Below are 72,089 nucleotides of genomic sequence, written 5' to 3' on the forward strand. Positions count from 1 at the left end.
GCAATCAATCACAAAAAGATTCAATAAAGATTCCATTCAATAATGGAATTATTGTCCATTATTCAGAACTATTTAAAGGTGTTAAGAGGGAAGTAAAATGTCTTCAGTTTCCTCTGTTCCTCTTGACAGAAGGAAATCAGCATCAGTTAAAGAGTAGCCCTGGGGAAGGGAAGAGTAGTGTTAGGATGGGGGAAAATTTGAGTGCCTAGACCTTCATTGATCCTTAATTAATAGCTATTGACCACATTTTTTATTTGAAGAGTTACGCACAATTTTATTACAGCATTTCTGAGATGGGCATCTCTGCTATTCACAACTTCCTCCAATACAAAGTACTTGAAATCCAAAAACCCACAAATACTAAAAGTTTGCCTTAGAAAATTCAAGCTTGAAATATTAATTTTTAATAATGTGAGTAAACAACCTCTGCAGTTAATTTTGGGATGTTGTGGATTTACTTTAAATAAACAACTTGCATCTTTCTAAAACTCTTTTGTTCTGTGAAAAGTGAATTTTGACTGCAGTAGTATCTTTTGTATGGCATGTGTAGGAGCTCCGCCTAGGAAATATTGATAAACAATTTCGTCCTGAAGACACAGGATTAGATTCTACGTTTTGTACGCTTTCATTAGAAGTGTGTTTCAAAGAATTTTGCTTAATAGAGAAAGGAACTTGGAGGGCTTTTTCATGATGATGACGGTGTGTGGGGTTTGTTTATGGGGTGTGGTTTTGTGGGATTTTTTTTTTTAGTTTTTTGTTTACTTGTTTGGTTTGGTTTTTATTGCTATTGTTGGTTGGTTGATTGGTTTTATGTTGGTTTTTTGGTTAGTTTGTTTTGGTCAGGGTTGTTTTGTTGGTTTTTTTTTTTTTTTTTTTGGTGTTTTTTTCTTCCATGAAATTTTAACTTGCCTACAACCTGTATTTATTTTCTATTTACAAGGCTTTTGAATTTCTCTTCATATCAATCCCAGGATCTGCCATTAATTGCCTACAAGACCTGAATTTTATAGTTTGACAGTGGAAGACTATATTGGAATGCATATGTGCAACAGCCAGTAACTCAGATGCTATAGAAAGATACAGTATATATCAAATTTGTAGCCTACTTGAAAGGCTGCTGGTTTTAATATCTGAACTACCCACTTCCTGAGAATTGTCAATATTTTAGAATGATACGTATTTTCCAGGAAAGTAATACAACAAATATTTTAGGTTTGCTGGGTATTTGTTAAAAGTATGTTGTAGTGTCAGGAAGTGCGTATGCCAATGAGCTTTGCCTATCTGTGGTATCTCATTAACAGGGACCACATCTGGACTCATCTTTTTAAAATCACAGCCTTTGGTACGTAATGCAATGTGTATTGCACAATATTTTTCTGTACTATTTCAGTGAATTGGGCTTTTCGTGTATTGAATTATCTTGCTTTTTCTTAATCTGTTTTTGTTTAGGACAACCTCAAACTGCATCGGTTGTACTGTCTGCTGAAGATCCCGTAAATTCAATTAGTTGCTTTAAACTTTACTGAACCTTGTCAGGGTGAGCTCACCCCATCATCTTTTTAAAGAAGATAAACTGAACATCATGGGAGTTCACCATGTGGGTTTCATAGATAAGGTTTAAAAACCAACCAAAACACCAATCCTGGGTGGTATCAGCTCTTCATAGGCATTTATTATCCAATGAAATATTTTGGAAGCAGGGTGTGGTTGGCTAAATTATTGCTCCTCCCACAGCTCCCTGCTATGTTTCCAGTTTCAGAGGGAAAAACACAAGCTTGTATGTTGAGAGTGAGTCATAACCTTTCTTCTGCTACTGACTCACTTGGGAGTTTGAGGTAAGTTGTTCTACCTTATGTTTTGATCACTCTGCCCCTGGGACAGCAAGGAGGAGACTATGGAAAGTTATGCAATGTTTACATAGACAAAAAGTGTAGATATTGAGACCAATATTATTATTACACAGTAAAATAATAACATCGTTTGCCCAAATGTTTTTGTTTTTTTTTACATAGCTCTTTTCCTACATAAAACATATTTTTCCCCCCATTTTCCATATAAATGTTTAAAGAAAGACTATGCTGCGCCCAAAGAACACCTTAGGTTACTGAAATACTTTAAAATTATGGTATTTTTCAGAGGGAAGCATATGCACTTTTCAACACACTTCTCTTTTGCACCAGCAATGACAAAAATAAAGCTGTACAGCAAAATTACTGATGACTTCTGAAATAAGAGTTAGCCCTGAAGGGTGTGGAGTTCACATAGAATTGGCTCTTAGTGAGGCATTTACACGTTACCCTGCTTGTTTTGCAAGCATGTCAGGGAAAAGAAAAAGTCAGCTTTTAATAACTGAGCATATTGCTTAGCATGTGTGATATCAAAATTAATATCTATCAGCTATAGTCTCTCATGTTAGGATGCTGATAGCCTACAACTTGTGTATTTTATATTCTTACCTTTGTTTCCCAAAAGATGTATCTCAATATCTCACTGCAATGAGACATACCAGTAAAGCTGGCATATTTACTAAACCATAATAATGATAATAAAAAAAAATCTGCTTGTAAATTTTAAGGAAAATACATTTTAAACCTGAACACACTTCAATTGAGAAAGGTGGCATACTGTATTCCCATAAACAAGGCAAAACATGCAGTTTATGGACACCAGCACATGTGTGAGCAATAATTGCAGTTCCCCGTGCTGCGGGCGAGAAAGAGCATAACACTGATGATCGCATCAAACTGTGCCATGGGAAAGAAATGTTATTTCCTATATGGAGAAAGTCCAGGTAACACGACTTGGCAGATGGTAGCAGAGGAAGTAGTTTGCACGTTAGAGTTCTACTTTAGAAAACTGCTTTGAAAACTCGCGTTTTTTCTGTGTGCCCGCTGTGAAGTCCTTTTAATGGCTATATCTGCATGTTAGCAGTCAGGGCCGGGGCAGGAAGGTCGGCAGGGCCCGGCGGAGGCTGGCAGGCCCGGAGGGCAGGGGCTGCGGCGCTCCACGTGCCGCTCCGCGCTCCGAGGCGCAACTGGTGGCGGCCGATCCGCAGCACCGCGGCCAAGCTGGGAGCCAGCGGCTGCGCCACTCAGCGCGCCCCGCACCGCTGCCGGCGCTGCAGCTGCAAACCCTGGCCGGGCTGGAAAGCCTCCCTTTCACAGTCTCCCGGGGCTTTTTTCCCCCTTCTTGCCTACTTCTGTCTGACGGGTTGCGGTCTCCTGGGGGAATTTCCATGGCCGGAGGCCCGGCCGGGGCAGCGCGGCGCCCGGCGGTCGGCCCCGCGCAGCCCAGCCCGCGGGCCCGTCGCTGGCGGGCGGCAGGACCTGCACAACCGCCGCCCCGAGCCTCAGCCGCCGCCACCCGGAGCGGGATGTTTCATTGTCCGGAAATGATGGAGAAGGAGTGACTGTGGCGGCGGTGGGACAGCGGCTGTGAGTGCCAGGCTGTGCGCGCCACTGCCGGGGGAAGGCCCGCGGTGCGGGGCGGGCGGCACGACGTGAGGGGAGGCGGCCGCCGGGACGGGCGGCCGGGGCGCGGCGGAGCGGGAGCGGCGCGAAGGCGGCCGGGGCGCGGCGCAGGGCCGGGCGGAGCGGAGCGGAGCGGGAGGAAATGCGGAGGTAGGAGCGCCGCGCTGCCGGCCGGCTCCGCCGCGGCGGACGGGGCCCCCCCCGGGCACCCCGCGCCGCCCGGCTCCGGGCCCGCTCCCGCCCCTCGGCCCCGCGGGTGCTCGCTGCAGGGGGCGGGGGGCGCGCCCGCCGCCGCGCCGGAAAGTTGCCGCCGCTTCCCTTCTGTCCCTCTTCAGTCCCTCGCCCCGAGCCGTGAGTTTTCTGCGTAAAATACATTAACGAGTCCTTTCATTTGCTTGTTCCTTCAGGGTCGCGTGTTAGTTTTGTTGGAGAGGGGTGCAGGCTCTCTCTGTTACTCGGCGAGAGAGCTGGCAGATGTCCCAAGTGAGAGAACCTCTTCCTCCGGGGCCTGGAGGGCCAGAGCAAGCTCCGACTGAAAACAGCTCTTTGATCTCCCTCCCTCTAGGTAAGTTGCTTTAAAGTTTCTCTGTAATTGTTGCGCGTTATATTTGAATGATACATTTACTGATTTGACTCGTGGGTTTTAACCCCTCTTTTTTTGCCCCTCCCCTCCGTGGTGTATCTCTGTAGCACTTTCACTTCTCCACTTGATTGTTTTAACCCAAAATTCCCATGAAAAACTAAAAAGGAAGGAAAAGTGCTTCTGTCAGCTTTGATTTTCAGTACTTGAAAAACTGCAGTCATTCAGAAGCAGATGTTGCTCCTTAAAAATCACTTTTGATTTTCTCAGCTTTGTGTTTGTGTTTAGAAATTCTTTCCTGTAAAGCTGTCCTTCCAGGTCTTGAAGTAAATTATGGAAGGTTGATCCAATAGCAAGAGCATTGTTCAGGTTGGAGATCATTTTGCTGGCTTTTTTCTTAGATTACTCTGTGATGCTGCAGCTAAAATCAGTTTCTGAGAATACAACTTGTTTCATATCAGCTGTTCAAAAGGTTGTTTAAAAGTACATTAATCTTAAAGATAAATTATTCAAGTTATGTCTTATTTGCTTTTGAAGAAAATACACTGATACTCTGGTCACCTTTATGTATGGAAGTTTGACAAAGTATATTTTAGGTTATCCTCAAGACTGGCAAGTATGTTTGCCTGTCAAGCCCAGGTCTGTGAAGATGAGACTTTTCTTTGTTTATTCATTTACAGCTATGATTTTCCAGAATTCTGACAGGAATTTAAAAAGTCTCTGAAAAACAGACAAATAATCTTATTCAAGAACTGTAACTTTATTCATAACTGGTTAACTGGAGCAGAGCCTGGTAACACAGTTGTGCAACTGTGGATTAAAAATGCAGTCTTGTTTTTATAACTAGGAAAATCAATAGCTATGTGTAATCAAAGCTGAAGACTTGTTTCAGAAACCAGAAAGTATCCGTAGCTAAATAAAAAATGTTTTGGCAGGGAGGCATAGCAAGTTGGCTTATACTTATCTTATTGTTGGATGGGATTTTTTGGGGTTTTTTTTGTTGTTGTTCTAGAGAATGACTCATAACTTCTAAACAGTAAAAAACAATAATAAAAAAGATTAAATGCAGAAGATAAAGCATGCAGAACTGAACTGCTAGAGTCACATTTTTGCCAGAACCATCAGTACCTGTGGTATGTGTTTATTTTCAGTGTGTTGTTATTAATCTGTCACATGGTCAACTGGCCATGCTGGTTAAATTCTGCATGTAGGCCATACATCAAAGTTACTGAAGTTGTATGTCAGTGAACTAAATGGCATGGAAAGTGGTCTCATTCTCACAGTACCACTTCAAACTGAGTTTTCACTATGAAGTCAATGTCCTATTGTAAATACATGCTTTTTTAAAAAAAATTAAAAGTAAGGAAACTAATACTGATCTGTCCTGACAAGTAATGTGCAGAAAATCCAAATGACACAATTAAACCTCAGAGCTTTCTTAGGGATCAGTAAGGTACAAACAAGCATTATGATTATGGTTTGTGCACTGGCCACACCTATCAAGACACATGCTCAGTTTTAAAGCTTATGTACAGTTCACATAAAGACAAAGCAGAATTCATTATTGAAATACATAATTTTTATTTTAATGAACTTAGATTTAAGGATAATATATATTTTTTAATATGGATAGCTGTTGCTTTTTTCTAGTCTAAATTTGTTGGGGAAGTGGGGGTGGAAAGAGGAAAAGGTGAGTTCATAACATTTCCAGTCTATATTCCAGCATTTCTGTTGTCAGCTTTGCGGTGTGTGGTTACAGGGTAAGGTAATTCAGATATTCCAGGGCTGAAAAAAACTAAGATTGTATGTCTGGGACTTTCAACAATCCCTATCCTTCTACCCCCAGGACATCCAAAATTACACTGACTTCTCTAGAATTTGGTGATAATTTTCAAAGCTTTGATTGAAATTCATAGTATTGACCTATAAATGACTTTATATATGTACAGTGAGATACTTGAAATCTGGGTTGACCTAGAATTAAACATCCCTTAATCAGGAAAAGATGGCTTATCTTGTGTGTATAATAAAGTATTAAGTGCATTCTAATGAGAAGGAATTTCTCATTTGTAACAGCATACTTTAATGTGCTTTGTATATGTTTAACTGATATAGATACCTTATATCCTGGGAACAAACTTTTCTTCTTCTATAGTTCTGTGAGGTATCATCAAGAAATCCAGATATATAAAGCATTCCTTTTGCTTGCTATCATATACATTCAGATGCTGAAGAATAATTGTATTTTTCCATGAAAGGAAAAGAAAAAGAAACTTCAGTTGAATTTTGAATATTCAAAAATAGCTATTCCACAATGTAATTAAAGATCAGAAAAACTTAATAAAACTTAGGCGGTGTACAGGGATATTCATCAGTTGTGGACATGGTGAAAACTGGCTTGAGGCAGAGTTTTGCCTACAGATGTGGTATTCTCTGGCTTTCACAATTTAAAATAATTTTTCTGTTACTTTAACCAATACGTTCTCTCAACATATCCCCTGTCACCGTTCTTCCTTGTTAGTTCATTTTTGAATAAATGCATAAATATTAGTGAGAATCTAGATGCTGCCCATCCACAATTAGTGTGCTGTGAGAGAGAGCAATTGAAGTCATGGCATCTTCTTTTGTGGCAATGTCAAAATTCAACTTCAGTCTTTAAACCATTATCTGTTTCAATGTGGTCTGCTGCCTTAAGACACATACTGCAGGTTGGAAGATTTAATCTAATTTCTGAAAATATGTTAATTTCTTCCACATCCTTCCAAAAGTGTAGCTCTGCTTATGCACCCTTGTTCAAGATCCTAGTGATGCCTTCTTTCTTCTTTGTAGCCCATGGGCCTTGGAACCAAAGTATGATTATATCTACTTGTGTCATGTAGTCAGTGAATACTGCTCAGACCACTTCAATTTGGTTGTTAGCAGGTATTTCTCAACTGGTAGGTACCAGAATAATGTCCTTGAGGAAGGAATGTGGCAATTTGTGACCACTGGACTCTCTGCTTTAAGAAAAATGTTTCATATATTAGAGGTTATGGTGTGATTATTGCCTGGATTATGGGTAGGCTTGTTTTTCTAAAATCCTCTGCATTTGAATAAACCAATCCAAGAGAGAAATTCAGTGGAACATGGAACTACATTTAGAGAATTGGGCCACATTTTAAAAAATGTAGGACTGTCATCTATAAATTATTTGGAATGCTTTTATCTTTGCTTTTTTGGTAACTAACTGTAACCTAAAATAATGAAGGAATAATATTTAGCTTTCTCAATTAAGAAAGAAAATAAAAACAATAAGTATAATAATTAACAACTTATTACAAAATTTAGACTGATAATTTCACTATAATAAATCCTTAGATGATGTAAATTCACTAGAATTTTTTATTTTAATGGAGTGGGGAGGATGGAGAAATCTAGTAGAAATATCAAGGATCAGATTCTATAAGTGACTGTTCTCTGTGGTGCAAGTCATCTCACTGTTGCTGGATGGAGATGCAGTTGTGATTTGGTATCTCAAGAAAGCATATGTGGCAACTAATACTTCCATTCGGAAAATGTGCAAAGTACTCCTCCGAAAGAATGTGATTGTAATCTTCATGTTTTCTGTGCTTAACTATTTTCATGATGAGGAACAGGAAAGGAATCTGATGGCTAGATGAGATTGGGTGACAAAAGACTTGATGCAGGGAATGTTTGGACATTCTTGAGGCAACAGTGATTGCTATCACAATAATTATTCAATTTTACCAGCAATGCCTCAGTGTTATGAGTAATATATTTTCATTTTAACTGTTAACCAGTGTAGTCAGATTGCTCAAACTTACCAAATATTTCCTCTGTAATTTTATTCCCTCTTGCTATCTGACAAGAGTTGAGAGAATCTGTATTAATTTGTTTCGTTGCTGTGTGCCAGTACTGAGACAGTTATTTAATTTTAATGACTAAAATATCTAAAATTTTGGTAAATAGATGTCTGACTCCAGTTTGTCATGAAATTGTACGTCTGCTTTCAGTTTCACGTGCATACCGTTCCAGTCAAGTGATTCATGCCCACATGGGTGTGATAAACTTGTATTTCATAGAGTTGAGTGTAAAAGATCTTGTATCAAGTTTGAAATATTTTTGTTTCCTCTTATATCACACTAATTCTTCTTAAATTCAGCTCTGGGCTCTCAGAAGTTAGATTTCTCTTTGCTTTAAACACTAATTTTCTTTTTTTTTCCTTAGTAAGTAACATAAAGCAATGAGCGTGTTATCCTACTGTTTTTATTTGGATCAGCCATGCAGTTTTGAAGTAAATCTGTTCGCCTCTACTTTGATTTGCACTGTGGAGTTATCCTAGGGAGTGACCTGGATGGGATTCCTTTTGCTCAAAATAATGTGAAAGCTGCAGGAATGTGCCTAATACACTCCAGCCACTAGTAAGCCTTGAATGTTTAAGATTAAATCTGAGAGCTGGTTCAAAGTGGAAAGCCCCTGGAACATGTAAAATATGGAATATTCTTAAACTCTTTCACTGTACAGGCCCAGTTTTATTGGCCATTGCTAATACAGCCATAGCTGCCAAGTATTGCTTAGCACTTCCATGAAACTGGTTTTGTATAGATGTAAAATTTCTTTGGATGAATGACATACATGAGTAGCTACATAATTAGTGCAGTTATTTGTGAAAAGTTTTCACTTATATATTTGACCTTTTTATCACTCTAAAATAATGCAGAATACCTATTTGCACATTGCTGTCCATTTTTAATTTATTGTGACTGAAATTTATACAGGGCTGTCGTGCTTCTATTGTCAAATTTTCATCGTAATTCCATAGCTTGCACCTGGAAAATTCTTTGTAAGAGTTTTCCAAAAAATTGCTCAGTTAAATTGCTCTAATTTTGCAAAACTAATTTTTTCTGTGGCACTTCTGAAGCTGTTGAAAGTTGCAATGAGACATTTAAGTGAAACCCACTGAAATTAAATGAATGCAAATAATTTAAGTTTTTTTTTTAGTTTAAGACAATCAAACATCTAATTGGAGGCTTCCAACTCCATAATTTGTGGATTATCATTGTTGATTAGATGTCCTTAATGAAATAAGATTGTTTCAGGTAAGTACTGGAATAGGCATTCTATTACACAAACTGTTGAATTTATTTGTTGTATGAAATGCCTAAAAGTTTTTGGCATTTCATGAAGTAGATGGTAGGTGTTACTGTTAATGATTACTTTGTGAAATGTGGTTTTATCAGGGTTTCTTTGTGTTATTGTTGTGAACAGTGGAATTTTCTGTAGGAAGTAGCATCCTTAGCAGTTCATTGCCAGCAAGGCTATTAATGAACAGAGGAAGTGTTAGAAATCCAGTGTTTGCCACATGTTCTTCAATTCCTCCCAGCAACTGTAGGCTTGAGACAGAGAAGTGATTGTTGTGTTTCCTTTTGGGAACATTCTTTGACTTTTTTATTCCTCATAGATCTACTTATGTGTTTGTGTTTATGTTTTGTGGCAATTGATTTTCTTTTGTAATTTCTCTTTCCTTTGAAAGACAAAATTTCACTTGGATGGTCTGAACTTTGCACATGTATTTTTAAACCTGCCTCTGCTTGTTATAGGATAAACTCAGGGGTTCTAATGATTCATTCCAACAACTAGGTCAGCTTTAGGTGCCTTAATAACTTTGCCCCATGCTTCCAAATCTTTCCTTTGCCCCAACGCCATAAAACTCTTGGTCTGTTAGTGACTGCATTTTTGGAGTTCACAGTGAACACTGTGCCAGTTCATTTTGCTTATTTCTCTCTCCTTGATGAGAATGATGCACTCAGGTTTCCAGAAACTTTTCCCACCAGTTGTTTTTTCTTTACGTGCTATTTGGAGCAATCCACCACATTGCTGGTGAACAGAAAATGAATGTGTCACAGCAGCAAAGCCTTTGGTTGTTGCAGCAGAATTCATTTTATATACAAACTCCTAAATTTTATAGACAAACTCTAAACCTGTTTCTCAAGTCCAGCTTGTCATTTTGCTTGTCATGCACTCTAATGATTCACATTCTTGGAAGCAGTGGCTGAGTCAGTTTATAAGGTTATGTGTCATCTAATGAACAGAAATCAGCTGCCAATCGAACTCTGAGGATGTGCAATCTGCTTAATGTGGGCTCTTGTTTCCATTTTTGTTTTGTGTATATTGCATACTTCGTGATACATAACAGCACATGTATCAGCACACAGAGACTCATTTCTGAGCAAGAAGATGTGGTGAGGCTCTGGGGGCAGCTGGTGTGTGAATGTGCAAATGGACAAGCACTTGGAGAGGAAAAGTCGATTATTTGTCAAAGACTTGAGCTCTTTGAGGTGTGTCTTGCAAATGCAGATCCATTACCCATCTTTTTGTATTTTCTATTAGTTTTGTGTATTAATTTCATCTCCACTTAATATGCTCTACATTATAGAGAAAGATACACAAATGTAGCTCTGAGAAGAGAGATTATTCAGTGGGGTAAGAATATTTCAGGAATTAGCAACTTCCCAAAGGCATAGGAGGCAGAATTGGAAGGAATCTGGGGAGATTTCCCTGTATACCTGTTTTGCCTAATATTCATAGGTCTTTCTTGACAGCTCTGACTATTTAAGTTTGCTTTTTGATAGGAGTGTTGTAATAGTTGCCTTGTTGCTAATCCAGACTGCTGACATTATTCAGTTGGTGGAGTCTTGTAGAATGTATTTGTCATGTTGCAAAGAAGCATGTGTAACTGGAGGCATATTCTCCAAACTAGAACAAAAGTTAACAATCAATATTACAGTAGTCTCAGAGGTGAAAACAGCTTTCTATTCTATGGAATATCTGTTTTGCTGTTTAATTTAAAAATAAATACAACAAAATTATGGTAATTTCCATAGAGAAAAAGCAGTAATTCACTTTATTCACTTATTTAATGAAGCAGTAATATTGAGATGTGATTAAAATTTTAATTTTTTTTCACTAAGTGGCTTGCCAGTTGTCTGTATCATAGAAATGATTTGGCTTTTAGCCATCTCCATTCTATACTTTGTGAGCATGTCATATCTCTTACTATTTAAATCTTAAACTTGCATTAGTCTCTGGACAAGTAGAGTTTCTGCCTATGCTTACCTTCAGGATAAATCACAGGGTGTTCTGTGTGGGCGTCACTCCCTGGGGCTTTTGACTAGAAGCTTTTCAGCCCTGGCACTGCTGTTAGTTTAGGGGAAGTACAGAGCCACATAAGTTGCTAGTTTGGGGCTCGACTGTGGTAGGTACGAAGTCTGTGTTGCTTTTGTGACATGACCTAGAGTAACTTGCTGTGGTTTTGAAGAGAGATTTGATTTATACTTTAGCACTGCCAGACTCAGAACATAATGAGTCTTTTCTTTCCATTATTGGAACTGTTAAGAAGAGCATCTCTTTTTTTTCTTGGCTGTCAGTACTGGGGGTTAGCCACATGAGAGTGGAAGGGTGTGCTAAAGGAAGCAGAAGCTAAAATACTAAGGAAGTCTTACAGAAAGAATTCTTAAGGATAAGCTTGATTGAAACAGAAAAGTGTTACAAATTTACTTGAAGATGCAGTGGAAAAAAAGTCACACTTTCTATGGCCAGATCCAATCATTAGTATTTCTGTCAGAGTAAGGTCTTTGTGTTGATTCTTCATAAACTACTGTTGTGACAATTCTCAGGTACCTAACATAAAAGTAATGGCATCAACAAAAGACAGGAATGTGCTCGAGGCAGTCTTCATATGTGACTGGTTGTAATTGGCATGTTGTAGTGGGACCTCTGATATTAAAAAAAAGAAAAGAAGATCCCATTATCAACTAATTGTTATAAGGGAATCAATAAATTCCTTTGTACAAAAACTGAGCCATATGGTACATATTCCAGAAAAAGCAACTGAATCAAGACACCGTGTGTCTGTTTTCAGTAGTCTGATGCTCCAGAAGTGATTTATGAAAAAATGCACAAGTAAAGAGATCATCTACAAAGGTCTACTATTTCTACAGCCCCATTGAACTAAGTCTGAGTGTGCTGGGGTTAATTTTCTTCACAGCAACCCCTGTGGTGCTGTGTTTGGGATCAGTGACTCCAACAAGGTTGATAGCACACAAGTGGGTTGGCTATTGCTGAGCAGCATTTGCACAGTCGAGATTTTCTCTTTTCCCCTTTTCTCTCCAGTGACTAGACTGCGGGTAGGCATGGGACTGGGAGGGGACACAGTCCAGGCAGCTGGCTCAGGCTGACAAGAGGTCTATTCCATGCCATAGAGTGTCATGCTCAGCAATAAAAACAGGGGAGGAGGTTTTAGGGGAGGTAGCCATTGCTTAGACTAGCTTGGGCATCAGTCTACTTGTGGGAGATAGAGTGTGATTGCCTTTGCATCTCCTGTTTTACTTCTCCTTCCTCTTTTCTTCACTTATTAAACTATATCTTGACCCATGAGTTTCTCACCTTGTCCTACTGGGGCTGGGGAAGGGAGGACAGGCTGCATGGTCCTGACCTGCCACCCAGGGTGCACTCACCACACCATGGAGCAGCATCTATCAGAATGGTTTGGTGTTCAATTGCAACATTGTTTCTTTTAAACTTTTTAATAGTGCTTCTTTTTTCTTGTTACCTGCTACTATTGTTTACATGGTCTTGACTGGCCAGTTACCATAGCTGGCTAGAATAATAAAAGTGGACATGAAATATTTTTTTTATATGAAATATACATACAGCCTAGATAGTGAGAAGAGAAAAGTGAAAAAAATACTGAACTGAACACAAGCAGAGGGGTCAAAAATAAATTCATATGAATAATGATGACTGATTGTATTCTGCACTCCTTCAGATTTCTTAGATAAAAATGTAATCTAGAGAACTGAGGGCCCCATAATATTAACGTTATTGTTTCCTCATAGCCTTTCATTGTTTACTACATGAAATAATAGGGTTCTGCAAAGTCATATCCTATACAAGAGAATTATATACAGCTACTCCATGGGTCTGTACTAGCACTGCTGGGTACATATTGTAATTTTGGTGCTATCACTATAGTAAAGTAATTTAAGAGAAAAATCTCCTAAAATAGCTCATTTAAGCTTAGTGTTTGTGGAAAGCAGGGTGTTTTTACAGTAGGTCCGTCAGGACACTGCTTATTTTTATTCAGTCAATTCCAGAGCACTTTTGAAACACTTTTGAAACACATTTGCACCTAACACTTAACTGCATGGGCTAAATCATCATACTTCAATACAGTCACTTTGTATTTGATAGATACCAGGCAGAAATAATTTTTATCTGATAACTGTCAAACGGGTTGAAAAACTCTGTGTTTTGGTCTGTTGTTTTTTGTTTGTTTTGATGTTTTTTGGTTGTTGGGGTTTTGTTTTCGGTGTTTCTTTATGTTTTTTGGGGGTTTGTGGGTTTGTTTTTTTTGGTTTTTTTTGTTAATGTTAATAGGATGAGTATCTAGGTAAGTCATCAGGGCAAGGAGCAAAACTCATTAAAGTTATTATCTTCCCAGTGAATACCAATCCCAGTGAAACAGTTTCTCTCAGGATGGGCTTGAGGAAATACTGACAAGTTGTTGGTGGGAGGGAGGACTGAGAGCAAAGTGGCATGGAGGTAGCTAGGTCAGACATTTCAGAAGTGGAAATTGATAGAAGGGGAGCAGCAGTGCTTGAAGGCATATGCTACTATACACACAAGATGGCATATATTATTTTGAGTGATGTTCAGTGCCTCAGTTTAATAGGGTGAATAACAAAGGCAGAAAGTTAGGATTTAAAATCAAAGTGCTGTGGGTTACATGAAGAAACTAACCTTAACTATGTCACAGTAGCAAAAAGTGATTTTTCTGTGTCTGGACTGGAATAATTGCTTTACTAGAGGATACAGTATATGAAACTGTAATATGGGATTTATAAATGTGCTCTTATTTGAAACAAATAAATAGAGCTAACAGACTTCAGCAGTTTCTCATCTAGACTTCCTGTAAATATTAAATGTTGTAGGTATACTCAAAAGAAAATACATGAGACTGAAAATATTTAGTGTTTTACAGATCCCTTGAGTAATTAATATAAACTGATAATCTGTTGCTGTGAATAATGAACAAAGTAAATCCAGATTTGAAAATATTTCCTTGAATGCCAGTAGGAAAAATCTCTGTAGCAATCAAGAACAGAAAGATTTGTGTATGTGGATTTGATTATTAAAACATTAATGACAGTGAAGATGAGAACTGTTACTTGCCTTGGTTTGAGGAAATTCTGGTCTGCTTGTGATAACTGGCAGCATCATCAAAACATCTGTTACATTGTGAAATAAGCTGAAGAATCCCTCAAATAACCTTACTATGGAATTTTCCCTGCATCTTATTAGAGAGAAGAAATACTTTTTCTTTTCATTATTGGCTGAATGTTGACTTTTAATCAGCAGTGGCATTTTAAAACTATTTTTCTTCAACAAAAATAGATACTTGTAATAATAATTTTTCTGAATTTTTGTACTAGTCACTTTTGAAGTTTCTACTGTATTTGTCTTTGATTATGTGTTTAATTATAAAAAATAGAGAACAAAATTTTGTGAAATTATTATAGCTTTTATATGCTAGAGCCCACATGTATATGGGTAAAAAAAATGGGTTTTTGTGTGACAAAGTTATTCAAATTTTTATATTAAAATTTTGTGGAAGGTAACTAAATTGGAAAGCAGCCACCCACTCCCCCCCCCCCAAATATAATTTGTTACAGAAGCTGCTGAGTACTATTTTGCACAATTGGATACAATATGACTAAAAGTCTTTCTTAATGAGGAATTATATTGATCTAGATTTATTGGAAGTTAATTCCAAAGAAACAAAAGGAGATGCTAAGACAAGTTATTTTTTTATGCCATTGTACTTTTTAACTTTTAAAAATTATTTTTGCTCACATAGAGAAAATATCTAATACCTTGGAATTTCTTTTGACTTAGGAAAAACTGACGAAGAGACTACTGTGGCAGGAGATAAAGACATAAACCAGCCTTCCAGTAATCAAAGTATACAAGCAGAGATACAAGAGCAGTCCATCTGGGGAAATCGCACTGATGGTGACCTCATCAGAAGTAAGTATTTCCAGAACAAATTGCTGCCGTGGAGGCTTGCTTTCACCGTGTAACAGGATACTGCCTGTTGACTCTGTTAAATATGTGTCAAATGCAATTGTATTGCAACTGTAATGCACTGAATCTACTGAATTTATTTCCCAGATTGACTCCTGTCAGCATGCATAAGCAACAAGTATAAAGGAAGGTATGATTTGAGTGGTGCAGTATGCTATAGACCTCTGTAGCATCTAAGCTTTTAAAGCCTTAGTGTTACATTCTTCTCTTATCATTAATAGTACAACAGTTAGTACTGCACATATGCAGCGTGCTAGGTGTCAATCACCCTCAATTTCCCAGGTTATACATATATATAAGCAGCAGAGATCTCCTGAGAGCAGTTGCTTCCAGAAGCACTGAGTATTGGTCAGGTATAAGTATTTTTAAGAGTTTTGAGTCCTAAAGTAGTTATTTTCAAAACTAGAAGAATGCTGTAAGGTAAGGTTTTAGACCTATGCTGCGGAACTGTGGAGTTTTTAAATTAGTTTTGACAGGTCCACATTCCTAGTGTACATTCTGCATGCTTTAAAACATAAAAAGGTATGCAAGATTATTCCTATTTTCCTGCCTTGGACTGAAGATCATAAGCTATCCATTGCACCCTCTTAAGGCAAAAATATTTCTGTCAACTGCCAGAGGTAATGCTCTGTAATGCTCTAAAATTCTGTGAATGCTTGAATGTTAGTTGCTCAAGGGAGGGGCAGCATGAGGAACTGTTCTGTAATTATTGGGTGTATTCAAAAAGAAAATGGACTAAATGCAGAGTGGTGCTCCAGCTCTCTTGAGATCATCTGATCACACATTTCAGGGTTAGTCTCTCTTTACAATGGACACTATACTGTTGACAGTGGGGTAAAATCATATTTCTGAGCCTGCTGTTTTCCAAATTGGTGATTTTTTGCTGCAGTTATATGGTATTTTTTAGGTTGTTTTTTTATTTGTTCTGTTATTTTGCTTAGTTGTTTTTTAGTCTTATCTATACATTCATCTTCTCCAGAACTTTGTGTTAGCATTTGAAATTCTTTTCTAATCTTAGTTAATAATTTATTTTTTTTTTCTGAATAATCAATCCCAGTAAATACTTACACCTCTAATGTGTAACCTAGATTCTTTACAAAAACTTGAATTTAACATGTCATATATTTATCTGATGATTTAAAATAATTCTTAAAGGGCTACAAACAGGGAGAATTGTCCTGCACAGCTTGAGAGTTTACTTAGTCCCAGAAGATTATTGTTTTAAACCCAACTGTCCCTGGACAAGTAATTGCTTTGTGCTTATGTTGAGGATATGGAAAGGTGTGTATAACATCTTCTGCTTTTGGAATGGCCTCCTTCTCATTCCCTCTTCCTAGAAGTTTCCTGGTTTCCAAACCCATAAGAAAGCAGATTTATTTCATAGCAGTTAGCAGCATGCCTAAACTATGGAGGAAAGGACCAAAACTGTAGGGTGATTCTGTGCATCTGTGCATCCTCTAATCTGTTTGCCACCAGGACACACTGCAGTGGCTGCACTGGGGAGCGTGAGAAAATAGTACATTTTTTTTTTTTCAACATAAAGTAAAAATTGCAGCAGATTGTGGAAACCCCTGGTAAAGTGACTTGATGATTATATGTAGTTGTATCTCTGTGATGGGAGGGTTATTTGTGGCTGAATTAAAAAAAAAAAAAAAAAAAAAAAAAAAAAAAGGGGGAAAGATAGGATAAAATGTAGAGGTGAAAGGTACTGTTCCAGTGTGCATGACTGTCCTCATCCTGGAGTCAAGAGTAGCTTTACCTCTGACTTTGTGACAAGCAAGTTTAGCTGAAAGCGGTAAGTTTCTAAAACACTTTCTCTTAATAAGTGTGTAGTAGAGGCTTTATTATGAGTCATATTTGATTAGATGCTATGATGCAAACCTCTCCTTGCTTCAGGTAACTTTTAGCTTCAAGTCTTAGATGGAAGAAATAAAAATGATGAAATCAAAACAGCTTCTTTTTGGTTTTCTTTTTTTTGGTGGGGGGTGAGGGGGAGCTTATGAGTGGGGAAGTTTGTTCTCCTTTTAAAATTTGAGGAACAGTGCTTGACTCAGTTATACATTTTGTAGTTTGCAGAAGTTTTACTACTCAATATTCCTAGTAGCCAAGTTTGAAAACTAGAACAAGTGCAGCAAACGTAAGCTTTCTTATAACAAACATTACTTAGATATTTCATGTTAAAAAAAGAAGTATTGTAGCTCAGAATGGTCTTAAATCAACCAGATCTATTTCCCCATCAAACTAAAGTTTACAGACTGCTGCATATTGGAAGAGGTTTCAGGTTAGAAATAAACAGTGTTTTAATTATTGCAGTATATTTTAAAACTCTTTCTAAAAATTGTTTCAGACAGCGCATACTTCACAACTGTTCAGCACTATCCTAATGATTCCGTTTCTTTTTTTCCTGTACAGATTGTTTTCCATCCCCACAGTTGATATATACTCCATTTGTCTTACCATTAGCTTTTACTTTATAAATGTTTCCAACATTTAATTTCCAAGGTTTTCCTTGTTTGCAGCTGTTTTATCCTGCTGTTATATGGAATTAGATTAATCAGTCAGTTTTACTGGCACACTAACAACGAAGCCCAGTGTTAGAGCCCCTGTAATGACTTCATTATGTATGATTTCTCATTTGCACTTGTGAACTCAGTTTACCAGGCAACATCAATAAACTAAAACACTGCCCCTGTTTTCCACAGTAAGATGTTATACATTCACCTTTGTTTGCCCTTTCAGTCTTTTTTTCATGCTCCCTTTTTTAACCTCCAGAGATTTCCTCCAGATTAGCCCTTTCCCCACCTCCACCTCCTTTGGAGCATCCCCACTAATGGAAATGTTCATCATATCCTGGGTAAATGGTAACCTTATGGGAAGTGCCAACCAAGGTATTTATTGTTTTTGAAGAGAGTTTGAGAACCAAGATTGTTGTATACTGACATATAAACAATGAAGGGCTGTATGAAAAGGAAGCAGTTGTATTACCTTTCTGTAGTAATTGTTAATACACTTGCATAACTGTTACTGGAAGACTGTTCAGTTGGAGAAGGGTCAGGAGAGAACCACAAATATCTCAGGAATGACTGGAGTAGTTGAAAACATGCCATATTGTGGAAAACCTTCTGGAATTCAATCTGTTTGCCGTTAACAAAGGGAATAAAGAAGGGCTTTGCCTAGTCCCTAAGAAGCATGCCACAACAAACAGAAGTATGGTAAGACAGTTCTCCAACTACAGCAAGACAAAGGCAGAACTAAATATAAGGTTGGGAAGTTCAGTTTGACTAGGAATAAGGTGTTCATTTTTTAACAGGGTATTTGAGAGCAGAAAAAACTGTCAAATCCTTGATGGCTTTATGTGTGTTAAATCGGCTTTAGTCATCACAAGGTGGCAACTGCTATCCATATCCTTCAGTTTTAGAACCTGAGTAAAAGAGAGTCTTTCCATAGTGGTTCCCCCAGTTGGAAGACATATATTTTTCAGTACAATTATTTCTGTACTGAAATAATTGAAGAATTATATTCTTCAAGATAATGTTGAGACCTGTTCCTTTCCCTTCAGAGACACATACATATTTTTTATTTCTGACAGTGGAGGTTCTGCTTTTCAAAAGAGCTTTAGAATAACTCCATCTACTATCTTTCTTGGCAGGCATTTTAAATATCTTCGAGCACCTTCTGCTTATTTTCATTGTATGGTCTGGTGGCCCATAATGGAGTGGTTCTGCTTCTGTTATCACTCACTGTTGGCACGTGAGGAGGAGTGCATGTTAAACATGCAGCAGGGTAATCTGTGGCTATAGGAATGAAGCCATAGCAGTTTTTGTTGCTCGGTGTTACCACAATGCTCTGCTTTGTTCTCTGGAAGAGGTATGGGATTTTTTTTTCCCTCTTAGAGTAAAAAAGGCTATAAAGATGGATATTAGAATATTTAGGCAGGAGTTTTGCAGAGGGCACTAGGTTATCTTCAGTGTGTGTTGCTATGCAGGGAAGGGAATGTTTAGGAGAGAATAAAATGCCAGTCTTGAACACTATTTGCTTGTGAGGATTTAATCTCTTTTCCAGTTCTCAAGCAGAACCTTAGCTATGTGATATTTAAGAAAACAAAAAACATCTACCATAGATTCAAATTGTCATGAATAATTGATTAATAATAATCCAATTCTGAAGATTAAATACCTAAAATATGCCCATGTTTTACAGATAGAAAGGTCATTGCTATCCATCATTTTCTAGCTTCAATTGTCTTTTCTCCTCCATGGAACACCCTCCTGATAAGAATGGTTCTTCAGAGAAAGTGATGTTTTTTCAGCTCTTTGGGGATCAATTATACATGGTCTTGTGGCCACTATTTTATTTACTATATTCTTCTGGAATAAAAACCTAGATATATTTTTGTTTTCTATATTTTATGTTGACATTTTCACTTTACATGATTATTTATTTAATTTTAAGATTTGGATATTCCTTTCTTTGTCTGGCTAAGTGGGTGATTTCTGTAGTTTATGTTATGCTGCTTGTGTTTGGGTTTGTTTGGGTTTTTTCCAACAAGAAGTAGATAATCTGCTGTTAGAAGTCTTTGTTTTGTTTGATATTAACCCAGATATCTTTTCTTGGCTGTTCTATGATGCACAGTTATCTTACAATTACTGTGATTTCAAATGATCCTGTTTATTCTGTCTATAAAATAGTGCAAAGTGCTTGAGTTAACTTAAATGGTTCTTTTCAAAGCTAGAAAGTATGACAAATACAGTCTTCTTGCAGCATTACTGTGTGTGACTACAGAGATTGTGCAGAGTAGATTAATGGAAATTTTTCAAAATATATTACTGAGTTTGAAAGGTGTATTCTATTAGTTAAAGAAGTGATTTATGTACAGTGTTCCAAATAGACCCAGGTGTAAAAATCTGTTAACCTATGGATGAACAAAACTTAATCAGTTCAATATTTATACAGCAGCACAGTATTTGATATTTAGAACCTTTTTTAAAAAAAGATTAAACTTTGACAAATCTGCTAGTAGATGTAATAGAGGAGTACAGGTCCTTCCTGAGAACTCCTCTCCTAGAGATTTTTCTAATCCTCTCCCCAGCAGAGAACTAGCCTGTGTTGCTTCTGTTTCTCCCCTGACCTGGCAGTTCTCTTACTACACCTGCTCCAAAACTCTTCAAAAAACTTCTCAGGCCTATTGAGGGGCCTGATGAGTTGCACAGTCAAAGCCTTTCCCTTTGATTTTCATTTTACCTTCTCCTGGGTAGAGAGAGGGATTTTCACAGATAGCTGTAGCATTGTACTTAGAGTCTTCAGAGTCTGACTGGGTCTTTGGTGTTAGCCTGGAAGAAAGGAGGCTCAGGGGAGACTTTTCCACTCTGTGCAGCTGCCTGAAAGGAGGTTTTGGCCAGGTGATTGGTCTCTTCTCCCAGGACAAGAGAACACAGTCTCAAGCTGTGCCAGAGGAGGTTTAGGTTGGTCATCAAGAAGAATTTCTTCACTGAAAGGATGATCAGATGTTGGAATGGGCTTCCCAGGGAGGTAGTGGAGTAATCATTTCTGGAGATATTTAAGGAAAGACAGGATGTGGCACTAAGCACCATGATCTAATTGACATAGTGTGTTCTGTCACAAGTTGGACTCAATGACCTCAGAAGGCTTTTCCAACCTAATTGATCCTGTGTGATTCTGTGTTTACAGAAGTCACTGTGAAATGACCTGAGTGTTGCTGAAGTTAGTAGTCCCTTGTTAACCGAGCTCCTGTGAGGTTCACATGTTTTCCTTATATCCTCTTCCCTTCAACTCTATGTTGAATGCTCTAAGGAAATGCAGCTAATGATGGACTGAGACAGATAAGGAATTTGTATACTCTGTTTTTGCTCCATGTCAAGAAACAAACCTCTTGCTGTTGTTGATCCATTTACACAACAGTAGTCAAACTTCATTGGGAACTTTAAACTGTTCCAGATGGCCATAAGATAGATATATGTATTCTGCATATCACTAATAGCCAGAATTACTTGGAGCCTTTTAGTTTCTGTTTTATTTTACTTCTGACTCTCAAAATGTTATCTGAATTCATGGTCTGAGGCTGAGGAAGTTTGGATGGTAGTAATCATCACTACCAGACAAAGGTGAAATTCGTTAAGTAACGTGAAGATTACTGTGCTTGCAGTGTTTGGGCCTGAAGTAAATTGTATCTTAATTTCAGAATATTTTTCTGTGCTGTATTGGTACTGTCTCTGAATTAATCATGGTGTTATGTGTGTATGGGAAAGAAGTTATATTCTTTTTCTGACAAGTTCCTCATATAGGGGAAAAAGTAGAATATGCTTCTAGTAGTTCCCTAAAGAAGAATAATAAAACTCTTGACTGCATTCTATTGGAAATATTATACTACCAAACCAATGAGTCAGTGTGGTTTTAGTCTTCTGTTTTCAATCCTAACAGTATTTAGTTAGCCATATTTAGCAATGAAAACACTAAATTACAAAGTGTAAGAAAGTGTTATTATCTAAGACATACTTTTAGAACCTGTCTGCTGACAAAAATGTCATGAACTTAAAACATAGCAAAAGTTCTCTTTTTCTTGTTTTAGATTTAATTTTGTGTTTGCTCTCATGGGTGTGAAAAACATGGAGTAGGTTTATACAGCTCAAAGGTAGTACTGTATATTGTGTTTACATCAAAATAATTAAATGAATACTTCAAAATTTAAGAGTCAAATAGTTTTTAAATATTTTTGAATTTTTTACTTACTGATAAAAGAGTGAAAGAGGAGGAGGGACTCATGGTCACAGGATAAGCCTTAGCTAAGTAGTCATAGTTAAATATTATTCTTCTTTATATAGCTACACAGAGAAAAGAGAGGTCTGAATATTGCTTACTTCTTATGCATTCTGATAATATGATATCTCTAGTGCAAAAGAACCCACAAGTACCTTTCCCTCAATGTATTTTTATAAAAGACAAAGTAAAACAGGAGCCTATGACCTATTGGTGTCTTGTTGTGGTGTGGTTTTCTGTTTTCTCTTAAAAAATTCTTCATGATCCAAAGCCAGAGGAGCCTTTTGAAAAAACATTAAAATGTCAAACAGCTGTGGTCACTCAGGCTATTTCTAATACCAATTTTTTTAAATCATTTTACTGACAAAGTAGGCCTCCAGATATATTGAGGCTTGGTTTAAGAGAATGATTAATTATTTGGTACCTGAGCCTTAACTCTTTTTGAATGACCTTAACTCTTTTTGAATCTTCTGGTGTGAGAAACATTTTTGTGTGGAGGCTGCTCTTGAAGTTTGTGATTATGAAATGCAAACTCATACATTCTAACACAAGAATTTTTTCAAATTCTGAGTTTTTCTGGACCCATGAATTTTAGAGGCTTAAATTTTACTTCTAAACTTTCTTCCATCAAATTCTATGCAGCATCTCAATTATCATGTTTTCTCTTTGAACTATAAATATTATGACACTTGTTTGGAGAAAATTTAGCAATGCTAATGTTAATTACAGTAGAATTTCAGCTAAGAGACTATTTCCTGTTGCAAAAGTTCCTCATGTTTGAGTTTTATTGATTTGTAACTCAGACTTAAGGTTGTATAATGTTTGCATAAAATGTTAAGAAGTTTGCTTTTGAGACGAGTCAAGTACAGCAAACTGTTAGGCAAACCTATAAAAAATGGCCTATGAGTCAGATTTGACCTTCAGGGCGTTTTTGCTACTGAAAGACAACATAAGCTATTCACCTGTTCTTCGGCAGATCAGGGGCAAGCCTGTCTTCAGGTATGGGCAACTTTGAAGTACATCTTCAAAAACTTCTACTCTTAGCCAGTTAGAAAGCATCTACCTTCCCCAATCTCCTTTCTTCAATAGGACAGGTGCATATTTTGACTGTATTCCGTAAGCTGCAAGTTGAAATAAAATTCACATTTTGCCAGAAAAGCAATGAAAGATTATTATACTGACCAGAATTGCCTATAAGAACAGTGTCAAACCAGAATGGAACAAGTTTTAGGTCTGTAGAATTCAGGAATATAGAAGATCAGTGAACAATACTTTTTTTTTGCCTGAATTTCAGAATGAAAGAAGCTAAGTTTTGGAGAGAAGATTTGGGATTAACCTGCCTGGAAAAAATTATCTGAGGGATCAACCTCAGTTTTTCACAGACGTGATGCAGAAAAATATTTGGATGGTGAGGTGGGATGCAGAGCTAACTTTGGATAGTGTACATATAGTTTTCTTATGGGTGATTTTATCAAATTACACCATTTCATTTATTATTTCACAGCTTACTTTGTAACTGTGACTTTGTGAAGTATTTCCCTACTTCAATATATATATATATATATTTACAGTGTGATGGTTTTTTTAGTGATGAGTCACTATCACATTTATGATGTAAAATCAGTATTGGCAAATATTTTTATACAATAACAGATCATTCAGTGGGATTGTACGCTAATCACACTATGAAGTAACTGACAGCACACATTAAGGTGGCTGATGTAGCTGTAAAGATCTCCATGCTTAGTGAGAGTCTTCTTTACAGCCCTTCTGTAAGCTGTTCTGTGCTGGATCAAATCCTGGAAATTTGCAACTAGTGTGAGTTTTGTATTTACAACAAACAAGACAGTGTTTAATTCTGGAAATATGGAAGGGGAAAAAAAGCCCTCACAACACTTTTTTAAGGAATTCTAGTAAAAGGTATCTGGTTTTTATCCATTCCTCTTCTTATTCCACTCATTTGACTGTTACTTGATATGTTTCTCTGTCCACTTGATTTTCTGATTCCCATTTGTAGCATAGTGTTATTCCTGAAGAATCTTTTTTTTACAATTTAGTCGACAGACTCAATTTTAAGTAAATCGCTATTTGGTTTTGACTGTTTGTGTTATTACAGAATATCTGCTACTCTAGCATTTTCAGAGGAACAGCGAGATCCCATTTGCTGTGCTATGCTCCCTCCTTGAACAAGAGAAAATAACCTGGCAAAAGCTTTTGTTCGTTATCAAGTCAGCATCCACACCAGGGATTCTGCTGTGATAGCTGGAATAGGGCAAAAAGTTCAGGTCTCATTATTAATATTTTGTTGAATTTTTTTGAAGCAGGTCCTTATGGAAAAGGAGAGAAGACTTGTTTGATAGCACAGGAAAGGTTTTGATAGAATAATACACTTTACTTTCAAAACTTAGAGATGGAAGTGCATTTCATGATTGCTATAATGGAATGGCACTTCAAAGTATTGAGTTTTAAAAAAAACTCTTTAGAATTTAGGGTAATTTTGGAAGAAAGTAAAGGGTGTGTATCAGTGATATGGTGAAATCAAAGTTTGAAGAATGTTGAAGGTTTGTTCCCATTTTTAATAAATTATTCTTTCATTTTAATAAATAATTATTGCCTTATAAAGTAAAAGGATAAAAAAAATACTGACCCATTCCTATAACAATTCTGATGCCAAGCCATTTTTCTCTTTTCTGTTTGCATAATTTTCTCTAGTGCCCCTTTTTCCTTTTTTTCTTGTTTGTTTGTCTGCTTGCTTGAACAGTCCTTTGCTTCCCCGCTTCTTTCTCAACTACCATGACAAACCTGTAAGTAATGACAGTAAGGTTGTGCTTAGAGGCTGACTGGAAGTATTTTAAAGTGCTGAAGAACAAAAGCCTGTTTCAGCATCAGTGTGTTAACATCAACATTTAAGCTGTTTTTTAAGTAGCAATGGGCCTTCTCATTAGCATGAGTAATCTGACTATTGGAGAACTAACAGTGAATTAAATATTTTGTAAAGATACTGTGCAATTCAGGCAAAACCCTCAGCTGTTAAATTTTACAACACACTATGAAACTCAACTTCTAGAGCCATGTGATTATGTGAGATTTGAATTTTCATAAAATGAAAAAAAATTAATCTGGTCTTAGTTTGTAGCTACTGACAAAAGCAGAAAGTTAAAGACTGAAAATTAGGAAAGTAAATAAAAAGGATGTATTTAAAAATAAAATATTGGTGATTTTTGAGTAGTTTGGCTTCTCTGTGTACTGCATTGTACAGAAACCGGGAATTTTGGCTAAATTATCGTAATGATAATTAAATAAAAGGTTATAGAGAAATATTCCATTGTGAGTTGTTCTAGCAGCCTCAGAAAATGTTATGGCACAGTAAAATGCAGCCAGTTATACTGAAGGAACATAAAAGAGTGCTGGAATTAATTCCAAGTGGCAGATGAAATGGCAGATTGCCAGGACTCTTCAGAAGAGTGGATACGGTAGTATTAAAAACAGTGTAGTTCTGTCCCCGTTGCAGTTGTTTGAGCAGTTTCCCAAGTGTTTTTGTTTGGGGCCAAGAAATGCAGAAGTGAGGCTGCAGTGTTTGCCAGGCAGGGAATAGCTGCAGAGCATGCGGGGATGGATGGAGGCAGTGGTTTTGGCTCACCCACCATCAACCTGGCCAGGCGCAGGTCACAGGTGATGCCGTGAATGCTTTTGTGTGGCTGAAGATGTGTGTAAGCAACAAGGGAAGGTTGGTTGTGTTTGGTGGAGTTGCTGTCTATGCTGTGCTGTATGTTGGGTAAGAGAAGATTGCTGTCTCAACTGTGACTCTTTAAAGCTCTTAAACTGTAAATGGACAAAAAAAAGTAGCTGAATTCTTGCTTTCACTTAAAATGCTGTTTCTTTTCTTGAATTCTTTCAGCTTATTGTAGAAACTTGTAGCAAAATGATTTTAAAATGTATAAATGGACTTTTTTCAGTATTGTGAATTACACTGATGCAGCACAGAGTTCATTGCTGTATCTGCATTCCATTTAAAAAAAAGTAATTGTGATTAGTGTGCAGAAGGATTTTTTTTTTCAGTGAATAAAGAGAAATATGTCTTTTAAATAAGACAAAACAAAAGGTTTAAAAAAAAACCCCAAAGAATTGTGTTGCGAGAAGCACTGATTCCAACCATGGAGCTAATTCAAATTTAAATGCTACTTTAAAATATTTTTAAATGACAGATGAACCAAATAAACTTCAGTGGGTCAAATTACATAATTTTGTAAATTGAAATAACTATTTTTAATAGAGAATGAAAATAATTCCATAGGTAATGTTGAATGCTTTTAAACATACTGGAAAGAGAATATTTGCATGTTAGAGATAAAAATTAGTATTTTACTGTTAATATCATTTGGGCGCAACAATTTCATAGGCATTATATCTTGTTTCATGAACAGAGTAGAGAATCAGAATTTTAGCTCAGTTGTGGAATGAAAGAAAAATGTTTTTCAGGTAATTTCATCCCATTGAAACAATTTATCTATTTCCTCAGCTAATCTGATGCTTTGCCATTGAGTTAATACTGAATTTCTGTGCTTGTTGCTGTTGGTTACTGATGTGACACTGTGTTTTTCTAACAGGACAGATTTGTAACTGTGTAGCTCAGATATCAGAGTTTCCTTGTGTATTGTTTGAGCAGCTTTTGCTTTGCTTCCTTTCAGGAAACCAAGTGCATCGTTTTTAGAGGAAGTTTGGTCTTCACCAGGCATGGTCAGCAGTCTGGCTTTTGCTCTACTCTAAGGGATGGACCTATGAGCAACTGGGAAAAGCTCATTTAGCTTTTCTTTTTTATTACTATATTGAATTCATGTAATTGAGGTCATTACGAAAACTTGGCCAGGATGTGTGAGTTTTTCCAGCCAAGTCAGAAAGAGGTCTTGCTAGATCATTTTGGTAGAATGTGATAAGTAAGCAGTTAAGTAAAAAATATTTGCCTTTTTTCCTTAGTATTGGTGACAATGATTGAATGTTGAGTGCAGTCAGTTTCGAATTTAACACACAAAGCTCTCAGCTGAAAAAGGTTTATATTCAGAAAGACTCCATTGCCCTTTCCCTTAGCATATGAAACAATCATTTTTGAGTCAAACTGCCTGTGGGGTGGGGTGGGGTGGGGAGGGGAAAAGACAGTGAGCTCTGATACAGAGGTTCATCCTTTTAGTCCATGGTTGCTCGTGGCTTTGAATCTAGGGAAGAAGAAAAGAGAATTTAGGTTTTTCAAGGACTCTGGTAAGAACACTTTTCAAAGTATATTCGCAAGAATCTGACTTGTACAGCTTGCACAAAAGTATTTTGGGTTAGATGGTGCCTTCTCACTTCAAGGTGCACCAAAGAGTTAGTTCAAAGGTGGAAAAAGCTCTCGTTTCTGGGTCATTGTGATGCCAAGCCGGTGCATTAGTGGCATACAGCAGCCCATGAGACAGCATTGGTGATCGTAGCTCTGCCTGGACTTTCTGTGTGTGTGATTCAAACTCCTTTGGTGACCTGGGGCCCCTGATGGGCTTTGGGGTGGGGGAGCCCCACTCATCCAGCCCATGGCCCTAGAAGCCTGGTGGATTGGTGAGGGATATCTGTCCTCTACCCATCTGCCAGACCCTGCTTGCCATAAGGGAAAGGGAATTCATGCAGGTGAAGAACTAAATGAGACTAAATCTTCTCAGGGTGTTGTCTATGCAGGTAGATGCTGCTTCTCTTTCTCCTCACACTTTGCTTTTTCAGGACCAGGAAATAGGTGGACATTTGCTGCTCTCTCAACCATGTTTCCACATCTTTTTTCTCTCCTACTGGCAATCACTCTGTTAACAACAAAGTCTGCAGTTATGAAAAGATGGGTCATGAAGAGCTATTGTTGTGGACCTCAAGTCCTCACACTGCTTTCTGACACAGAATTTCCATTTTCTATTATGCTGCTATTGCTGAATGTGGCTGATTTTTGGCCTGGGCTCCAGGATCCTCTCTGACCTTGAGCAGAAGGGGAGCTTTTGCTTCAGCACCTGATCACTGTTTAAGTATGAGGTGTTTATCTTTGTTATATTTCAATGCTTATCAAGTAATGATTTATCATTAATTCTCTTGTTACTTATAAAATCTGTAGCAAATACGTCAGATCTACTGGGATTTTACTTATGATTTCTTTTTTTTGTTTCTTCCATACTCTTTTCTGCCCTCACAGAAGTGAAGTGGCTCAGCTATGTATTTTTTCTCTTTGTCTCCTTCCCCTCCAGTGCTATCTTCTGGGTGGTTCCTATGTTCACTTTTTTCTTTTGATGTTTTTTTCCCTGCTATTGTTTTAATAATGTCAAATCTCAAGTTTTACCCTGTAATTTGTAGTTACTGTCCATTTGCTTTCCCTGTTACATTTTTCTTGCAGCTGTGCTTTTTTTTTTTTCTTTCTGTCTTTGGTTTTCTTGTACTTTGTATCATCCAATGCCAAATTTAGCATCAGCTGTAGGTTGCAAGAAAGAATTAGCAGAGAGAAAATAAGTGCAGCAATGGAATCAAAGACTCAGTTATCATTTTATATATTAGTGTGTTTGTATGCGTATTCTGTGTTTTCCTGCCACCTTTTTATATAATCTTCTCTTTATTGCTGTTGCTATGTTTTCATTCCTATTTTTAATTTCTGCAATTAGTTAACATTGTTAATAGTAGCATTGGCTATTAAAATTATAGAGATTAGAAAAGATAGTGCCCTGAGAGCAGGTGATCACACTTAAGGTGGAACACTTCCTAGAATATTCTGATATTCTGTCACTTACATGAGGTGGGGACTAGAAATCAAGGTAGCAGTGAACATTAAGGGAATTGCTCATTTCAAACACTTCCTTTCAAGTTCTTTTTAAAACCAATTACAGCCAATTTATATGGGGTTTTTTTTGCTGGTGTTTTTTTGGTTGTTTTGTTTTGTTTTGTTTTGTATGAGTTTAGCTGACCACTGTAATCTTGGCATCTGGACATTTGGTATATATGGTTAGTGGAAAATAAACCTCACCTCTGAATATCTTCTCACTCAGAGGTGAGTGCTGAATGGGCTTGGCTGAGATGCTGTTGCCTCCCCATCCCACATTCTTTCCTGTGGTGAAAAAGAGTTTAGACAGAGTTTAACTTGTCAGTGGTTGCTGGGGTTTTGAGGAAGAGAGCAGGAGGTGCTGGAGGCGAGAGGACCTGTTTGTGCACTTGCTTAGGTTACGGCTGTTAGTGACACTGAGGTTATCGTTCCTGTCTGGTGCATCCTGCCCTGCCACACATGAGGCAATACCCAGCAAGTGATATCCTGTTGTTTGTAGCTTCTCTTTGATGTTTTTAATTTATTTGGGAACAAGTAACACAATGGTGAGGGGCATCGAAACTGTTTCAAATATTTGACACTTAATGTGTCAAATTCCATGGGATACCAGCATGTCTTTAGTCAGTGTTATTACTACATGTTGTAGCAGGTACAGATTGCTTAACTGCTGTAATGCCCCGCCAACGGCTTGGATTACCTTTAGTGGTTGATAAACTTGCTTTTAAAATTGGAGCTCCAGAAGCAAAGCGTTCTGTTCCTCAGTGAGGTGGATTCTAGTGCCTTTTATCATTTCAAGGCCTGTCTTCATGTTTAGGAAATTGCTGATTATTTGTGTTGAAGAAATAGATCTGTTTCATTACATTAAGAATTAGCAAAAAGCTAATTCTCTGATTCTTAATGCATTGATTATTGACTTCTCAGATCCAATGTTTTACAAGCCACTGTGTGTTACAAAGGAAGATGTAACAACAATCAAGCAAACAAAAAAAACCCAAGTAGATGAAGATGTCTCAATAAATTGCCTCTGTAGAAAATACAGGACACAATAACTAAGCATTTCACCTTAAATAAGAAAAAAATCTTTAATAAAAAAAGCCCAAAAACCAACCCAGAAACTAGCTGCAACAACAAACAACCAAACAACAAATTAGCTGCAATAGTAACTAATGAATCTATTAAACTCCATAAATATGCCCTAGGAGTGTTGGAATGGTGACCAGGAGGAAACCTGCCATTCCACATGTCTTTGCAACTCTTACCACTGCAGTACATAGCTGTAATGCTATGAAACATAACAGCGAATACAGTACAATTCTTTCCAGTCCTAGCAGAATGCATGAGAAGAAAACTGGATACAGAAATGTTGCAAGTGGAAAGTTTGCAGTAATATTTCCCACTTTTGAATGCAGCACTAGGGATTTATTCCCCAGGTGTATGGTGTCTGTTACGTGTAATGGCCTGGTTTGTGTTTGGCTCTTGGTATTTTGTGGTGAGTTCCTGTTGTTTGTTCTCAAGAAGTGACAAACTATGCTGCAGTAAGAACTATATTCAACTTTATGTAGTGTAGCTTAACAATCACTGTATTGTGAGAATTATGTATATTTCGAATTATGTTGTAATCTACCAAGAATTCCCAGATCATCTGCAAAGTTTATCATAGATGACAATATTGGCAGTCTTAGAAAAAACATTGCTAATGATGGCAAGATGTGTGCTTGGTAAAGAAGAATAATTTATTGACAACCTAATGGTAGTTAGAAGCCAAAGCGTATTTTGATTTTGAGATAATTGTTGCAAGATAGGTAACTAAAAATGTTAGGAAATTTACTCAGTTTAGCAAACTTTTAAAATTTGCTGTTCCAGTCTTTAAAGAAAAATTGATGGGCGTTTGTTCATTTTACAAAATCACTTCAGGAAGGATGTAGGATTTGTAAATAGAGAAATTCACTCCGTATTTTCAGTTGGAATGCTTATCAACTTTATAAACCTTGTCTACCAGCCCTTTTTATGCTTCCCTGTGGTAACTGCGTCTCTCTGGGTATGTCAAAGACATCTCTATACAATTCCTGCAACCCTTCAAACAGTGTGTAAAGTCCTGCAGTGCTTCCGAAGGAAGGCACTGCAGGTGTCTTTGCACAGATATAAGAGTGCTTTGGGCACTGTCTTGTGCATTTGTGTTGCTTCTCAACCCATAAACACACGTGCACACGTTTGCCATTCTTGTCCACCATTCACCAAGTGAAAGCTGACAGGATAAAATGTCTTTTCCCTTTGTCCCCTGCCATCCTTGTTTCTGTTATACCATGTGTTCCCTGGATGTGCTCTCAGACGTATTCTAACAAAGTGTTCTCAGTGTGGGTCCTGTAAAACTCGAACCAGCAATTTTACTACAGTATTTTCATTACAAAGGACATCCTGTTTCATAATAATATATTGTATTCATTTTGAAGATGTCCTCACGTCTTACAAGAAGGAATTCTAAAAAGTGGTTGATGCTGTTAGTTGATACTTTGTCTTCTTTGTAAAGTCAGCATGGTATAAAAAATTCAGTGTAAAAAAATGATTTTAAAAGATAGATGGTGCCTTGATGGTACCTTGTTATTTAGTTAATGTATGCTTTCTCTGATATGATAGCTGCAGTATATGCTATTTATGTCCCAGAAAATATTCAAAAATAATTGCTGACAAAAGCCACTTCACAGGTTGACTCAGAGGTGCATCTTGTAATCTGAATGTTAATATTCTGGATAGCTAGACAGAGAAAACTATTGATGTAGTTTGAAGATCATATTAGAGACTAGTCAGGATTTAGTTAGAAAGTGGGGATAGAGAAGGATTGAGATACTTGAGTTCTTCCAGTTTCACTAAAATTTTATGCTTATTGAGCATATAACATATACAATATATAATATTTTTGAAAAGTTAAGATTTTTTGCTAATCACTGGGAAATGTTACCTTTTATATCTAAAGAATTTATGTTTTCTCCAGAAGTAATTTAGACTCACCTTAATTTTACTCTAGAATTCAGGCAGCCCCTGGTTTTACTGTGCAATTCTTGACAGTCATCTGCTTTATTTTCCCCCTTAAGCTTAAATCGGTGTTGTGAAGAAACACTGATATAAAACCAGAGGCCTGATTCTTACCTCCCTCACGTATGGTCTGTTGCATGTGATCCATGCAGAGGGAGTAGTAGCAGTGTCCACTGAGATCAAACAGTTCTTCCCGCACAAATTAACATGTAGATCTTGACTTTCAGTGTTAGTGGACCTGATCAGGACCTTTGTATTTCCTCTGATATTTCTGCTCATCTTCTTATTGTAGTTACAACTGTTTTGGGAAGAGAATTTAGGAATACTGTCAGGTGAAACAATATGTTGTATTTTCTCAATATTTGAAAATACCATTACAGTTTTTATAACCAGGAGTTGTGTGTTTTATTCTTCCCACATCCACCTACAATTACTGTTACTGTGGCGTGATTTGTCATCAGAAACTACTGTGTCATACATAAATAAAAAAAATTGTTCTTACCTCTCTGGGTGTGTAGTCAGATAACCCAGGCTGTAAACTGGAAAGTATTTTTTCCATCACTTTCATTGGCCAGAGTAGCAAACTCTGCGGGTGTCTGTATCAGCTGCCATGGAATTGCTTTTGATGTGATTAGGCTACTAATTAGCTGTCTCAATTCCTCTCTGCCTCCTGATGTTTTCTTTTGATTCACTTTGACTCAGAGGAGTCTGCATTCAGTGTATGTTTGTTTTTGTGTTTTGTCTAAAATCCCTAATGATAGCTTAGACTGTCCTCTTTTGGTTGAGAGTTTCCCTCTGTTGACATACATTTTTCTGTTAAACGCATGTATCAGAATTTTTCTTTTAAGAACAGCTGGGACTCTGCAAGGTGTAAAAGCAGTGTGCAGTCAGGGTGCATATATATATGTGCATATTCATTTAAAGTGTGCTAAGGGTTTTACAGTCTGAAAAGCACTTCAGAGTTGCTTCAAAACCATCAAAAACCATAATAAATGTTTACTACTTGAATTCACCAGATAGTAACCTTACAATTAAATTATTGTGTAAAGTCAGTTAAATAACAGCAGAAGTTACTGTATTAAGGCCCCCTTTGCAAGGAAACCAATGTCAAGGAAGTGTGAAACACGCTAATAGATTATAAGCTATAGCAATATATTGCCTTTTTATTGCTTTTCCACAGGCAGCAGATTCATGTGCAGTTATTACTACCTATATTATCTGCTAGTTTTCTATCAAAAAAGATTCAGTCTATTGAATCATTAATCTAATATTTATCATTCTTATTGAAAATCCACTAGTGTTAGCGCTGTATAAAATATTGACTTAAATCTACTGGTTTTGCTAAAGATTAAAAACATATTAACCTGAAAAGCATGGTATTTCTTAGGACATTTTGAAGCTACTCATTGTAGTTGTTTGAAATGACAATTTTTCTATGTTGTCTGAGGAATGATTTTTTTTCCTTAAATCTTTAGCATATAGTAAGTGACCAGTACCATCCTGATTTGACGATGCTGAATGTTCATCCAACATACATTTGAAATTTTGATGCGTATTGCATTAGTTAGTGAATATCAAGAATAAAATTTTTGCTCATACATAGAGTGTAAAATGGGATCTTTTGTAGCAGCACACGGCCTGTTTAGAATGATATAACAGGCGCTGAATGTTCACATATCAAACAAAATGCCATCTTTCTGTAGAAAAGAGGTGTCAAAAAGTTTCTTTGTACCTTTAACGCATGTGATTATGTAGTACAAAATGCAGAGTTTGTAAAATTTCTTGAATATACAGGCAAAAAATGAATAATTCAAAACAACTCATAAGTTCTACATTCTATTGTATCTTTTATAACGCAGGCAGAAGATAGCATTGTGTTCCCAGTAGAGCTGAATTTGCACAAGTTACACCTCGGAAAATGCCAGATGGTCTATGGTCTACTTTTGAGAGCTGTCACATATGTAAAGATTTGAAAAAAGAAAGACAGCTGAATGAGAGCAGTGGATCATTAAAGAGAGAGTGAGAGTCCCTGGGTATCACTGTGTTTTAAGAAGCATTGTGTCGTTCTCCATATTACACCTTTTTTTTTTTTTTTTTTTTTTTTTAAGATATACACAACCTTTAAAAAATAAGGTAAAAACATTTCTGTTCTAAACTGAGTGGTTGTGGTTTAATCTCAGAACTGTCAATTGCTTTTGTTCTTTATGCTAGAATGCGGTCATATGGTTCCTAATTGGTTTCAAGTGTGTTTTAACCATAAGATTCAAGTCTCCCTAGTGCAAAATTATCAATAAAGTTAAAATAAATTTAAATTGAGATAACTAATCCATTTGGGGTTTTATTCCAGTTTGATTTGACCTGCGTATCACACGTGAATACTGTAAAGCCAGTCAGCTAAAAAGTTGTATGTTAATGCTAAAAGACTCAAGTAAGAGTACTTTGGGAACAGGATTACTTAATAAAAAATTAAAATTGAAAAACCATAGGAAAGTCCCTAAACCCTTAGTAAAAATAATAATAAAAGCAAAAACCTATAACTGTTCAGATTTCCAAGACTTCCCATTTACCAACAGAAACACACCTCATTTTGAAGATTTAATTTTGGATATTTTGTCAAGTTACTATATTGTAGCAAAGCCCCCAGAAAATATACAAACAATTTGTAAGCTTCCACCACCAATTTAACTGGCTTAGAAAAGGTCATAGATGTCAGTTTTATAAACTGACATCCAGACACTGAGAATTTTTAGAAAAGTCTATTGCTTGTGTTTATTGAGGAAGGTTAACTGCTCCAGCAATTCTAGTTCATTGGTACAACTGCACTACTCCACAGCAGGGACTCACAGGCAATCCAGGGTGAGGAAACATTACATGAAACATGAAGAACACTATTCTTTAATTACCAAATTTGCATTTAAGTGGGATAATGAAGATAAAACTGTGGGGTACTGTGGACATAAACACTGAATTTGAGAGAGTAAATTTTTATATCTGATATTGGCAAAGATTTTTGGCTGTGATTAGGTCTACATTGACTAATTTTAAAATGGAAGGAATAACATTTGATTTTTAATAAAATTAATTTTGCACATATATGGAAAGAGAATCTACATGAAGGGTTCCTGTATAATAATACTTATTCAAATAGGTTTTAATAATACTTATAGGGTTTTAATAACACTTATTCAAATAGGAGAAAGTTCCCTAAAACTTTGTTTTGGGACCTTTATGAGAGTTTCTGTATTATAGATATTGCATTAGTATATAACTCTGAACTTCATATAAATTGTTAGCAAGTTCTCTTCACAGTTTAGTTAGACAAAACCTTTTCCAGCTTGAGAATCAAGGACACCATTGCAGCTTCAGGCCCAAAAAGTATAAAAACCAGCGAATTGAGGACAGCCATCTGTGAGGATGGGACTTCATCACGTGAAGCTGTAATTGGACAATAAAACCCAATATGTAAATAGACCAAAACTTTAAAAAGTGTGAAAACTTGTGACCAGGATCCATCTTGGGTAGCCTCAGCCAGGCTCTTGTACTGCCCAAGGTGTATTCTTTGAAGGCTTTTTTAATAAATACCTACTTTATTCCTTTAACACTGTCTAGCCTCTGTTCTAGGTAACCTCTCAATGCATCAATAGCACAAATTGAATTCCAAAGTGAAGAAAGTGCCTTGCTTATGCTTCTGTTCATAGATTTTACAAACACTAATGCAAAATTGAAGGAGAAGCAGTTTCAGCATTGTCAATAAAAAAACCTTTGGGCAACAGTTAGTTATTCAGGTCTCAGATAGTGTGCTCCTGTTTTGTTTTGTTTGCTTGGAGGTTTCTGAGCAGTTTCTACTGGTAATGAAAGGGAATGATCTTTTTATTCCCTGTAACATCTTTGGGGAGTCTAAAACATGAATGTTTATCCCAGCCCACTTTGCTGCAACAGAAAATTATCACTTTGGTCAAGTAGGTTCCAGCAGGGTTACTGGACCTAGATAAATGTGGGCAGTCAAGGCTATCTTCTGAAAATGTTAGTGGCAGTGATTAAAATATCAAAAGAAGCATGAACCAGTTCATATTTAAACTATTATGAAAAAGAATCCTTTGTTGCCTGCGAGTATGACCAGAACAAAGTTTAAGATTTGTGTGAAGTTTAATCTGGACAAGTTTATGATAGTAGAGAAAGCAACCTGAGCATGGTGTTAAGTGTTCTGGATAAAAGGAAAGCATTAGGGGTTTGTTAGTCAAATTTAGAACTGAGTTCTTTTAGAGACCATGTTGGTCTGTTTGTCCCAGTAGTATTTGTTGGATAGTTTGTTAACTAGTATCTGAAGTGATCAGTGGAATTGTTTCTTTCAGAACAAGCTATCTATACTTATCTATGTGTATTTTTACCTTGATACTGTGAAATCATCAGGAAGTGGATATGAACCATTTGAAAACAGAATGAACTGTAGCACTGGTTTTCCATACTGCTGGCACTAATTTCTCATCCTTTGGGTATCTAATAGAATCTGGACTTTTTCTTTTGCACAACATTTTTAAATAGGTGAAGATTGGACTGTCTGAAAACCTCTTTATGTCCAAGCATGATGCAGAAGTGTTTTGATTAGGAGAGGTGATTGGGCTGATGCTTTTTGATTGTGAAATCTTGTTGTGTTACTGTGTTTACAGTTTGATTAGTTTTCACCCACAAAATCTACTTCTTTTTTTTTATAAAAAAGAATTGTTAAATCCAAATAATTTTATTTTATTACAAAGCTTTATATTAAAAAATCATGTGTCTTTTCTTTAGTTACAGACTAAGGAATACGTAGGAAATCCATTTTCCATGTTGCTACACACATTCTCCTTTATGATATAGTAGCTCAAGACAGAATGGCCAAGTTTCATGCTTACTCATTAAAATGAGTTTATAGCATGTACTCTTGGAGGCTTAGCCAGGTCACTGCAGATTCTTGCCTTGACAGGATTTTGTTTGGTTTTTTTTTCCCCCTTGACCATTTCAGTGTTTCCATGAAATCCCTAACTGGCCCATTACAGCCATTTCTAAAATTGTGATTCTGAATTGAAGAATATGGGGGGGTGACTGGCTTGTCACAGCTCTGTGGTGTTTGAATGTATGTTCCTTCTGATTACTTCTTCCACAAAAGCTGATTTTGATTGGTTTTAATTCTTAGTAATCCATGATCTTTATGAATTTAAGCTCAAACTTGTTAGTTACCTGGATATTCCTGTTCTTCTATAATATACTGGTCTGTGGTGGTTGAGTGTCAGGGGACCTCTACCATGTCACTCAGGTTATTTTCTGAAGGTTGGTGGCTTGGCCAGCCTGCATCTTAGCCCATTATTGTGGTTTGTATGTTTACTCCTACACTTTTTCTTCCATTTGGGTGTATTTCACACATTATTCATTTGATCCCCTCAATACAAGTTTATCTCAGTTTTACTACATTTGTTCCTAGTCTTGACTTTTTCCCTTTCTTCAAATTGGTTGCATTATTCTCTCTGTGCAGTTCACAGAGCCTTGAAAGCCTTTCTTTGCATTGCCAAACAGGCAGCCTAGGTTCCATGCAGACATGAGGTGCTTTTTGAATACCTAATAATTATTTTTAATCTAGAGATTTTTTTTGCTTTGTTGTCTTGATGGGAGAATGGTAACTTGTCAGTCTGTTTTTAGCTCAATAAGAGCAAGGAAAGTTGCATTCCCAGTTCAGTTATCAATTTACAATTAACCCTTTTTTTTCTTATACTTTAAGCACAACCTCGACGTTTGCCTCAGCCAAATACTTCAGCACTGGAAAGGAGTGAGGAAGAAAGTGGAAAAATCCAAAATGGCCATGTGGGTCTGAGTAATGGAAGTGGAATTCACAATGGGGTCAAGCATATGCCTGCAGACAACAGAAAGCTTTCATCTCCTGTTTCAGAAAAAATGCACAGAAAAATTCAGTCCACCTTGTCTGTCAACAGCAACAGCAGCAAGAAGAATAAAATAAGCTCTGTGTTTTCTCAAAAGCCAGGTACTTCACCAGAAGGTAAGCTGATAGTCTCATTAAAAAAACCAAACTGAATAAAGACCAACCAAATCTCAGTAAAAATTATAAAATAAACTGAAAATAATTGAAGAGTGTGACTCATGCTCCAGAAGCAAATAGATCTTTTATTAAGATAAAAGACAAGCTTCTTTCCCAAAGGAAAATATTGAGTATTTGAAGGAACAGGAAGGAATGGGAGACTTCTTGCTTTCAAACGTTTGGTCAACATGATCTGATAATGTTTTAGTCTCTGTACTTAGTCTCCTGAACTGATAGAAACTCCTGTCAACATTGTCACACACGCATCAGAAAAAAAACAACTATTAAAGTACTAGTAGTTCAAAGCATAGTAAATATTTAAATGCAGTAATAACAGGCTCCGTGAAGGTAGACTTTGCTTTTGAAATGTTCTGTTAGCTGATATCCTGACTAGCTGTGAGGTCTGAACACTAGATAATAAAACAATGACCTGTGCTCCAGTGTTTAGTGTGCCTTATGCTATATTTGAGATGTAGATAATGTGCAGGAAAAAGCTTCAGACTCCTGCATAGCTTAAATAAGCAAAAGTAGATAATTTCTCTTATGTTTTAGCTGTGTCTCTGTACTCTCACTGCTTGCATTTACACTCATGGTTCCAGAGTTCCTGAGCTTCTCAATCTTCCCATTAGCATTAATATAATCGATGGACTTTGCTACTGCCCTTAACAGGAGGAGTGTAGAGATGCTAGAAATTTTATTGGTTTGAGGCAGGCATAGATATGACTGGTTAAAAAAACACCTCTAGAGGGAGGGGACGGACACAGAGTGTTCAGTGAAATGGGGAAGATTCTCAGCCTAGATGAAAGGATAAGGGATCAGAAGGACCACATGTAGCGGCCTGAACGAAGCCTACTGATGTCAGTGGAGTGAGTCCTCTTGGCTTCAACTACTTTAGTCAAACTTACTCAGTGAATCTGTGTAGTAATATCAAGAACAGCTTCAGTCAGACTTTTCCTGGGCTGGTCCCCCTTGCTGGTTTTTATTTTCATGTTTATTTTCAAGAATCTACTGTTACTTTTCTGTTGCACTTTTAGTCCTCTAATATTTCTTTCCAAAATCACAACTTCATACTTCCTGTATTCTTCTGTGAAATATGCCTATATGGTTCTCCTTAGTACACTTTGAAAAGACTATATCTTAAGAATCCTAGATCTGTTCATGTGATTGAAACAAACTGCAGGCCTCTGAATTTTAATAAATTCATACCTCTGAAAAAAGCCAATAAACTGTTATTTCAGAGGCAGCGCTTGCCCTGTTCATTCCCTGATACAATTAATTGTGGCAAACATTTCCTTTTTTCTTCTAAAATTATCCTGTAATAAAAGCAGTTGTTGGGGATTTTTTTTGTTTAATAGCTGGATATAATTGTGTCAAATTACTAAGTGATTGAGGAGAAAATCAATGATGTCTTCAGATTTAGCTTTAAATTTTAATATATGATTTTAATATCCAACACAATTGTGTTAGTTGCTTTAAACTGCCATCATACAATGTTTTTATATACAGTAGAAATGTCATTATCCTTAAAGGCATATCTGATTAGAATATAGATAATTAAATAATGTTGTTGCACTGTATAACTTTCATTTTTTGAAAGCACAGAAATACAGGATAGTCCTATTGTCACACGCAATTTCACAAGTCACCTAGTAGCTATGGTTAAATATAGTCAACACTTTACATCTGGCATTGTAATGTTCTCCTTTTGAATGTGAGAAGTTGGATATATGCTCTGAGTAGCTTGTCCCACTCTGCAAATGTCTGCAGCTCTAAGTTTTCTGATACTCAATCCGAGGGAAGCACAAGTTTTATTGTGCAATGATGAAAGTACGTCTGGTGTGTTGGAATACGCCCATAAAGGAATATTTGTTTTTAAATTATTTTCTAGTTTTGAAATTTATTTTGCTTTACAGTTCTCTGACAGACATGTTTTATGTTTGTGTAAACACATCTGCATGCACACATCTACAAGTCTTCTGACAGGTTCTTCAGCTTTTCAGTAAGGTACCCTATGGTGCTACATGAGAGAACTAGATAAGCAGTATTCTTATCAAGCTGTTGCCTTTCAGGAAGTATCAGTATATACTTTATTTGTTCTATCATCCCAATTTTTTAGAAGATGCACAATCATAAAGTCTAATCTAAACACAAAGAAGAGCTCACTGTTTAAGGGAAAAATTATTTATTGATAGCTTTAAAATAATTGTGCTATTACTACAAGTCATGTTAACCCCTTATGACTACTTCTGGAAGACTGAATTACAAAAACCTGATATAATTAACCCAGTTACTTGTTTAAAGGACTATAATTGCATTTAAATCTGGAATATATGCATGGATATGCATATGTATATATGCATATATGTATATATGCTTGATAAATACATGTAATTATGCTAAGCCAGAGGAGTATATTAATAAGTTCAGTGACTGAGGATTGCACAGACATTTTTTCAAAATGGTATACACAATTTAATTTGAACCTAACTTCTGCAGCTTCTTTATATGATGAACATTTTTGGGCAAAGAGGCATTTCTCTGAGTAGTTGCCTCTTCTGATTCAATGACATTTCTGTAGAGGCTATTGACACAGCTTACAGGAAGATGGCAAAGCTACAAAGCTATTGAAAATTATTTGTGACATTGCTTAACTACTTGGCCGAGCTTTAATTTGTACCATGTTAACCTCGTAAGCCACTGGTTACTGCTGAAGAGTTGCTGGGTTTGAATTTACTTGAAGGTGTGTGTTGCTGCTGATGATGAACAGATCACACGGACACTGGTCGAGGTGTGGTGAAAAGAAGAAGTTTATTTTTCCTCCCAGGATTTATAGGCTTCTGACCACAGCCAGGGATTGGATAGTCAGGATAACACTTTCTCACTGCACTGGCCATGAGAGATGTCCATCACAAGACGTGTAACAGAAAGAATGTACACATATCTATGTTTACAGTTACTGTCCTGGGAAAGTCTTTAGAAAACCATGTCAGCAAGCTCAGAAGCTGAGTTTTCAGGGCAGCAGGTGTGTATTCGTATTCAGGCATGTATATATAGTGTAATAATATACATTCTGGGCAGTTTTTTAAATGCTTTAATGCAGAAGTAGACAAACTATATTTATTTTGTACTGTGAGTAATGAATCACCTGAATTAACTCACCTGCTTAGTTTACTATAGCATCCAGAAAGTTTTAGTAGAAAGAAATAAACTTGTACACTTTTAGATATTTCAATTCACTTTAATTTTGCTATTCCTGATGTAGTACCTTGGATTTTATGATCTAATTGCTAGCTTTGTTTGGTTTTTTAAACCTGAAAATACACACCCTGTTTTTTTAGTTTGTCTACATTTTCTTCCTCCTTGAATGTTTTGGTCTGTTGTCAGTCAGGAGACTAACTAAATTAAGTGAAAGCAGCCAGAGAAAAATAGTATGTTATGTCCTCAGAAGGAATAGAAGCAAAAATTCTGGCTAGCAAGTTGAGATTAAACTATAGGAAAGAGAAAATATTTTCCATTTTTTTCTTTTTCCCTCCCAAAAGCCTCATTCTCCTTGATTTTTCTTAAAAGGCAAGATGTGAATATTTCTGGAGCACCACACTTGCTTGTAATGCAAAGTTTGTCCAGGGTTTTTTGCTCTGCTTTGCTCTAAATATTATATCTGTTGACAGAACCAAAAGCCTGGAAGGGCTTGAAGTGGGATAGAATCAAGAAACACAACATGGGGTTGCCTCCCATTCTGCACAGGCACATATTTTGCCTCATGAGTATTTGAAATGTAGTGTGCTGCTTCATATACTGCAGATTTCAGTATATATACCAGAAAGCTAAATGAAGTTCAATATTACTTTACCCTGGGTAGCACATCTTCCCGTGAAGGTTGGTGCTGCTCCTGTTGGTCTCCAAAGTACTAGGCAGTCCTAACAAAAGCAATGAAACCTCCCAGTCTGCCACCCCTCAAAAATTCACCCACTACTGTTAAGAATTCTTTTATTAATTGTTCCAGCTGAAAACTCCACTTGTGCTTTGGGTCACACCTTGTGAGCTTTTGGAGCTGAATTTGTGTAGGAAATGCTTAAAATGTATCAGACATTTTGGAAGCAGTAGTATAAAGGCTTAAAAACTCCTTTTTTAAGTGGGTCTGCAGTATATGTGGTGATGTCAGCATTCTAGAATATGCTGGTTAGAAACACTTTCACATCCAGTGAGATTTAGGAGGGTGTGAGTGCACCACTCTCCAGTTCTGCTTCTCCTCCACATCTATTATTAATCCATATTGTCCCTGAAGAAATCTTACTCAGCTCCATAACTTACACTACAAAAAAACCAAAGGAATTATGAAATAGTTGGAGTGTCACTCCTAAAAAGCAGTTTTTAAACACTGTTTCAGTTCTAAAGATTTTTCAAAGGGACTGGATAGGTTTCAGTGAATATTGGGAATAAAAATTTTTTAGCTCAAAGAAATTTTAATAATAATGTGAATTATTGATGCCAGAGGTGTCACAGTACTTCCAAAATTCTGGTTGGTAGGCCACTAGCAAAGAGAATTGTTACTGTTTTGCACCTGTTTGTTATGAGAAGTAGAGAAAAACATCTTGGAAACATGAAAAAGCAATTGTAAATGAGTAAAAAGGAAGGCAGTCTAGCTGCTGTATTCAAATGCAGAGCATCCAGAAATCTGATGCAGATCCAGTTGCAGACCTGTCCAGAGGAACTCAAAGAAGACAGGAGGTCTAAAGGAGACAGCAGTGAGGGAGCAGAACAGTAGATCTAGATGTCAGGAAATGAAGAGAGATGAGTAGCTGAATACATGCGTATGTGTATCAGAGCGGTGGAAGGTATGTAATAATGACAGGCAGACTTGGAGAAGGAGAGGAAAGAGGTTGGGCAGGGGGAAGGCTAGAAGAGGAATTTAATTAAGGGAGTGAGGGGCCAAGGTAGGTCCTTATTATTTTCTAAAAACTAAACCAAGTCTTCCTACCAAATCCTTATGAAGCTTGATGTTATACAGTTTTTGAATCAAAGCAATCATTTATGAAAAGTTAAGGATGGAGAGAGGGAATACAGGTTTTAACTTGTTTTTGACATGAAGCTCTCACTTCTGGTCAAGTTGTTGTGTTCTCAGAAGTTACTGTGTTTGGCTGGGAAGTTCCCACAACTCCAGCAACTCGACAATTTGAGTTCAGTGTGATACTTCACCGAAATGGCTTTGAGCATACACAATTGCTGTATTCATTTGGAATCAGAAGATTGTTAAACTATGCCAAACAGATCATGAGCCTGCCTCCTGCATGGACAGGGAAATCTACTCCCTTCCTTCCCAGGCTCTCTAACTCGGACAGGCACTAGAAGGCATCTTCTTTGTAATGGGTTTCTTTCAGGAGAGATCTTTAGGAAGTGTAATAAGGCTAGATAAGGAAAGCCTGCAGCATGGGGGTGAGACTCTGGGGAAGGACAGTCAGTGCAGACTTGCCACCACATTTAAGTTACTATTCATGCTCTCCCAGAAGCAAAGCCTGAAGCAACCTTCCGCAGCTTTCTAGACTGTGCTTCTTGCGGTGCTGAGCTTAGAGATGTGATGAACTATTTCACCCAAAGTGTGGGTGTTTTTTTAAACTCAGTGTTTAAAATTCAACATTTCAGGGTGCATTTGAATGAAACATCCCTCTCCTGCTCCCCTTTTTTTTAGCATAATGCAACTTCTATCTGTTCTAGATTTTGAATCAAAGCATGGGGTTGGTGGACACTATTAAAGTCATTCTGCTGACTACATTCATTTAATAGAATATCCCAAATGATACTGATGGCTTAAGTGAAGACAAAGCAAGTCCAACAAATGACCTTTGTGTTAAGCCAGGGTCTTAAGAGCCACTAGGTGCATATACATGGAAAGTATGAGTAGTTGTCTTAGCATGTTACCAGACTTCTGTTTGAAGTAGGAGTGTTTTACTTTGGTTTATATAACTTTATATAGGAAAAATGGTTTCCAGGAAACTTTAGTGGGCATGACTTGCAATAGGATTGTGTTGGGATTTTTTCCTCTTGAGGGACACCAGAGCAGCAATAAGTTTTCTTTTATATACTGTTCAGTCACTTGATTAGTATTATTTACTGAAATTCAGTAAGAATGTGCATCAATCGCCTAACATTGCAGAAATATCTGTTGGCCATCGCTCAACCTGGATTTTTTTTTTTTTTAAACATACATTCTGAAATCCATCCTGTAGCATTAAGTAGTATTTAGGCAGCTACTTGTTAGTATTCTGCAATCTCTCTACTTTAGAAATTTTATTTGTTTAGAATTTAGAAATTTTATTTGTTATGGATTAGAAATTGATTCAAAGTGGATTTGTGTCTGAGCATGAAGTGCTAAACCAGGGTTTTTGTTAGACAAGTTTGTATCAGAACACAGTTGTCAGTCAGGCAGTGGGCAAATAACATTATCAAAATGGTCAAATTTGTTTTTATTAAGAATGCATTTTGAAGGGTGATGTGTTTTAATTATAGTTTACATTGTTTTTTTGCACAGAAGTCTTGAAAGGTCATTTACATGTTTTTTAATAGGATTGAGTGGAAAACAGCCTGTAAGAGGTCTGTAAAAGGGTCTTCCAGCAGCATCTATTTCATAAGGACATAGTTTAGCTGGCACTTAACTTGTCTCAGTATTTGGAGTAGTGAGTAGTGGCAGTGAAGGCTTTGTATTCTAAGGAAGTCTTCGGTAATAGAAATTAGCAGATTTCTGAGTATATCTGTATGTTTAAAATGGATCATTTTACTCCTGAGGTTATATCTGTATTGAGAGCTTAGAAAATAAGCTCTGATGAAAGTTTCCATGTGTTCAGTGTGATTTGCCTGTTCAGGCAACATTTTAATTTTCTTGTTCAATAGAGATAATGTTTTTTTTTTTAAATGGTGAAATATCACATATACTAGACTTTGTAACTATGTTTTCCGCTGTCTAAATAAATGTCACTCTTTTATCTAGAAATAATCATATTCCATACAAAATGTCAGTTGTTCTTTCTGCCTTTTCCTATTTTCCTGTGAACATTTTCCTGGGTGTAGTGATTTTTCTCAAAAGAAAGGCAGTGGGTCGCAGAGGCTGCCCATGAGCCCCGTTGCAGGAGCGGTGGGAGGTGTGGCGGCTCAGGAATTTTGCTCCTCGCTTCTGCAGCCCTCCAGGAGCCTTGGCTGGGGTGGTTTCTGGCTGGTGCTGTGGGCTCTGAGCCGCCGGCGCTGTGTGCTCATCCCAACCGCTGCCAGCCCGTGCAGCTGGGCTGCGGGACGCCTGTAGCACCTGCTGGGGCTTCTGTTCAGGGCTCTGCGGGGGCCTGCGGTAAACCCCTGCTGAAGACCTCAGCTGTCACTTTGATTGTGGATTTGCCCTTTTTGATTCTCTCTGTGAGACAGCAGAGTGCCTGGAGATTTGTTTTGAGTTGTCTGAACTTGGTGAATATAGTTAGTAAGAAGCTGACCAAGGTCACCATCCTGTAAGTGAGCTTATTTACCACTGTAGACATGAAAAACTTTTATCATATGTGACCTGCCTGCTTGGTATGAAAGCTTTTTTAGTCAGTTTGTGACAGGTTAGTGTCAAACATTACAAAAGCAGCACATAGCAGCCTGCACATACATTTCTCTGTGCATTTTTCAGTTCAGCTCCTGCATTTCCTGTACAGTTTTGATGGTTGATCATTCTCTTAAAACCTGTTTTTTAACTAGAGATGCACCTTTTCATAAAAATGAAGAGGAGATGATCCAAGGGAAATTGAAATAAAATAAATGTATATGACAGTGTTTGAAAGAAATGGGATACCATGGTAATATCTGTATGCAGAAGTTTTAGAAATAAAAAGTGGTGTGCACATGCAAATGTTTAAAGATGTGGAAAAGCATTAAAATAGTTTTATTGTTGGTATTGTTTCTTTTTCTTAAATGTAGCTGTTATAACTGGGGTAAATTAGGAGTGGAGCCTACTGGGCTTTTATAACAGTGTGTAAACAGTTTGAAGGGATCTTAGGCCTATTTTTTGTCTGGATCTTTTCTGTGGTAATATTTAAAACCTAGTTAAAGTAGATGTTACATATACTGTATCCACTCTTTGGTTAAATCAGCACATGGTCGGGTGTGTGTGTATGATATAAAGCAGCAAAAACTTGAACATGTTGGTTGGGTTCTATTTGCCTTGGCATTGTTTAACAGTTTTGATGAAGTTCCCTAACAAATCTGTGCCTTTTGGGGACGTGCCAAAGGCCTAAGGAAACACCTTCACTTACATTGGCTTTAAAAAATGTCAGATGGGATGATCGTTTTAACTTCAGGTCTAACTTTCATCCCAGACAAAATGAGGGAATAATTGAAAATAAGTGTGAGTGTCTGAAAGCTCACCTTTTTTCCCCAAACATAAATTGGTCCAATAAAATGTACTAGTACTGCCAACAGATCAAGACTGTTGTAATTTATGCCATTTAGCATAGCTTATAGGAGCTTGGATCTAGTCAACAAAAGTGATGTAGTGTTTTGACAAAATCAGAAACTTTTGGTGAAAGAACTAACTTACTGATTTGGAATTTTATTTTTTTTTTAAGTATGCCTCTAGACAGTGCTTGCACCCCACATCCTCACTTTATAAAAGTGGCAGTCTCTAGTGCAGCAATTCTTAATTAAAGTGTAATATAAGAATTGAAAAACAAGGGAAATTTGAGACTTGTGTGGTGTAGTGTAGAAGTCCTAGGAAAAAGTTTATCTGTTAATGATTTGCCTGTGTGATGAAACTTAGATATTTCCACAGAGAGAGAAATTTGTTTAATGAAAACTTAAGCCCTAAGAAATTTCAGTTAACTTACAGTAGTGCATCATGAATGTCAAGGCTAATGGAGTTCTGTCCACAATAAAGACATGCCCCTAATTCTCAATTGTGTTATTACCTCTAATTCTCAAACAAAAAAGAGCTTAAAGAAATACATGATTTTAACCTGGCACCAGTATTGTAACTGCTATTATTGTATCATTTCCTTATTAGAAAAGACTAGAATATACTCAAAGGTTCCAGAAAATTCCTTGTCAGACATTAAAATCACCAAGTTTACAAACACATAAAATATGTTTACTTCTAGTTGGATTAAAGTGTTCCACTCCTCAAGCAGTTGGTAAAAAAAAAAAAAAAAAAAAAGGATTTTGATGGGGTAAGATTAAAGAGTGGAAGTTAAGTATAGTCTTTATTCTTAATGTACTAATAAGTTTTGAAACTTGGAATAATATGTAACTTAAAATAGTTTCCTTGGTCTTATAAGCAGAAAAAAATTACTGCAGTGTCTTGTGCAAGCAATGAAATATATTGTAGTTGTCTCAAACATGGTAATGAAAAATCTGTGGTCATCTCTTTTGAAGTGAGCTTTGTATAGCACCTTCATGGCTGTATTCCACTGATCACAGTTTTAGCTGTATAGTGATTTCTGTGGAACTGACAGATTGCTGTAGGAATGCAGATACTTAAGAAGAACGAGTTTTGTGTGGCATGTAGGTTTGTTATTACTACAAAAATACAGTGTAACTGCATCTTTTTCCTATAATTGCATCTGTAGATAAGAAGCCGAGAAATAGGGGTCATACATAGAAGAAATTATTCTTCCACCCATTTTATGCAACTGTATTACAGCCCTTTAGAGTCATGATTCTGAATTCAGCAAGTTAGGTAGGACTAGGTAACAGCATGCTTTGTCATGTGTTAAATAATTGCTACCTGGATAGCTATTAAAAGTCAATAACATGAAGAACATAAAAGCATGATTATTTCAGATTTGTCCTTGAAATGTGGATCAAAGTTTATGTTCGTTGTACAAATGAGTCATTGCAAGAATGAAGAGAGCACTAAAGGGTATCTCTATTTTCTGTTAATTGTTTGTGGAGGTTAAGTAAAATTGTTATATAAAGAGTTTTTGAATTGAATATTAGGTTTGCCATAAAATAAAGAGTAGGTAAATAAATCCTCTTGGTGTTCCAGTCAGTGAAAAAAAAATGGAAAAAAAGAACCTCTACAGAGTTTTCATAATAATACTAATGGCCAAAATTTCTTACTATGTCTTGGGCCATTTTTCATAGCTCTTGCCTTTGGAATACCTTCATTTAAATAAACACAGCCTCTACCCATAAGTCTTGATTTGGTGTTATTTTTAGATTAGGAGGGAAAAGTTCTTTTGTGGGTCCAGAAAATGCTTTCTGATTACAGTTTCTGGTTTTTATCCTATGAAGTCTGTTCCTTGCTCATCAATAGAAGCATATTATAATGTCTGTGAATGTGTATTTCTCTGTCTGCAATTTTACACATCCCTGCATTAAGCAAGCAAGATTTTTTGTACATTTTATTTATGATATGCTTACACACAAAGTTTCATTATGGTGTACTAAAAAAAAAAAATTTAGAACAACATTTGTTGTTGTATTAGCTGCTTCCAGCTAATTTTTTGAAGATGTGATATACTAAAACCTTAGTTCCTCAAATACGGATCTTTCTTAGATAGAACTCTTGGCTTCTTTATCTTTTTCCTTCATAGTAAAAGAAAATCTGAAAGGAGATTTTACCTGAGCATATTTAACACCATCTCCATGACAACCAGCTAATTAATCACTATCAGTCTGGCTTTGGTCCTCTTCAGTGAACTGATACTCTCCAGCTTTTTTTCACATATCTTCTGTGTTTTCTATGAAGGTCATTTATTTAGCGACATTATGTCTTTGGGAGTGGAAGCCTTTTCATACAAGAAACCATTGTCTTTAAAGCACATTAAATGCACCTGCAGTTTCCTCCCAGTTTTGCTTCCTGCACAGTAGTAGGGAGATTTTAAGGTTAGGATTTTGGTTTTTTTTTCCCTCTTGCTTTTTCTGAAATTTCCAATTTTTTTTTTTGTTTTGGGCATAAGGGTTTAGTAGTACATGATGACTGCAGCCACATTGCAGTGCAGAAATGTCCAAGCTAAGTTTGCATCTAAGTATTATAGTAAATAGGAGTGGGCTAAAGGCTCAAGTAGTTCCTTTGCTTCTTGGGACAGATTTGGCTGGTCTGAGTCTCTGTTGCTGCATTGCTTTAAGTATTCATTCTTCCTTGTGTAAGTCATCACTGTACTATCATGCAGTCCGAGTTTCTGCAATGGTAGAGGTATTTGGAATCAATCAACATACTTGTCATGGCTACTGCATAATTTTTTACATTTATAAATTTGGTTAGAAGGCCTGATAATAGTATTACTGTTGCAATTGCATTTTTTCCCCTATGACAGCAGTCTTAACCTGTGAACTGAAAGAATATAACATTTATAGAACATAACGTCTGTAGGTGCTCAGACCATATAGCTCAATAACCTGTCGATCCTAACAGACTCTCACAGAGGATGCTGTGACAGGCTGTAGGGACAAGAGATAGGGTGAAGTTGTGCAGGATATTTTCCCCAGAAAATTTTCCCAATCTTCACCTGTCTGGCTAGACTTTGGAGATTGCAAGTAGTAAAAAGAACAAAAGCTGAGGCTAGGAAAGAAAAGTATTTCTCCATCCTGAACACATCTTGTATTTTTAAGTTTTCATTTAATTTCTGAATGACTATTCACTGCCTCTTACAAATTAAGTATACTTATACATATGAATTTATCCGTATTATGTAAAATTGAGTATGTCCCTCATTCCTGCAGTCTCCTTTTCACTGGTGCATTTTTAGTTCCAATCCTTGTTTTCCTGTCATATCTCATGGATGTATTATTGTTTGAAGTTATTCCATATATTTACTCCTTGGGTGCCGTATCTTTTGCAGATAGTTTGTGAGACACCTAAACTATCTAAATAATTTAGTAGTACTTATAAAAGCTGTATATTGATGTTTAGGTGTAGTTAACAACTCTTGAAGATTGAAGCAGTATATTAAAACAATTGCCAGTAGATTTGTGTAGAAAAGCAATAGGAAAATCTGTGTTTTGACTGAATATTTTACCTATTGTTGAGGGTAAGTAACATTTATAATGTGCTGTTAAGCTGGTTTTAACGCGTGCAAAAACAATAAAGTAAAACAACAATGTTTAGGCAACTCCTTTGTTTTTCTTCACATGTATCAAGCAAACAAAACAGCTTCAGAAGGGCAAGATGAACTGGGAAGGGCTGGAAATAATTTTTGATAGTTTCCCTCATTTTTTTTTATTTTTTATCAGTTTGTGTAAGAATGAATAACTGAAAATAATAGATACGGATATCTTACATAATTACTAAGGAGGTTGATCTAAGCAGCTCTGAGCAGTTTTGTACTAAGGATTTGTATGAAGTGAAGTGGTGACAGGAAACTTGCATGGAGGTGGACATGAGTTCAGCTGCAGAAGTGACCATGAAGATAGGAAGCACTTTTTTTGTGGTAAATAATGTTTACACTGAACCGTTTCATTCATCTACTTATTTGACATTGTGATAAATCTGGATTTATAATGACATATTAATGATTTTCTCTTTTCTTCTTTGTCTTTTTTTTTTTGTTTTGTTTTGTTTTGTTTTGTTTTGTTGGTTTCTTTTGTTTGTTCCTGACATGCTACTGTACTATTGTCTATGAAGATTGCTGTGTTCACTGTATCCTGGCTTGCTTGTTCTGTGAATTTCTCACCCTCTGCAACATTGTTCTGGGACAAGCATCCTGTGGCATCTGCACGTCGGAAGCCTGCTGCTGCTGCTGCGGGGACGAGATGGGGGATGACTGTAACTGTCCATGTGATATGGACTGTGGCATAATGGACGCGTGTTGTGAATCTTCAGATTGCTTGGAGATCTGCATGGAATGCTGTGGGATCTGCTTCCCATCATGAAATATTTATCCCTTTCTATTTTATTCTCTATAAAACTGGAGAGTTTTCTTTAAATACATTTGAAGAAAGACTAGGTAAGATTTTCACACTTGCACTGTTAATTCTCTTTATATAAATATTTTTTTAAAAAGTAATCCTCAAGTCTGTATTCTAACACAAATGGTATAGTTTTGTATGTGAAACTAAAGCTACATTCCAGCTTCCTTTTGGCTTTGCAAATGGAAGAGTTTACAGAAAGTGAATTCTAGGCCTGATACTGCAGTCCACATGAAGGCAAAATTGCCATTTGAATCCAGCGAATCAAGGTTTTGGTCAGAGAACAGACTGCAAGGCAAAGCCTTAAGTATTTGCTACATACTTTAATGTTTAAACACTCAAATGCCTCCATGCATAACATGTCTTTACAGGCACTCTGAAAAATCAAAGTATCTCTGTTTCTCTCTGGGTTGAAAGCAACTTTGCCCTATTATTTTAAACTTAATTCAAAAGTCAGCATTAGAAATATACTGTTGGTTTTGCTACAGTGGTCATGTTGGAAATATGTCTTTTGTTTTGAATATCTCATTAATTAGAGAGCAATTCCCAGTATTTTACATTGCTGAAATAATCTGGCAATCTAAAATCAAATCTAAGTTTTGCCCTGGACTAGAAGAGTACCAGGATTTCTTTGTCATTAATCAAGTCAGAATAGAGACCTTATCATTTTAGTTCAGTACTATTATTACTTGAAATGCTTCATCTTAGAAAGAGACTTTGGAAATCTGTCTATGAAATGTATCCTTCGAGTAATAAACTAATAGACTAACAATACCTCAAAAATTGGGTAAAGAAGGAAAATTGTTAGAAGTTAACTCAAGAATCTAAACCAGTACATTAAGTGGCCTGGTCAGTGTTTGTGTCTTTGGAGCCAGAGTCACATAACTTAGTATTTATTTCTTTATGGTGTAAGAAAGATCTACAGAAAGTAGCAGAATTTAAACAGGATATAAAAACAAAACTGACTTAATCAAGGAATTATGTCATTAAATGCAAAGAGCAAGTGAAAAAATGATTATTCTCAGATACATTTAAAATGTTATTTTTAAATAACTGTGTAAAAGAAGATAATTAAAAATATATGTTTTATGCTTTAAAAATAAAAGGGTTGGTATTTAAAATTTTGAAAAATACAGTTAGGATCTGTTGGACCTAACTGTATATTCCTATTACACCATTAAGGTTTTCCAAGAAATAACTGTCTTTTGTAGTTTTAATTGTGGAACACATAAAGAGGTTTATGGCATTCCCAGATATAGGGAATCAAAGTACCCATTTTCTTTACTGTCTGCTAATTTCCTCCGTCCATGTATGTAGCTTTTCTGTGTAAAACACCCAAACATCTTGATCTCACATACTTAAACTTTCCTGTTTACACTCCAGATATTCCATTTTTTGAGTGTAAAATTGTAGATCTCCTAAATTCAGTCCTTGTTACAAGAGTCATCAATAGCCAATAGCATGTATGTTGAGTGAATTGGCCATAAATGCCTCTTTCTATTATAGTGAATTCAGTTTATGCAAATGTGACAAGCTAAAGATCACAGGATCTTTAGAAACTAAGTCTACAAACGGTCTGATATTAACCAAAGCTTCTTCTTGTGAACACTGACTAGTAGTGCCTACTACTGCAAGTTATCACTGAAGCTGAATCCTTAACTTTACTAGGAAGCTGGGAAGTGTTACATTTTGCCTTGGTGTATGCAATATTGGTGTGTATTCTGATGCAATGCAGATTCACCCTCAGAGGGTTTCCTAATCTGTTTTTTGATAGTTGCTACAGGTATTATTCTTATTATGTTTTTGTTTTTTTTTTTTCCTCCCCATATATTGGGCCAGATTCTAATCTGTATTGCATAAACTAAGTGCATTTCCATTCATGTCAGAATTTCCTATTGGTTAAATTCCAGTTAGAGAGCACAAAAATATTATGGTAATAGGCAGGCTAATAAGGAATAATATAGTTAAATTGATAAATTCCCAGTGCTCAGAATCAGGCTCATGGGGCTCAATTATGACTCCTAAAAGGCTGAACCACATTGGGAAGGGGGAAGAGGTGCCTTGGTTGAGTGGCATTGCCTGGAGGCATTTTGTCTTTGTAAGGCATAATGCCTCTGGGGAAATTGGGGGCATCACAGTGAGCATTGGGACTCAATGCACCTTGGAAAAGTCTAGACAGTACTTTGTCCATTGTAGGTCTGTGGTTGACACCATGGTTGTGGGAACATGTTCTCTGGGGCTAGACAGCACCATGAACTCCCTTTTGTCCTTCTGGTCACAGAGAGGTGAATTATGGCTGTTTCTTGTCTGATTGTGCTTTTGGGACAGGGAAGAGGACTTCCAGTCTCTTGTCCTGCCCCAATATCCATGCCCTGCTGGTGCAGTTCCAGTTCCGTGCATGGAAAATGCACATTTGTGTATCATGCTTTTAGTGAATGCTAGATTTTACTAAAAATTCTTTTTACCACAGGTTGATATGATTGAAAAAAAAAAAATAAAAAAAAAAATATACCAGTCTAGGGATTTCTTTTCCTGTGTAAAAGTTATCTATAGAGTTTGTCCTGCACAAGCCCTTGTTTCTACTTACTGGAACTTAGTGGGTTTTTGATTTATTGGAATTATGAAAACAATAATTATGAGAACTTTGTTTATGCATATATGTATATAATTTTTCTCACACACATGGACATACACACACAGATATGTCTTTTTCCACATGTGGGATTGTGAAATACTAGGAAGTGAAAATAGTGTTATTAAGCCTCTTAATAATTAGAAGTATCAGAGTATAACAGACAATTAAAAAAAAAAAAAGTGTATTTTGTTTGACATTTAAATGTAATCTGCTACTGTTTGTCATAGAGATATTAGCACTTTTGAAAAATGTATCTTTGTAGCAGAGAATATTAGTATGTAGTTTAAGGAATTCCTTTCTATATTTATATCCTTAAATTCTGTTTTGTAATTTCCACTCTATAATCAATCTTGTAAGCACCTTGTGTAATAAAAAAAGCAGAATTGGAAGTCAAATGTGAAAATAGAGTTAAATAAAATGAAAACATTAGAACTTAATTGTCTATTTTATAATAATTCTTGTGAACTTGTACAGTGTTTCAGTTTATAGTTCTGCAAACTGGCCCATTTAAAAAACATGCTGTTTGTATTTTTTATCAATTGGATGTGCTACTTGCAAACAGTATTTCGAAATAAAGATCTTTATTTTGAAACTTTTGGATATTACCTTCTTCTAGTCTTGCCTTGTTACTCCTCTAAAGAATAATTTCATGTATTTTTGTGTTTTTTCTTCTGCTTAAACCCTTCCTAAAGGTGTTGGCCTTTGGGTGACTTGCACAGAGGGTGAACCGATGTACAAATAGTCCTAGGTGGAGCTCAGCTGACTCAGGCACTAGAAGCTGTGTTAGCATGAACCTCCAGCAGTAAAAAATTTGTCATTAAGAGGGAAAATTAATTCCTTGGTGAAAATGGATTAATTAAGTGAAATTCCAGTAATTGTGAAATTTTATTGAATTGAAAGTTATTTTAATACATCCACAGAAAGTCTTCAGTTTACCAAAAACAAGCTGAACCAGGAGTATAACCGGCTCTTAGTATTCATATGATTTTTTTTTTCATGTTGGCTTAAGCTAAGTGTGAACATCCTTATACTACTTTAAAACTGCAGAAACTGCATGTTACAGTCTTTTGCACGATTTTTTTTCTACATGTATAACCCTGTAGAGGGTCCAAAAAATTGCTTCTCTGACCATTACAGAGGAAAGATAATAAAACTGGCAGAAATTGTGTTTGAGCGTGTATCAAGGAGTTTTGCATTGAGACTGCTCACCAAAATAATTGCTTTAGTAAAAGAACTGATAAACACATAGACAAATAGCAACATTTGACACCTATTTTAGGTAGTTTAGCCAGTATCCATAATTCATAAGATTTATTTTTTAAATAATGGCTCCTGTTAAGAAGGACCAGGAACATTCAGGATCTTTTGGATTGAATAATGGCTCTATTTCAGTTGTAGTTCTCATGTTAAGAACTGTGTGTTGGCTTGCTTAGATGAATCACTGATTTTGAAATACTTTAAATGAGAAACTTTTCTAAGCTTTTCATACACTTAGGCTTTTTTCACATTATCTTAATGTTTGCAATATTTGGTATATGGTCTTGGAGAGCAGTGCCAATTGTATTGATGTATCTCCAAAATAAAGCTTTTATTGTCCCCAGTCTTGTAACTTTCTAAAAGGTAATAGATCATAGAATAAATGATGTATCTGAAATCTTACTCTTGGCCCCAAAATTAAGTTAAACATTAGAGAACTATCTCCCTAGTGTCTTATCTTAGTCTTTGAGTGCATACACCATGTACTGGAAAACTCCACATTGTGTTGATGGTGACAGTAGTAGCTCTAAAATCCTACAGACATTAATCTTGTTTTTTCCCTTACCTTCCACACCCTTTTCCAGCTCTTAGCACTTCCAAAGAGAGCAGGGAGACCTGAACTCAATTTTAACATTGAAAGAATTTTAGTAAAAATAATACACTGCCCTCACTTCCAAGATGCACTTGTTGAGTGTGCTCAGTGCACTAGAATGTGAAGTTGATCACTTGTACAAAGTTTAGCCTACTCTTAAACACTTGCTTGTGCTATTTACCAGTGATTTGGTGCTATGTCATAAGAGGATGAGTTTTATCTCCTTTAGAAATCTTTAATATGATGGAAATAAATATAGTTGGAAAGAGAACTTTCTCTGAATTATCATTCTGCAAAACAGGTAGATGTTTAATTTGATTAGATGTTCTTAATGTCTTTATGGTTTCTAATCATAGGTTCATAGAATTGCGTTGGGAGGGACTTGAAACATAGGATTCCAACCCACTTGCCATGGGCAGGGATAACTTCAACTAGATCATGTTGCTCAGAGGCCCATCCAGCTTGGCTTTGAACCCTTCCAGGGGTGGGGCATCCACAATGTCTCTGGACAACCTGTTCTATTGCCTCATCACCCTCACTTTGGGAATTGCTTCCCAGTATCTAATCTAAACCTCCCCTCTTTCATCTTAGAGCCCATTCTCCCTTGTCCTATCAGTACATCTTGTAAATAGTCTCTCTCCATTTTCCTTTTAGTCTCCCTTCAGGCAACTGGAAGGCTGCAGTTAGGCCACCCAAAAGATCTTTTTTTCCAGGCTGAACAATTCCAACTCTCCTATCAGTTCAGCACACTTAATAAAACACAGCGTACAATCCTGTTTTCTTATTTTATGTACGCATATTATAGCAATTGTTAGTACATTACCATTCAGTACTCATAAAAATGAAATGTAAGATGAAAGGCTGTATAATACCTTTTATACATTTAATAGTGCCTTACTGATTTTTATTCTGGTATGCATTTGCTATTTTAACTGACAAAATACTCCACTATAATTGGGGCTCTTTATATCATCTCAGTAGGGTATGTAATTGGTGCCCAGGCACTACACAATTCCTCTTCAATCAGTGATGTAGGATTCAGAAATTTGTCTCATCTCCAAGTTGCACAAAGTGACCACACTGTGAATATGCTGTACTCCAGTATGTTTCATGTTACAATCCTACTTTTTTAGGCACCAGATTCACAGTGCCTACCTTTGTTTCCTTAGCTTTTTTGCAAGGTGATATGTTTGGTTTTGTTTTGCTTTTAAATTTTGGTTCAAAGAGAATTGAAAGGGTCTTCATTATGGAAGTCTGGGACAATACCAAGATACATGTTGCATTGTAAGTTGTTTCTTCATCTTTTCTATGTTCTCTGCTATGTGCAACTTCTAGTTAAAGAGCCGTATAAAAGTGATGTCTTTGGAACTTTGGACTTAGCATCTAAATAACTGAAGCTCAATAGTGTTGAAATATTTGAAAATGAAAATGTATTGATTATGTCTTTCTTGCTCAAATAAAGCACCAGAAGTTCTATCAAGATGGATTCTGCAGAATTTTGCAAACTGACAGTCTTCAAAATAGTTCTGCTTGCATGAATAAGAGTTAGTTTCAAATTAGCACATTTTTTAGTAGCATATATATATATATATATCTGTGCTAGTTTTTCAATTCTGAGCTAGCTTCATGTAGTGAGGACTAATTAAGAACAACAAGCTGGGAAGAATAAATGTATTAAACAACACGGTATTTCTTTCTTCCCTAGGAAATGCTGCTCCATTTGTCTGTTTCTTCATGTGAGGAGGAGACACCTTGATTACATATTTAATGTAGACTAACAGCGGTGGTTTAGAATCCACAATAACTTCAAGGTCATTAGAAATAGTGTGTGAAGGATAAAGGGAAATGTGTTGCAAGAATCCCACTACTCTTGACAACTGCTGTCTCTGCCTCAGTAATCTGCTTTGCATCTACCAAGCTTTCATGGGGTTAAGTTTAAGAAAATTAAGGTATCCATGAGTGAAATTTTGTATTCACTCTTGTTTCTTTAGAAAGTGTAATTAGATAAATTTACACAGTTACATTTTAGTAAACTATTATGTCAGCTTGACTGTAACACATATTCTGGTTAAAGTACATTAAACAGCAATCCAGAAGAAATTTAGCTGCAGAAGGCATTATTTTCTATCTAATTATTTGCAAATTAATGAATAAAATTAAATTCCAATCACTGAAAAAATGAAGCAATGGTAAGAATCAAAACTAAAGATTAGTTAAAGCTATGCAATGCATAACAGAATTAAAGCCGCCTTTTATTCAAATTCAATGCTTAAAAAAGAACAAATCCATCATCTTGAAATTTGACTTGTAGCTTGACATTAAAAATAATATGAGTAGAATTTTCAGTGGGGTAAGCACAAAACTAGTTCAAGTAGTGTCACTCTCAATTAATGTACTCAGGTGCTGTGCCCATTAAAATTCCCACTTGTGGGTTCAGCTCTCTATGCAAATGGGGTCATTACCTGGAGAATTTAATTGGGTATGACACTGGGAGTAAGAATTTTCCTTTCAAAATAAACCTTCTTGCACACATTTTCACTAGAAATTTGATTGTTACATATACTTCATATTGTTTGGCTCTATAAATATTTACCAAAATTGAGAATGTCCTCACTTACTTATTCTTTTACAGGTGATTCATAATGCATCAAAATGATTTTTAAATTGTTCCATGTATTGCATATGCAAGTCTCGTTACAAAATATGTGGTGAAAAATCTGTTTGTTTTTTTTTGTGTTAAGATGTATCACATTCTTTTACAGCTGATATTAATTTCTAAATTATAAATTTCTGAAAGCAGAACCATAATATTTTTGTAGTATATATACATGTAAATGGAAAAAAGGTTATTTCATTCTGAACTCCTACCTTAGATATTGTTTGGAAAGGACAAAAAATTATTGTGTTTCTGAGTAATATTAAATTACTATTTTTCTGGATATTACTTTGCATAATCACTTGTACTAATTAGACTAATAACCAAAAGATATTAATCACAAAATGTACATACAAATATTGTGGAAACATGAAATTTCATGATTGGATGAACCTTCTAGAGAACTTCCAGTTCAGCAGTCTAAGCTGTAACAGTTTATAAAAACATGTTGTTGGAAGCCTCTGATGAAGGGAGTTTGGACACTAGAGATAGTTCTCACTTGTGCTCCAGTAGTGTCTTAATGCATAGAAGGCTTTTTTCCTTACATCCCATTTAATCTTATTTTCATTTCTGCAAATAAAACTGATGTACCCATGTTCTATTCCCAGTGGATGTGTAGAACAATCACCATTCTCTTGTCACAAACTTTCTTATATTAACCTTTCATATAGTTTGTACACTCCTTCCCAATTTCTCTTGCCTAATCCAAAGAAATCGAGTCCCAACTTGTTTTCTGTGCAACATTTATTTCAGGCATTATAAACTGTATGAGCTGTGCTTCTCCTTTCAAACTATGACAAGACTGAGGGAGGATTTTTTTTGCTAATAAGAAGGACAGATGTTGGATAGTGTATTGAGGTGAAAGATACATTCATATCTATAATGTGTGTGGATTTCTGTGGCATGAAAATTGTCAGTATTTCACTTGCACCTTGACTTCTATAATGGAATCAGTCCAAAGAATCAGCATTATGATCATTTACATAATGCCTTGAAAGATTTTTGTGAAAAGATTTTAAGTGTTGCAAAACACTTAAAAATTTCCATGATGGACACCTGCAAGTGTTGTATTAGCAAACAAACTGATAAAATTAATCACCCATGTCATTAAAGCTTATCTATATTGTTTTCTTCTGTATTTTCATTCCATCTCAGCTTTCAGATTCTTCCCACTCATTTGGGCACTTGGTTTTCTAATCCAGCATCCTCTGTTTTCACTGAAACTTCCTGCCCAGTTCTGTTAGGTCTCATAGCTTCTTTGATGCTTAATACATATTTATGAAGGGAAAAAAAGAAGCTACTGAAGAGTGATGTTTTTTCTTATTGAGCTTACCTGTAACCTTGTATTAGCCTTGCAATATGGTTTTAAGATCATAAGTGAGAGTGAATTTAACATAAACAAACTGTGTTTCAATAAGTTAATGGTCCCTTCATGTTCAAAAATGGTAATTGGAATAATTTTATTCACAGAGAAAATCCAACGTATGTCAGTGTAGTTTTATGGAAAATACTTCTCAATTATTATTCACTTATGAGAATAAAAGTTTTTTTTTAAAAAAATTATATAGCCATATTATACCTGAGTTCTTAGCACTTCTGATTTAGGACTTACATGACGTCCTGATTTGCAGTATTATTCTTTAATATGTACAGGTGATGTAGATTGAAACCAAGTAACTGACAGGTCTAAAAACCATAGTTTTCAAATGAGAATGTGTTAAAAGGGTGATTTTAGAGAGGTTCTGAGAAAATTGGTATGGTGCCTGCAACTCTTCAACATTTTAATCAACAATCTGGAAACATTTCTAGCAGAATTTGTTGATGAATCAATAGCTGATGGAACAGTATATCATTACAAGGTGCTTCTTTTGAACAATCTGAATCTGGTGGGATAAATCTCTTCTCAGAAAATGTTTTTCCATGCTGTGAAAGGGAAAGGAAATATTCAGAATTTACTTCATATAAAAAAGAATAATTTCAAACACTTTTAAAGGACTTGAGGATCATGGTGAAGAATGTACTGAACAATGAGTTTCAGTGGAAATCTTGCAGCCTTTCATGGTGACCTTTCAATATTTCAATGGATAGTGCAGTGACTGGAAGCAAGGAAGAATGAGTGTGCTAAAGAAATCAGTTTCAGAACATGCTTTCAGTTCTTCATGTTTTGAAAAACAGAAAGTTCAAAACAGAACATTGAAAATCACTTAGACATATAAAATCAGTTTAAAAATGAGAGAATTTTAGAGCATATTCTACTCAAGTTTATCCAGCAGAAGACTGAGCTTTGATTTCATCACACTATACTGGTATCTTCCCAGGCACAAATGACAGTGCTTTGAAGCTTTTCTTATTCTGCCAAAGAGACACAGAAAGAACTAAACTCTAAAGCCATACAAAAAAGGATGTAATTCCTTACCCAAATGTAGCTGTGACGATAGTAATAAGTTGAACAAATCAAACCCAGGTGATTGTAGTCTAGTAGTCTTGGTCCACAACAGATGCTTTTCTCAGAATTACACTTACCTTTAAAAAGCTGTGTGTGTATATGAATACCTATATATATATGTGTGTATATATATATAGCATATACAGAGAAAAAATGTAGTCAAGAAATGCTGAACTGGACAGAATTTTATCTCCTTTCATCTTAGAGAGGTTAGATGAGATGGTACAGTACTACCTCATGGATTTGTCTTGTGGCAGGAATAGATTATCCTGTGTGAATGGGGTTTGTAGAATTCTTACTTTTGTCAAACATTAAAATAAAAGAAATACTTTTTTTTTTTTTTTTTTTTACCACTGCAGGATCTCCACAACACAAATATGTATGTCTTCTATCACAGTAGTTGTCCAGGATAATATGTGGTCACAGATGATTCCCACACCAACATTCAAATATGGTGAATGTAGGTTATAATTCTGGACTAATAATTCAAACAAAGATTAATTTCTAATTCAAAAATGTAAAACACATTAGATGTTAATTTCAAGGGAAAAATGAAATTGAAGTCCCTAAGAAAATACCTTAAATTGGATGAATTACCTGTAAAACAAACACCGTAGATAAAAAGTGAATTTACTTAATATTAAAAAAGTTAATAAATTGGGCTGTGAAAGAAAGATAAGCAGCAGTGTTAAGATAAATAGTTCACTCATAGTGAAATAAAGCATGAAAGTTCATCTATGATACAGAAGTTTGTGGAAAGTTCACAAGACAAAATGCATTCCAGTGTATTAAACAAAGGACCAATGGGATTTGTATGTTGTGAGCTGCCAGTAGGTTCATCATAACCATTACAAATCTACTCTGAAATGTTAAAAAAAGGAAAAAAAAAAAAATTAGCTAGATGGTTAAATTCCTCTGGGCTGAGAAAAGGAAGTGGATACTGACTGTTCTTTATACACTATCCTTCCACATCTTGCAGCGCAGGAAATTATAGAGCAGGTGGAGAGGTCAGACGTGTGTGGAGACTTTACTGCATATTTCACTTCCCTGCTCCTTAGTTGGAGGTTAATAAAATGCTGTGTTACATTGATTCAGCTATAATTTTGCATTCCCCTACTCCAGGAGAAATTTAGCTCACAAACTGTACCATTAGGTTTATTTATTTATTTATTTCCCTTAGGCTTCCTTGGTCCTGTGTTATTCTTAAGGGAGTCAAATGATAAAATGAAAATTGACCCCTATGGAAATCATTAGTAGTTTGTAAGACTGTGTTATGTGACATGGGGATTTTACCAATGACCAAATGAATTTTACCCTTTTCCTGGTTTCCAGAGAGAAAAGGGTTTAATAATCCACTGTGATGTATATGCTTGCATGTGTGTTTAGCCATTTTCTTACTCCCTACTAATGACTTTAAGGCCTTGTGGTCTTGTGTAAATGAAAAGTGAGAGCAATTTAAAAAAGCTAAAGAAAATCAAAGGAGACTGATCCTATTCTTACCCCAGTGAGAGGACACTGGCAGGATTTGGTCAGCTCCTGTAAGCTGCCAGGGAATCCACAGAAGAGAGACTTACTAAAAATGTTTAATAGTGGAAAAATCTGCAGTTGAAGTTCAGATTTTATTAAATCAAACTGAGCAACTGAAATCATACAAATAAAAATTAGTTCTTTTACTAACAGAACTAACTCTTCTGCGTGGTTTAAGCCTGACTTTCATACACTTGAATAGTTTAAATTACTTTTAAAATAAATGCTACTTCTTTGTCTTCTGTTTTTTTATGTCTATTTTTGGAAAAGTTATGATATTCGCCTCTAATGATTCAAGGTTCCCTCCCTCCGTCCCCCAAACAGCTTTCTAAATCCATAGTTCCTAAGAAATCTTGAGGAAGAAAACTAGAAATGACTGAAGAAATAATTTGCTGATAGTCAAGAAAGAAAAGACTGAAGGACTGAAAAAGAAACTCTGTTATTATTAACATATTTGCCTGTTTATTTCTTTTTTACGAATGATGCTTTTTGACTCAAGACTAAATTTGAAGAATTTTTTATCCATATAACAAGCTAAGCAAGTTTTTGAAAGAAATATTTCCTAATTAAAAAATAAATATATGCTGCATAATTGTACTCCAAGTTAGCATTAATAAAGTATTATATGTGTAATTTTTACAACTAGAAGTATGTCTGTGGTTGTCATATTTTACTGTACACATAGCTTGATTGTTTCAGAGTCGACATCTGCCAGAAACATTTCAGTTTAGCATGATGAATTTACTGTAACCCTGTCAAAAATTACATAGCAGAGCCAAAGTATCACTTTGAATATAGGTTGAAAAACAGAAATAAGTGTGTTGAGGAAGGTTTTTCAAATTCTCTCAGAATCCAGTCATTACTGCTGTTACATCCAGGCACATAGGAATGCTGCTGCTCCATGGGGGATTCCTGGAAAGTGAACATTACTTACTTAATCAGGGTAGTGAAAGGCAAAGTCATGTTGACTGGAGGTGCCCTGTGCAGGTTATCAGCATCCCAGCGAGGACACTGCTGCACAAAGGGCAGGCAATTTGCACAAAGGTGTAAAGGCTTTTTGAGGCCTTTTGTTAAAATTAAAATGGGAAGGGCATACTTGTTTGTGATATCCTCTGTGGTGATTGTATTTCAGATGCTTGATTTTTTACTAATTATGTATGAAACACTCTATCCAGCACTGCTTGGATTAATATGCTTGTTGAAATCTTGTGTCTGAATGATTTGGGCCAAATGTGAGCTCAGATGAACAATAGAAGAGGCAATAAGGAGAAGTACATGCTCTCTGGAGGCTTAATGGTAATTCTCTAGAACCCTGACATTTCAAGAAATAGTCTATTAGGAAAGGTAAGTATTCCTGCATCTTTGATAAAAGATTCTCCAGTGTCTTATGTGGTTTAAATAATTGTAGGATATCTCACTTTTTTCACAGGTTAGATCTTTTTGTATTTTCAATAGAGGCCAAAGATATTTCAAATAGAGACTAAGATATGATCCTGGGATTTTCTCAAACACCGTATTTGTTTTTTATAAAAATAATATTTATGAAAGGGAATTATAAATCTACTTCTGCATAGGCCTACTGTCTGCCTACCTGTATGAATATTACTATAATCTTCAGCTAAATCCTGGAATCAAGGGTATCATATTAATACATAGTCTTCTTTAATGAGGTTTTAAACCCTAGACAGCAGAACCGATTGTTCATATGTAGATACAATTAGTGTAAATGATTATTTACCAAGATTAATATACTAAACAACAGATATACATTGTTTGCTCTGTTATAATTTTCTATTGTTTTGTGATTTCAAACTGTGTATAAAGGTCTGGTGAAAGTATAGCAAGGGATCCTTCTGTCTTTGCGGATATGTATGGAAAAAATTCCACCATTGAAACCCATATTAAACAGAGAAACCTGCATTAACCTCTTAATTTTTCCTTCTCAGAATTGTGCTTCAGAGTTCTGGGACAGATGGAGCCAAGCAGTTTGAGAGCAGAAATAACCAAAACCAAAGTGAAACCAAAACTAAAACCTCCTGAGAGGCGATGGCCTGGAAAACTGGAAAGCATGTTCAAAAACAGCCAGAGGGAGAATTTCTTTGTTCCTTTGTCGAGCTTTGGTGCTGTATGTGGGAAAGCACCTGTCTGTGAACTCTCCTTTCAATAGCTACAATCACTGTATTTATGTCTATAAAATGTATTGCTGTGTGACTCTAAATGTTAATATTTGTTCATGCACATGAGTTCCTCTCTAACTAAATATTCTTGCTTGGACTGCTTATGGCTCACATCCTACTCTGCCTTGCTCCTGTGAATTACCAGCCCAATATGCTGACGGACTGACAAGACACCCTCTTCTGCTACAGCTGAATTAAGGCTGATGCACATTACCCACAGTGCTGCCTGACAAATTGAATCATCTGCTCTAAGTGATTTTGCCTGTTTCAGAGTACTGGGAAACTCAAAGGGCATCAAGTCAAATTACACATTGATTGCTGTTTGCCCTGTAGCTTTTGCACACAGAAGGAATCACATACAACACTTAGAAGATTAGTGAGGACTGCATCAAGGGAATATCATATGTAAGCATGTGCAAGTTGGACTTCTCTGGTTGGTAGTAGCAACACAAGTCTAGCCATCCAGGAAAGAGCAAAATTTATGTTAATGTGTGCTTCCCAGTTGACACAGATGTAGACTACATCATCCTTCCTGTAGAACTTCTAATTCTCAACTCAGCCACACTGTAATTCATGTTTGGTTTGGGGTTAATTTTCCTTCATCAAATAAACAAAATGTCAGAATATCACAATTAGAATTATGTCTACATTATTTTATACAGAAAAACAAATCCATATGTATTAATGATTATGAACAGCTCTATATTAGAATATATTTAACAACAGAGATCACTGATCTGTGACTGTATGTTCTACAGCTCTCCAGATTTGAGGTGACAGAAGTAGCTGGATGCCTGAGAATGCAAGTTTTACTTTCAATCTTTGGAACCCAGAAATTAATGCTTCCTTAAAAAACTGTAGCAAAATAATTATAAAGAAAAAGTCAAGGAAAGAAAGATTCTCACATGAAAGGAGGTTGTCTCTATATGGGGATTGAACTTTTCTGCCAGACAACAAGCAATAAGATAAGAGATCTTATCTTGGTCTTAAGCTGTGTCAGAGGAGGTTTAGGTTGGACTTTAGAAAGAAATTTTTCTCAGAAATGGTGATTAAGCATTTGTGTGGGCTGCCCACTGTCCCTAGATGTGTTTAGGGAAAGACTGGATATGGCACTCAGTGCCGTGGTCTAGTTGACGTAGTGTTCAGTCATAGGTTGGACCTGATGATGTCAAAGTGTTTTCAATCTAAAAAAAGTCTGTGATTCTGTGAACTGCTATTGCAGTAGCTGACATTTAAAAGACAATGCAAATTGTCTATACTATACATATACTACACAAATTGCAGTGATACACCAGGCATCAGCAGAAAAACTTATCTTTATTTCATTAGCAATGTTTGCGCTAACTGAGGCCTCTTTCTCCTTATGCTGACAAGCAAACTTTGCCCAAACTCATAGAATCAGCAAGGCTGGAAGAGACCTCTAGGATCATTCAGTCTAACCATCCACCCCTGAACCAGCTTCACCCAGTGCCAGATCCAGGTGTCTCTTGAACATGATAAACTCACAGCATGCTCCTCAGAGAAGTGTTGTAAATATTACAAAATAATAAACCTCTGTGTATCTTAGTTTATTGATCTATAATTCATGTAGAGTAGGATAAAGTTCAGCATGGATCTCTGTGTCTCAGCTTTTCTGAAAGGTCTTCCAAGTCATTTAGTTCACTAAATGATCACAAAGATTTCTAATTTCTGTCTGTTGCTATGAAAATTTCTTGTTTGTTCCAGTTTTCTTACAGTTCGCTATTGAAAGCACTAATACCATTTCTGTAAAATTTTGTTTCTATTTCTAAGAAACCAAACAATTACTTTCTATTCTTGGTGTTCTCTCTTACACTCATAGATATAGATATGATATGTAAACATATCACAAAAATATGTTCTCTAACTACTTCTATGAATTGAGGTTGCCAGTCGATGAGAGGTAACAGAAAATGAAATGGGATTAATATTTTGTATGTACAAACTTCAGGGTTATTTCTTGTTATGTTCTATGTTTTGGACAGATCCTTCTAATGCGTACTTCTCTGTCATGATCAACATACCAGTCCTGCTGCTCAGGACTCTTCCTAGCACAATTTCTGTTTGTTTGCTTGGGCTGAATGCTTTTTTGTTTGTTGTTTCAGTGAATTCATTCCAAAGAAGCAAATAAAACATTCATTTTTAGTAGCCTTCTTCACCAGGTATGAAAGTGGTTTGGATTCGTGGACAGATAGTCTTTTGACTTGACTTAAAAATCTACTATGTCTGTTATTCAAGGTCAAATGTCTCAGTACCTTCCACAAAAGTGACTCATTAACTTGTACTTTTATCAGGTCCCTCCTTCAGTTTATTTCCTACAGCTTTCTTGATTTCAGAAATGATCATGATCGTATTTGAGATTTCTGAGAATTTCTGAAACAGAGCTTTGGTTTTTTTCTATTTCTGCTTCTGGGCTGCCTCTGATCTTTGTAATGTACAGTGCAGTGCTGTCTTCCCTAGGCAGTTCTCTTACCATTTCCTTGCTCTTCTGTTCCTTGTATGGGGGTAGCTTCTGGAGCTATGTAAAGGAATCATTCACGATGGTAGCTAAACTGCAGAGAAACATTCCTAAGCATTCAACAAAAATGAAGAATTATTAATATTTGTCTTTTTTTTAAGCTCAAAATGAGGAAAACCTCCCAAAAGCCCTCCACCTTGAGCTGTCAAGGCAACAAAACTTGTATCCCTTCTAAATGCAACTTTCTCGTAATTCTGTAGAAACTACTTTGTTTGGGACTGTCAGAATGAGCAAACAAAAATACTTGAACTAAAGCCACATGCTCGTTCATAAATATGTATTTTAAAAACTGGAACACCTTTTCTTTCCTTCCACTCCCTGCACACAGGCAAATCACCACCCTCAGTAGAAAGCAATACATAGCAGGAGTAAATTGCTGTTCTCTCTGGAAAAAAATGTATTTTATTTTTGAATAAGTATCCCATTGTGAGGAGTCTAATCAGTTTTCCAGTCATTGGTACTATGAATTGTTGAATTTGGACCTCTTGATTTAATTTTTTTAGAGTTTTATCCTTGTGTCAAATCACAGTTGTGGGTACTGGAGCTCCTGAGACAACCTGCTGCCTCATGGGTCTTGCAGCATGCATGCTACCAGCTGACACTGAGAGCAAATCTACTGCTTCTTATCTTCCTTCAATTTTGGCTTCTCTGGTATGCAAGCTTGCAAATTTTTTTTTTTTTTTTTTTAATATATATATTTATAATATTATTTTGCATTAATTTCTTGTTGTAGCTACTTCGGGCTTGAGCCAGTGTTCACTAGCAAAGAGATATTCAAAGAGTTTATTACAATATTTCATCTTGAAAAGTAACCAATACTCATCCTGAAGTATTTGAATCCTGTGCTTGAGGCCACAAAAGACCTTGCAGAAACAGTTTATAGTCTTACATCTGTGTGCAGGTTTGTCCCTATAAGGTTGATCATAAATGATTTGCTTTGTTTTCTGAACAGCAAGTGTTTCTTAATTATCATGAAATTATTAGAATCTTAATCTGAACCTGTAACATTTTTTGCTGTTTCTTTTTCTGTAGTATTGTATTTATATATTAGAGTGTCTCAATTTGGTAGGACCAAACTGACTGCTACTTCAAGAAGCGTTTTTATCCTGCTGCCTGGTGTTCTGTTATGCCTCGAGATGAAGATTTTTGTTATTAGGGAATAACTATAAGAGGCGGCCAAAGTAAGAATACATCAAAAACTGTCAAATTGTCCCAATTCTCCTTTTATTTTACTGGTGATTTTAACAGAAACATTTGTGATATTTTGAAACCAGACAGTTATAATACTTGTACTTGTACTTGCAGACAAGTACACCTTTCCCCATAATTTGAAAAGCACGTTTTACCACAGATGGTACAACAGTGATTTGGGGTTTGCTTCTTCCAGTGTAACTTTGCTGTGTCTTTTATCTTAATTGTCTTTATTTATTTGTTGCTCTTTGCCTTTATTACACTGTGTTTAGGCCTGTCTTTTTCATGGCTGTTCATGACAGTCTCTTGTCTTTCTACAGAGCTTCTGTCCTTATTCTTTTCATCATGGCATGGCCAGTCAGCCAGTCTTTCAGACTGAAGTTAACTGGAACTTTGGTACTTTTCCAGATGAAGGACAAACCTGTTCTTCCAGCCCATATTTCAACAATGAGGAAAGTGAAGTATTGTAGTCAACAGTAAAAAAAATCCCACATGGTTTCCTGCAGCTGGAGTCTTAGTCTTGCATTAGGCCTCCCACAGTCAGAGCTGCAAGCGGCAGCCTTTAAATACTGGTGGTACTGCAGCCCATGGTTTTACAAATGGAAAACTCTCCTTTTGGCTAAATTTGAGTTTATGACTGACATCACAAAAGTACCAAAAGAGAATGCTATTTTGCTGCATTTCCTTTTGGAATTTCTGGGAATTCCAAATGGATGGGAAATTAGTGAAGGCCAGTCTGCTTTTTTTTACAGGAAATACATTTTCTGTACTGAAGGTTGAAAACCATTCAAATTCATTTAGCAGCACTGCTCTCCATTTAAACAGACCTTCCATCCTGGGATATCCAGGGATATCCCGGAAGATATCCCGGGATATCCTCCTTTCTGAAATTAGCACAGTTCTCTAATAGTGGAGTTATACAGCTTGTAAAAAATATGCTAATCTTGTTGTTTTAACAGCTGTATGTGTTAGTGTTCACTTTCTGTGTTGCTCTTGCAGCAAGTGCCATAGTCTTAAACCCTCATCTGAAAATGTTATGAGCCTGTCACTTTTTTTCCTCTTGATTCACATTTCAAAGAGATTTGCTTCTTTTTATCATCCTGTCTGCGTTCCCATTACAATTTTACATTATGATATTGAAGCAGTCTTTGATCGTTTTGTAGTTTGCGTAGGTCCTTGTGTAATATGTTCACTTGCTTGTCTAGTAGCATGTTCACTTGGTTGTCTAGAAGGCTGCATGTCAGTGACACGACCTGCACAAACCTAATCTCATCTGCCTCGGTTTGCTGAATGGCTGCTCTGTTTTGTATGATGTCCAATATAAATTGTCTGAGTGTTTGGCTGAGCCCCTTTTGATAATTAACGTATTATTTACTGGGGATTTTTATACATAAATTTCTTCCACCCTTCCCTACTTCTTCTGAATAATATGAATTGAATATTCAAAGAGTACTGTCACTACATCTTCCCATTTTTTCCCCACCTCCTACACTGACATGATTTTACTACAATAGAAGAATTAATGTTTCTTATGCTGCTGATAGTTAGCATATGATAATAGAAATTATTTTAATGTTGTCAATAATATTCACCCTCTTGAAGCACTTTTGTCAAGTTTTGGCATCCCTGTACAGGGACTGTTATCTTAGAGATTGTATGAAACAGAAAGCATGCTTGCTAAATTGGTAGAGGTCAATTACACTAAAGTTATGTTTGACTGAAATGAAGAAGGCTAATAAGTGAGGAACAAGTGTGTGCATGAGTGACAGAATCTTTTTCACTGTGTTTATGGGTAAGTACCACACACTGTCTCCCCATTTCACTCATTAGGTGGATTTTTGAGGTTGCTGACTTGTAAAGTTTATTTCTCTTAACACAAAGTGATGATTTTGTGACTAATTTTTATGAGGAATATGTGTGAAGTGAATTTATGTGTACTTGTGTATGTAATCAGAGGGAATTTAAGAGTGATATAAATAAATATTGCAAACTTCCAGGCAAATTTTATTTTACCTATTATATTTTACATTATTTAATATATATATTACATTTTTATTTTACTTTTGTTTTTGCTTTGCTTTGGTTTGGTTTTGATTTTGTTTTTGCTTTATGGTATTGCATAAAACCTTACAGAAAAAAGTGTGGGATTTCTACTTGCTATGTAGTACTTGGGACTAGTGATGGGAAACAGGGAGCAGCCAGAAAAGTTCCTGCAGGGAGAGGAAGGGGAAGGAAAGGGACCTAAACTTTCATTTTGGCTGCATTCTGCATAGCCTGAAAGCCTCAGGGAAACTTCCAAGTGTTATGGTAGGTAGGCTACAAAGTACTGATCCAGTCTGAAGATAACCTAAGCACAGCTGAGGGTGGGGAGTCTTGAAACTGATTAAAAGTAATCACAGCCCTGTGGCCTGAGGCATGCAGAAAACAGAACCATTAATGCTATCTGGGAATCCATATAATGTCCTACATAGCAATTGCCAGTAAAGGGAAAAAAAATTCTCTAACATTACTTCTTCAAGCCAGGGAAATTTCTTCTTTCTGCCACTGTGCTGAGTGAGAGAATTATCCTGAAGTGGCTCCCGTTTCAGCCCTGATGCTGGTGGGGAGGTGAGAACTCTGTTGCAGAGTGAGCATTCTAAATCCAAGGGGTGTCTTGAATTTTTTGAGTCTCTTAATTGACAATCCAACTTATACTCATCTTCATTTATAATCCAATAGAAGCTATACTGACAGATACCCACATCTTATTTTGTGCTCGATATCTTGTAATATACAGAGTAACACTGGGAGGAAATTGCTGAAAAATAATTGCAGTAAGATATTTCAATAATGACTTATACAGAACCCGCTGTGAATATCCATATACTGTTGACTTCAGTAAGAATATCTACTGTAATAAACACAATAGAGCTCTATTTTCAGTTTAATAAAAAGATTTGTGTAAAAAAAAAAAGAAAAAAAAGATGAATTGCATTACTCAGTTGTCTCCCTTGAATTATCTTAACCATATGTGGTTGCTCTTAGAATTAACCAATTTATTATTTTCTAAAGAGCAGCTGGGGAACTGTTTAATATATAAAACTGAAAGCAATGTAATTACAAACAGAGGGGCAGAAGCAATATTGTGTAGTCACAGTTTAGAAAACAAGTCTCTATTAGTTTGTTTCAGCATTTATCTCAATAGGATGTTTTCACCACAGCACGTTTATTCCACCTGTTTGTACACCTATAAACATCTTCATTCATATTTCTTCTGTGATTTTTTTTTCCATTTTAATATGGACCTGTTTCATCTTGCTTTAAATAATTCCTTATTTTCATGTACACATAAAAATAAACCAAACCACAAAGGCAGCTGAGAGCATTTGGAATAGAATTTAAGAAATATAATTTAAAAAAAGATATTTCAGTATTTTTCTTATGATCACATTTTTATGTATGCATTTTAAATTCTGAAGTTGTGTTAGTCCTTGTGAAAGATGATTCAGTATTGGAATATGTAGGTGTGTACTCCCTGAATGTGTCCATGACTTTTGTGCTTGGTACACAGCGTAATTATGTGTGTGCTGGGTAATGATGCAGCCATTGCCACTGGGTCTAATTGACCTATATAGATGCTCTATATAGTATCTGCCCATGTGTTTCTAAGGGTTAAAATGATAGATAATTATATTTTTTACCCTAGGTGACCATTGTTTTTGAAAATAATGGTCATAGTTTTAGAAATCAGGGTCTATTCACACTTAGCAGAAATAATTCTGTACAAGTGCCATAAATTGTTACTCTTTTGCATTATTTAGGGTAGCTCAGATAGGGTGCTTTGAACTAGAGGATTTTTTTCTCACTTTATTAAAAATACTGAATTTTCCTTATTTTTTCAATGTCGTACATTTTATAGAGCTTCCTTATTAATGCCTTTGTTTTAAAAATGGGGCAGAGAGACTCCTGATCTCAGCAAATATCTTAGTGAGTATACTTTTGCTTTGGGGCAAGCACAACTTAATATTCATAAATCTTGAAATGCAGAGGCAAAACGTGAAGAGAATCAGTGTAGATTCTCAAGCAGTAGGTATTGGGGCTAAATATCTGATGTGAACAACTTATCAGAGGATTGGCAACATTATGAAAGTATCATGTAAGAGCCACGCTATTTCTAAGTTTCAAAAAAACTATGGAAAGCTCCCTAGGACTAGATGGCATTTCAATATAATATGGTTAAGAAGAAAATACTTCATATAAATAAACCTCAACAGACTAACACAAAAGGAAACAATAAAGTAGAAACCAGTGCAATAAAATAAAAATGGTTCTTTGTAATAGTGCCTGAAATC

The 72,089-nt window shown here is 36.2% G+C and overlaps 1 protein-coding gene across 3 annotated transcripts; it reads left to right on the forward strand.

Moving 5' to 3' along the window:
• Nucleotides 1–1,687: 1,687 nt before the first annotated feature.
• Nucleotides 1,688–53,968, forward strand: LOC131591898 (myoD family inhibitor domain-containing protein-like). Of its 3 annotated transcripts, none has more exons than XM_058863009.1 (5): nt 1,688–1,835; nt 3,878–4,035; nt 15,007–15,138; nt 37,563–37,838; nt 50,458–53,968. In XM_058863009.1, exons 2-5 carry the CDS (start codon nt 3,945–3,947, stop codon nt 50,703–50,705), a joined length of 747 nt encoding a protein of 248 aa, XP_058718992.1. In that variant the 5' UTR covers nt 1,688–1,835; nt 3,878–3,944; the 3' UTR covers nt 50,706–53,968. The 3 variants fall into 3 exon arrangements, with proteins under 3 accessions (XP_058718992.1, XP_058718994.1, XP_058718993.1); XM_058863011.1 differs by lacking the exon at nt 1,688–1,835 and adding an exon at nt 3,310–3,434; XM_058863010.1 differs by lacking the exon at nt 1,688–1,835 and adding an exon at nt 3,472–3,620.
• The last annotated feature ends 18,121 nt before the right edge of the window (nt 53,969–72,089 follow it).

The sequence above is a fragment of the Poecile atricapillus genome, chromosome W, assembly GCF_030490865.1.
Source record: "Poecile atricapillus isolate bPoeAtr1 chromosome W, bPoeAtr1.hap1, whole genome shotgun sequence".
Taxonomy (NCBI): domain Eukaryota; kingdom Metazoa; phylum Chordata; class Aves; order Passeriformes; family Paridae; genus Poecile; species Poecile atricapillus.

What these genes read in the sequence shown, in the direction of transcription:
- LOC131591898 (XM_058863009.1), top strand. Translation starts at nt 3,945, where the DNA reads ATGTCCCAAGTGAGAGAACCTCTTCCTCCGGGGCCTGGAGGGCCAGAG. An exon ending in TGATGGTGACCTCATCAGAA is followed by an intron (nt 15,139 to 37,562) that starts GTAAGTATTTCC and finishes TTATACTTTAAG; the next exon opens with CACAACCTCGACGTTTGCCT. An exon ending in GCCAGGTACTTCACCAGAAG is followed by an intron (nt 37,839 to 50,457) that starts GTAAGCTGATAG and finishes TTGTCTATGAAG; the next exon opens with ATTGCTGTGTTCACTGTATC.